Source organism: Musca vetustissima, unplaced genomic scaffold, assembly GCF_032173495.1.
Source record: "Musca vetustissima isolate MV318-11 ecotype Yass unplaced genomic scaffold, APGP_CSIRO_Mvet_v1 utg13467, whole genome shotgun sequence".
Lineage (NCBI taxonomy): Eukaryota > Metazoa > Arthropoda > Insecta > Diptera > Muscidae > Musca > Musca vetustissima.
In genome coordinates, this window is record NW_026882551.1 from 304580 (window position 1) to 376668 (window position 72089).

The following is a 72089-nucleotide window of genomic DNA, read 5'->3' on the forward strand; positions in this document are numbered from 1 at the left end:
TGGAAAGTGTTCTATATGGACGACAGAAAATGTTAATACACAAAGAGGGGTATTTGTAGCCGAATAGAAGAAGGGACTGGAACTCGGAGTTTTTAAAGACTAACTGAAATTGAGGCGGTCCGACATGAAGAGGGTAAATAGATTTGCACTGTAGTACACCCTTAAATTATGTAAAATGTGGTTATTTACATCGATTTGATTTATTTTCAGTGTCCAAATGCTGTAAAGAAAATCCGAAGCATATTTGATACAATACCGCCCTCGAGTCATACTTGTCTTAAGTAAACGTTTGTACCATGTTTTCTTTTTTTGTGAAATGTATCCGCAGTAGATTCGTGTATATCCGTCCTCTTCATCATATTCCCTCTCGGTGTGTGTGGGTGTGGGAGAAGCAGAAACATCTGCAGGAACAGCGGTAAAGCATATCAGTGACAATGTTCCTTAAATGTTAATCTATATGTATATCGGCATTTACCAAGACCACGCACAAACACACGCCAACATTTAAGCTAATAAAGAGGATAACATTACGTACGCCCAGGTAACAGATGAACGTGTTGCGGAACGACAAGTTGACTGGTTGGCTGACGATGACTCCCATAATGGAGCACAGTGTTCGCTTGTTGTTGCTGTTGTAGATGAATGCCACCAGATGAATATTAAACATCGAGTGGAAGCTAAAGATTCAGCTATTCCTGGTTATTGGCAACTAAAAATTGAAATATTTCCGGAGGCTGTTGAATGTTTCGTCTTCGTCTTGCTGTGACATTAGCTTTCACAACACCGAACATGTTCGAAGACACGAAACAGGAGAACACTATTTAAAATTGCCCAAAGCAGAGACCTGTTTAATTTCATATAATGACACTGAGAGTGTTGTTTGGAATAATAATTTTTGAGCATATTTGATTAAATGATTGGAATAGATAGAATATATATTTGATAATATATGCTGTCATAGAATATTTTCATTTTTAAAGTTCAAATGTAAACTAGAGAGATAGTGGGTTTAATGCCAGGTGGGTTTTGTAGGATTATAATATTTAAAGTGGGAGATTTAACTGAAGATACTGAACACGGAGAATGAAAATAAATTGCAACATGATTTTTAAATGGAGACTTTCATTACATTGAAGAAACAAATAAAAAGGAAACTTTCAATAATTTTGAAAACTGTTTAATTACCAGAATAAAGAACTAACAAAATGGTAACCTTATTGCACCTCCCCCACAATAAGGAAATTTAGGAAAAGTTCGAGGCGTATCAATGGCATGATTATACAAGGAAGCCTCGAGCAGAAACATGATTCCATTTTTTTTCATAATTTTACTATTGACAACATTGAGGTTTCAAAATTTAAATGAGAATTGCCAAAATTAATATAGTTATTACTTTAAAGTTCCAGTTGTAATTCCAAATGCTATTGCTCTCAAGATCAATGATCAATGATTTATTCGATTATTGTCAATCCTAGTTCATGTATGAGTGTGAAGCCTATTAGTCCATCTCTTTGGGTACCTCCACAATAAAGAGTTTAGTTATAGTGGTGTCATCTTTATACTAGTCTGGGGACTTTTTAAGTGTCCTATTATACTATCCATAAAAAGTTACCCACCTTAAACTTTCGATTTGTAAAACATTACAAATTCCACTCTTCATACATTATTTTTATGTTTCAATTCAATTTATTTCAAAACAAACTTACCGTTCTTTTTTACCTCCTGTCCTTGTACGAAATATAAATCATAATATATGGCAGTGCAATTGCCACTGCCATGCTATTTGCACTTATCACAAGTGTACACCTAGCAGTTAAATCGTAACAAATTGATTTGTGCCCTCTACCCGGCGATTCACACTCGCTGGCTGTGCCAGCCTCTCCCAGAACACCTCGAACTTGGATTCCATTTCATGGTATTTCATAATGCAAATATGTATAACAACAAAAAAATTGTTTTGTAAATTGAGTGAACAACACTAATCCGTAGCAATCGTCATAGCTGGTGGTGGCAGTGGCACACGGGGAGGACAAGCAATACATTGAAATTGTAATGCAACCAGTTTGCAAGTGGTCAGCAGAACATTAACATATCAACAACACGGACAAGTACAAGTAAATGTACATATCATACTGGCCGTTTGTCTGTCTGCCAGTCTAGGTTGGTCCCTTTGGCTGTCCACCTCATTTTATCTCCAACACAGCGAATGTGTCCTTTTTGTCCACATGAAATCGCCAAAAAAACGAAAGTACCCAAAGTCCCCATAGCGGACGTTACATGTACGATTGTATGAGTGTGTGTGTGTGTGTATGAGACTCGAAAATTGAATTTTGTACGTGAACAATGCACTGGAAGAGAATCATTTATGTAAATAGAAATGAAAATGTTGCCAAAAATGTTCTGGTACTTTAACCAGAAAATTCATATTATATTTACAACCACAACAACAAAATATACATATTATACCGATAAACGCCGCCTATTTTGCATGTGTGTAAATATATATGTGTATGTGGGCTATTCCATTCGTTTTATGATTAGATTTTGATATGCCAGAGATTTATACATATTTAGCTCCAAAACTTTGGTTGGAAAAGGCTATATAAGGAATATTTAAATTATGCACATGGATCGTTATTTTTAAAGGGTGTTTAAAAGTGGAAGTGAACAAAAAGAAAATCCGGTACATTTTACAGTTTTTCTTTGACAAAGGCGATTTTCGCAAGCCAAGCGACTAGAGGTAGGCCGGTCGTCGAAAATGTCGATAAAATCGGAGAAATTATCGAAGTTGACCGGCATGTTAGCAGTCGTAACATCGCCCAGGAGCTAAAAATCGACCACAACACTTTTTTAACCATTTACAATTGACCAGAAACGGTCAGAGTTGGCCAACATTGGAGGTGTCGTGTTCCACCAGGACAACGCTAGGCCACACACATCTACAGTGTCTCGCCAAAAACTTCGGTAGCTTGGTTGGGAAGTTTTAATGCATCCGCCATACAATCCGGACTTGGCACCAAGCGATTATCATATTTTTCTTGCATTGCAAAATTTATTTAATGATAAAAAAATGGGTATCTAGGGAGGATTGTGAAAATCAACTACTAGAGTTTTTTGCAAATAGAGAGCAGGACTTATATGAGAGAGGAGGAAATCGCTTTGCAACGGATTTGGTCTAAAGAAGCATGGGATCTTAAAGCAATATTTCGATGAAGCACATTTTCACGGTATTACAGTGTATAATTAACTGTCATTTCATACTACAGAAATGGTCAATAAATTTGGGCGTCACTATAATCTATGCATCACCCTTGTAGTGGAGTATTCTAAGTGTTCTAGAATTTAAATATATATGAGATTTTGCTTACCTTGAAAATGAATCCAATTTTTTGGGGTAGGCTGAAACGATAGAGAAATTATTTATTGTTATAAAGTAATTGTTGAGTAATAATTGAAGAGTTAATAATTGAAAGAAACAGAAACTATCTAACAAAACTTTTGTTCAAACGGAGCAACGCCACTGCCTAACAATAGTTTTTATTATTATTATTTTTTTTTTTTTTTATAAAGAAACCTTATTCATTGTTCTTCTCATGCATATCGACATTTAATAAATGGTACATTGCATCTCAGAAATTCAATAAATTAATTACAATGATCACCAAAGTGTGAGAATTGGTGAGGGTACATGATGAGTATTTTAACAACCCACTAGGACAAGTTCTCTATAGTCCAAGGTTTTGAGTTATGGCACGTTGCATTATGTCCTTATGGTGAAATGGTTCCCAACAGTTGTCGATCTCTATATTAAATGGTATACTCGCCTCTAAACTAAATTCACAGCTAAGTTGCGTAAGAATACTACAACGACACAGTTATGTTGTTTAAATATTCACGCATCATCCCATATGTAAATGATGTCCTTCTAATTTTTTTCCTGGTCATGATAAAATGGCCACAACCAAAATTCTGTTGTTGGTTTTTATAATTTTTGTAAATAACTGTTTTAAATTGTTTGCTTGTTGGACATGGTCGTACAACAACTGCAACAACGCCCATTCATGAACATCCTTTTTGGTCCTTTTTTTTTGGCTGACTGACTAGCTATAACGTTTGGCTCAGCTAAGTGAAAAGGACGCGACGCAAATTTAACAATTTCCGTTTGTCAGTAGGGGTGGTGAAGAAGAGGGGGATATAGCAGTCTGCATATGATAACTAAATACAAAACTACCTATATAAATATATCATCCTTCGTAAAAAATGTGCACGATATAAAATGTCTGATGTCAGAGATTTTAAGAAGAATAGACGAATATTAGATAAAAATATTTGACTTTGCGGAAGACGGATTTTAAGTTTTCATTTGCCTACCTCCTTTCATAGAGCAAACGAACTTCTGCAGCTTCTCGATCAAAGTGTGTAAACTATAGTAATTTGAATTTTTTACACAACATGAAATCCGATATAGCGAACAATTCTGCATCATTAACTCTAAACTCACGATTTTTGACTTTTGCCGTCCATGCAGCAAATTAGCGATGTGTCCTATAAAGAGACAATAATTTTTTAGCTTCTGTATTTAATTTAATATTTTCTTTAATTTCTCTTTTAATCAGATATTTTCTACTTTACTAATATTTTACTAAAATTATAAATAGTCCTTACAGTTTTATAATGTTCCAGTATATGTAACTTTCAAACGACTGTTCTCCACCAGCAAGTATAGGGAGAAAGTCTTTCTTTTGTTATATCAATTGAAGCAAGCAGTGGTCAGTCGGTGTGATCCACATTTTCTTCCCTTGCAAACTTGTATTACAAATAACATACCATAAATTGTCCAAACCTAACCATAAACTGTCTACCTTTCCGAACTGACCCGACCCACAATAATATGGCCGCGCCACACACTCACATACACATTTATGTACGAGCAAAAAAAACAGTTATTGGATTCTGCGAACGAAACATGTCATCCGGTCTGAATGAATGAATTAATCTCCCGAACGTGTACCGGTGTTATGTCTTCCTTGGAAATAGAAATTATTTAAAACAAGCCGAAAACAAAATGACAACCGGTAAAATAACGACCATAACTCTAAACCATGAAAAAGGTAAACAGGACGCAATAGTGGGTAACTTAGTTTGGCGCTGCGTTCGGGTCGGTTGATACTGTCGCCATAGCCAACAGCAGCACCATTCCAAATGAAAATTAAATTGCGAATCTTTGTATAGAGGCAGGCCTTTGTGCAGACCAAATATTTTATGGTATATATTTGGATGTGTTTGTTCGTTTTGATATGAGCATATAATTTCAAGCACCGGAAAAGGAAATAGAGTGGTTTTACTGAAAATATGCGCCGTTTTTTGGCAGCGTAAAAAATAAGGCTAATTTTTGATAGTATTTACATATGAGATACAGCGAATGCAATATAGGGTTACTGACACCACAGATACCCACGGACCGAATGTATATTTTTTCTAAATCTTTAAAAACTATACGTTCACATCAGATCATAACTCATCTTTTTTGAAACGTGGTTGTATTTGAAAATATGTTAATTCTGCGAACTAGTGTAATGAATTTTGTCGCGTTTCAGTAATTATGTTCAAATTATAAAGTTTTGGATTTTTGGAATATGACGCAGTAAAATTAAAAATTAACCCAACTGTTAAAAAAATAAGTAAACATTATTTGTCTGTTCCAGTACTTTTATAATAGTAAACCTAGTAAAGGGATACATTTAAAAATCGCTCTCAGAGTACAAAATAATTTGAAAAGTTCGGGAACCCAAAACCTACAAAATATGCCAAATTAAATGACAATACTTTAAAATCAACATAACAGCCAATAAGAAGTTGGCATTCCTGTTTAATATTTTTACTCGGACAAATTTTTCGAGTAAAAAGTTTACAAAGAGAAACGCCATTTTGTTTTTGGGTTCTCTTAAATTTGGTTCAATGTCATCAATGATGGACAAAATTTCACTTAAAAATTGTTAAGGTATTAACATGGATTATTCAGCGGAATTTAATTAATATGGTTGGTGTGCAAGTCTGCCCAACTATGTTTAATGTTTTACCATTTTTGTGGGTTCAGGAACGGTTTTCGAGTAAAATGTTGCAAAACTTGTAAAAATAGTAGATTCATTTAGGTTCTAGAACAAAACTTATGATTACATGTATTTTTATCATTCTATATTATCACGGGTTTTTATAGCTTTTATCAATTTGTATTGACATTTAGACATATTTTTACTTCATAAGCGATAATCTCCGATAAACACAAATTTTGCATTCATTTTTTTACTACGCCTAAAAGTATGCTATATAATATCAACGTTCAGATCATGTTCCTAATTAGGAGAATAGATCAAATGCAGACATTTACACAGGACACGGTAAACAAAATCTCAATTTTGGTGTACTTTTTAATAATTTTGTAATAATCCCGATATTATTAATTACTAAAAAATAACACAACAGGCCTTACATACAAGACACAACAACTGCCAATTTAAGGTTTTCACACAAACATTAGGTTGGGAAATAGAAATCCATTATTTTAATATATGAACTATAGGACTTAATTTAGCATGCTTCGAAATGTCCGATTTGGCCCAAATATGCAACGTTTTGTTGTATGGTTTGTTGTCATTTTAAAGGCAACTTCATAATGCCTTCTTTTTGCAAACAACTCTAGTAGTCGATTTTCACAATCCTCCCTAGATACCAATTTTTTATGATTGAAGAAATTTTGCAAAGAAAGAAAAAGTTGATAATCGATTGGTGTCAAGTCCGGACTGTATGCAGATGCATTAAAATTTCCCAACCAAGCTCCCGAAGTTTTTTCGATTTTATCTATATTTTCCACGGCCTAGCACATTTAGCATCAAAAATTACTGAACGGAATCTACGAAACAAAATTGCACATAATTGGCTGTTACAGTATCAGAATCAGAAACACCATTCACAAGTTTAGCCGCTTGGCTTGTATTTTCGCCTTTGTCAAAGAAAAACTTAAAATGTACCGAATTTGCTTTCTGTTCACTTCCATTATTAATACTCTGTAACTCAGAACTGAATGCACAAAACAAAAAACAGCAAAATAATTTTATTACGAAATATCACCCTTCCAACGAACATAAATCTGAAATTGTTTGTTCGATACTTTAATTATATATTAACTTTGTGAAATAACGCAAATTGTCTTCAGTTTTTAAATTTTGAGTTGATATTTTTAGTTTGTTCCAATCCAAATATCGGAAAACCAGAATAATTAAAACAAATAAGTTAATATTTACAAATTCCATCCATCATCTGTTACTATAATTTCTCTGTGTGTATATTTGACGTGACTCAGTTAAACAACCCTGCATCGACCAGCAATACGGTCTCTCTTGTTTGTCTCTGCTCTCTGGGTATTCTCTTAAGTGGCCCACACACGTCAAACATGTGCGTTCGATCGGTGTGAATCGAAGCAATGTTTGACGTGTGTGGTACGGTGTTCACACCGATTTGCCGGTGCGCACACCGATCGAAAGAAATTAAAAATTTTTAATTTTTCGTTGTGCGACGCGCACATGTTTGACGTCTGTGGCCTGGTGTGTGGAAATTTTCTCATTTGTTGCGAAATTTCGTGGAGTGCGGGTCAGCGGACAATGTCAAACATATGAAATAAAACGTTTTGGAAATTTTTTTGATGTTTTTTTATACATATTCTACTGTGTGGAAAATAAAAATGTTTTTCTGGAATAAAATACAAATATTTAATACATATATATTTAATAAAAATATTTGGTCTTTTTTCCGTCATCACTATCGCTGTCCATCTTAACGCTTCAAAAATTAATAATAAATGAAGTTTTGTGGATCCGTTTGACGTGTGTGGGCTAGGAGCTTCACACCGATCGAACGCACATGTTTGACGTGTGTGGGCCACTTTACCCACTCAAATACGATGCGTTCATCTCTCTTCATTCAACGTACATTTGACAGCCGTCTGGCAAATGTCATTTTATGTTGTTATTGTCCAACAAGCAAAACAAAGAAAGGAAAGAATGAAGTGAATAAATTTAAGAAATTACCGAAACAATAAAAAATTACCGAATTATCGCATAAAAATCCCCCCATAAGGAAAAAATATCGAAAATTATTGTTATAATATTTGGTGTTTGGTGGCTATTTGGCAAAGTGTGTTTGTTGTTCAGTTTGTGCTGACAAAACAAGAAGTGGGCAAGATTGTTTATTTGTTGTTCGCATTGTTGTCGTTGTTCGTTTAACATTTGGCTGCAATTTTTGTTGACTAGGCCAAAAAGTATTGAAAACAACAAAATTGACGCGGTAGTTATGAACGCCAAAGACATTTTAATGAAAGCTGTCCAATGCGACAAGGATGGTCGCATATTGGAAGCTCAAGATCTCTACCAAGATGGTATACAAATTCTTATGGAATTGGTCGGTGGTAGGTTAAATAATTTCCATTTTGTGGCTGAAATGTTATTAGACCCCGTCTGTGTCTCTTCTTATATCCTCGTTAGATGAGAAAGACACCGCCAAAAAGAAAGTCTACCTGGAACGCATTAAAGAATACATCGACCGGGCCGAACAAATAAAATTGCGTGTTCAAAAACATATGGAAAGCGGTGAAATTGTTGCCAACATTCCCATCGATGACAACTCAACAGGTCACAGTTACAAAAGCCTATTTGGGAAATACCTAAATGGTGCGGTAAAGGAAATCCTAATTGACGAGCCATATTTTACGGAGAGATATCAAGTGAGTGTGAAACAAAATTTATTTTAAAAATCTTACATAATGAATTTCCTTGTTGTTTTATTTTAAGTTTCAATTATTTTGAATACTTCATTTATGCAATCGGGATATTTTGGATGAAAAATTTTTATATAGACAAAAGTTATTGAAAAATCGTCCAGTTTTAAAAATTACTATACCCAGATATTTTGTGAGGTTATAATACCCTTTCGTGTAGCCCCAAGAGTTTGTAACACAACTAAATATTGATTCTAGAATCAAGATCTAATTTTGGATTGTGGACATAATAGACACTTATAAATTACAATTCGATCCCAAAACTTTATTTTCGTTATTAAAATTTATGATCTAGAAACCTTAACTATAGTGACATGAAGTACATAATCTAATCATACGTTTAAATATTTTCTTTGTTTTGTCATTCTTTCTCAGATAGCTTTAAATTGTCCCATATCAAATCCAAATTAAAATATTAAAAAGTTAAATTATACCATCGTTTTCTCTGTCTCTTTATAAAGAAGTCCAAGTATTCCATATTTTAAATGAGAAATTCTTAATATATGAAATTCTGAATCATCTTCTGATAACAAAAAATATTGATCATGTTTTTTTTCTTGTTGTGCGAGAAAAAAGGTGCAGTAAAATCTCAATAATCCGGACCTCGGCAATACGGATTATCCTGACTGCGTTTCACAACTCATTTCATATTCTATAAACCGCATAAATCCGGACTGTGCATATATTTAATTCATATTTATCAAAATTTAGTGAAAAAATATCACGATTAATATATTTAATTACTTGTTTTTTTTAATAAAAAGTAAATTACCACTACAAATTTATTGGGATGTTAGCCTTAGTCCACCTGACGAAGTTGATTGGGTCACGAGGGGGATATCTGTGATTTAATTTCTTTACATTGAAGGTTATATCAGAAAATATTCGGAAATATTTCAGATATACTGCATGGCTATTTAAAAATGTCTCGAGACCGGCTTGTTTAATCTAGGCGAGTAAGCACTGTTTTTAAAGAATGGAGTAGGTCAAGTGTAAATCGGTTCATATAGAATATTAAATCCCACTGTTTTTAATATGGTTTGTTTGTGGTCATATATTCCGATCGAATTGTTGATATATTGAGTAGTTCAGTCGAATCCAATTGAACTTTATTAAAAATGTTAATATCTATCCAAATTGAAAAGGGGTTTATTATCGATATAAATGTGAAGACCGTTTTAATTGAATTTTCTTGTTAAACTAGATAGATTTGACCAATGGCACCTTATTTGGTACCGATAAGGACATAACGTACGGATATAATATTAATGATATCATCCATTTCTTTTTATTATATTTTTAGTTTCAAAACTTTATTGTTTTATTGGAGTTAGCGGTAAAACAATGCAAAAATTTGAAATATGTAAGAGTGGTAACAAAACCCGACCCAAAAAATCCCGCTGGACAAAATTCAATGATGAAAAATATCAAAGATGACTTAACTCAGAGGGGCATAACATTGTCCATAAAATTCGAAGCAACATTACATGATCGTAAAATTATGTAAGTTAAACATTTTTTTGTTCACAATTCCATTGTTATTAATTTTCACAATTTTAATTCAACATTTCAGTTTAAGTAATGGTTATATTATAAAAATTGGTCGTGGTTTACATTTCTTTAAGCCCACTAATCCACAGTATACATTGGGTTTGTGTGATTACGATTATCGTAATTGTCTGCAAACTGATGTGGATATTTGTCGTACAAAAACATTTTCGTAATATTTTATTTGGATAATTTAGTTTTTTTATAGCTTACTTAATATACTTTTTATTGAAAATTTAAATGTTCCATCCGATATAATCGTTTAAGTATTACTTTGATAAATAAAAATTCGTATATTTTTGTAAAAATTACAACTTTTATTTTTTAATTGTATGAAACGTAAGTATTTTAATAGGAAAATAAATATATTGTTTGTATTTATTACAAGATATGTATGATTTTTTAAATATATATTTTTACAAAGGATTTTATATTATCTATATTTGTTAGAATATATTAATCCTCAAAAATTTATTTTTTCGTACAATTTGGCCCGTCCTTTTAGAAGAACACGAAAAATAAAAATACCTCTTCTAAAAACCAACATTTTTATTATTTTATTTTTGTATCTTGTTCTAAACTCTCCTAGCTTCAAGCTAAAACTACATTTTACCCGAGAATAGTCATTTATTAATAAAATATTTAAGTTTTAATATTAAATTTGCTATTTTGATTAAAAAAAACTCTGCTGTTATCTGGGTTAAGTAAAATATTGAGAATAAAAATGCATAACCCAACCAAAGTCACAATAAAAACAGCAATCTATTGATTTATTTAAAAAATAAATATCTCTTTGTTTCTTGATGACATATAATTTTATGTTTTGTCTTTATTACTGTTCCAGAAAAATAAAATCCATTTCGTAATTGGTTTATCGATTATTGGTCAATTGTTATTTCCGTTGGTGATAATTGGAAATTTCCACTATAAAGGTGGGCGACGACATTATGTTTAATAAAAGAAAAAAAAAAACGCAGTTATCCTTCTCTTACCAATTTTGTAAAGTGATTACGGATTTTTGTTGTTGTTATTTTTGTGTTTACAACAATCTACCAAATAACAAACAAATTTTTCGTAGTGCCCACATACACATCCATTACAATTTGTATTTATTTTTTTATTGATAGTTGTTGGTGGATGGTGGTGCTTCGTCCTGGTGTGGTACATTTAATTTTAACAACAATTGTGCTGACATTTTCATATTTTATTATTTGTATTTACATTTTTTGATATTCGCTACCATAGCAGGGTGATTATGTTATGTTTGTCATTCTGTATGTAACAGTTTGAAATATTATTCGGAGAATCATCTCAGTCAAAATAGCTATTAGCAAAATCGTTAATTATTTTTGAGATTTTATCCACATTTTCGTAGTTCTAATTTTAAATTAGTTTATTGATTTATGATTTTATTTTGGACTCAAATATTATTTAGATATCACTATCTATCAGAAATGTACGAAATTCTCCAATGACAAACAATATAACACATCTTGTTGGAGGCATTCCTTTTAAGTTTTACTCTTTGCAGAGGTTGCCTTATTGAAATATTGATTTTAGGCACCAAGTAATTAACCCGTCTCAGAGTTTGAGGGTATACCGCTGTAGGCCACATCGACTAATGCTTCGTAATAAGTTTTCATTTTACAATGGGTACATATGACAGGTCGGATATACAGTGATGTTCAAAAAATAGATTTACCATATTTTAAGATCAATGCGATTAATTCAACACACAATAGAAATACTTACAATATATATAATGAGATAATATGCACAAGATATATGGGTGAACAAAGAACAGGTACTTTATTACATATATTTCTAACTAGAAGAGATTTCCGAATGGCGAAGTTTTTAGTTGAACGGATGAATCTACCTTTTGAATAGCACTGTATGTCATAGCATCTCACTTTTTGTGTGTCTGTATGAGAATATCGAAAATATTTGGAAATACTAAAAAGTTGCCGTCCTCCATATAAAAACGCGTACAATTATTTTTTATTCTTTTGTGTGTTTTCAAAATTGGTATCTACGACTGTCGTTGGTGGCACTATCGGCGACATTAATTGATGACTGCTCAAGTCATCAACATCCATCAGCCATTTTCAGTTTCCAGAGTGGTAACATTTATTTATTTGTATATGTATATATTTTTTTATTTAGACTGACTATTTTGTAGCCATCGTTTTAAAGGATACTTCAATATTTTGAATCGCTTTTTATCCACAAGTGGAGGTTTTTGGGGGATATGTTAAGGTATATACACTTAAAAACTAAAGTCATATTTATACTGGTGCACGGTTTAGTTAAAATCTTCTACAAAATGTATTTTTATGGGAATAATAAATTACTTATTCATATTACATATTTTTTTATTTTAATAACAATTTAAAATTTGTTCAAAGTGTATTTAAAACTCACTTCGTACTATAATTTTAACCCGCTTCTTTGTTTGTCATTTTGAGAGCACTTTTTATGCGTTTATAACAGTCCATTGTGGTTCGGTCATCACTGTCTCATCAAATCATCATAGAGTGGTGGTCGGCTCTTTTGTTATGATCCCATAAGTAAATGGCATAAAACTGAATTTATGCAGCTGTCATTATCAATGGCAAATTGTCCTGGCAAGCAAAGAGGAGCAAGCCCCAAACAATGGCGCAAAACGTTTTGTTTTATTTTTTGAAGCCATCTATCTTTCGGCCAACATTTATCCTGATTGTTCGCTCGTCGACATTTATTTGGTCATTTGATGAGGTCATAATTTATAATCGTCTGAATTTTATTCCATGTTAGAAGAGGAGACTGATTGTCTTTGGACAATTAACAATAATTTTTATTTAAGAGGATATCTCGTGGAAATGTTCGGGAGTATGTGCCGCCTCAAGTTTTAGAATTTTTATGATGGCTACTAAAAACTTAAACGGTTGATAATCTTTTTTAACGTCAATTTGCGTTAGGTTTATTGGTTAATGGAGACAAATTGTTGCATTTAATAGTAATCATTTATTAAATGATATTGAATAGTAAAATTGGTGGACAATTATCCGAGGACTGCTGTACATATGTCTGGTCTAAAAATTTAAATCGTCAAAAATGGTTTCATTGCCTTTTAATGTATTCTCAAGCTTGGTTTATTCGAAAACGTGGTTGTTGTTTTTCTTCACATGTTAAGGGCTGTATGACAGATGATTCATCAATTCCGAGTATTTGACGACCCGAAATGTGCTGTGCCGATGTGTATCATGGTGGACAATGAATGATTATCCGCCTCTTGTCCGTTTCTGACATTTATCAGAAGATATTAGGCAAACAAGAAAGTTTTTCGATAAAGATGCGACAATTTGCTTCGAAATTGTTCTTTTATGCGCTACTTTCATTTGATTCAGCTGATTTTCGAACCCCGCAGGCTGTTGTATGTATTGTTTGGTTCCGCATTCATACGCAAAGTTCCATCATTTGTCACCTTTGTGATCTCGAAAACGTGTCGTATGGAGCATTATAATTCAAATTATTTAAAAGGGGTTATAATATTCCAGAGATGTCACTTTTTGGAAGATACGAAAATATTCGAGCTTTAAATGATCAGCTAATGTTTCAATAACGAAAACATTTTGAAACTGTCTCGAAAATACTTCCACCCCAAGTAAATGTCATACGTGGATTTCCAGCATTTATAAAATTGCCTTTATCCTTCGAATGAAACAAAAAAGAAAAAGGAACATTTTTTCCTAAAACAAGACCAGAGAAAAATCCTTGATACCACAAAATAAATGTGTTATTTAAAGTTGCAAAACTTATATCTCCACCTGCAGTTGCATAAATTGTACCTGCATATTTTTGCAGTCGTTCCATTTCACTACCTTCTTCTTCTCCTCCTCCCCAACCTCTTGCGTTCTGAGTAACCTCTGCAACATTCCAACATATTTAGAAAAAAAAGGACATCCAAATGTCCTTAAAAACACAACTTATGGCCATTTAAAGTTTGTCCTCTCACGCACACACATCGACACAAACACACACCCACGCCCACTCACACTATTCTTCGCTAGCCTCTCCATTGTGGCATGCATTATTCGCATCGAATTCAAACCAGGTTCCTGGCTATCAGCATGGAGTGCACCTTCAACACAATATATTCGAGTGTCTAGTGGTGATACTTGTGCGGTTCAAGTGGCGGACACCATAAAAAACCTTAGATTGTGGCATAGATGTTTTTATAGTAGTTGTTGCTGTTGCTAGTGTTAGTTATTCTTGTTGCTGCAACATTTCATGATGGAACTTTGGAATGCAATGCGTTTCAATGGGTATTTGATATAGCAAACACACACATTCACACACACACACACCTTTATTCTGAACACTACACATGCTGGCCTTGTAAAGGGCCAGAGGAGGCATGGCAATGCATTTGAAAAGTGTATCATGTGACATTTCAAAAGTGGACAATTTTCATGGTGGCATAGATGGAACACCTCCAAATAACGGATGCTGTCGTGGTTGTTGTTGTTCCTTCTATATTTGAGGGCCACTTCACAATTTTTCGGTTGAGGTGATGCTCATTATTGCTGTTGGCGGCTGGCTATAGTGCCAGCCAATGTTTTTGGTGGTTCGTCCTTGCTCTTCTTCATCTTCACCATCTCCTCCGTCGTCTTCAGTCAATTCAGCTTGACTTGAAAACGTAAAACGTGCGCATACATAACGAACGTTGCCACCTTTAAGTTGGGTGCCACTGCCACGCAAAGAAACGCCAGCTCAACGGAATAACTGAAGCATAACAAATCCACCAAACACTCAATCGCACCACCCTACGGCGGAGCCAGGCAGCAATCGAACGAGTAGAGAAGAAGAACAAGCAACGATGAAAGGAAGGTATTGGTAAAGAAATTGCAAACTAGTGCCAAGTGTTCTACAAATGCCATAAATCTCTGACAGAAGTCGAATATGTTGTACAGCCTCCCTGGTTCTGTTCAATTGCAGAAGCGACAGTTGTAGCTGTGGCCTCAGTCTCAGCATCATCTGAAACCGAAATGAAAATGGCACAGCAGTCAACCGATTTGCTGCATTCAGTTTAGTCAGTAGTCAGTAAACCAGTCGGTAAGTATTGTCTGTTTATGTTGTACAGTGGTTTCCATAGGTAGGTAAATAGATTTTTTTCGGTCATGATAGACCGTAATTCCGAGATATATTTCTGAAGATTAATAAATAAACTCTCGTTGAGTTTGCAGGATCCACAATAATTTATTTACTTTAGAATTGTTAATTATCACGGATCTTCTGACTAAAGGGCTATCAAGGAGCATATGTAGACATGGCCTTATGGCAAGTCTTACCTCTATAGACGAAAAAATGGTCATACTTCTATAGACAAACAAAATGCATTTTTGCCCATCAGAAATTCCTTTCTATATAAAGGCTTTGTTTACAGAATAACTTATGGGACCAAGCGTCTAGGTTCATACTCTGGAGCTGTGTCCTTGACAATATTTTTTCCTTTAACGTGGGTGCCACACTAATTCACAGAAAAAAAGGGTGGATCGAATTTCCATCTGCAAAGCATTGGCCAAACGGAATCAGATAGACCCATTTCTTAAACGGATGGAGACTGGATATGAGAAATAAATCACATACGATGACCCCGTGCGAAAACGATCGTGGTCAAAGAGCGTAGAAGCACCTCAAACGGTGGCCAATCCAGGACTAACGGCTAACAACTGGGCCGCAATTGAATAGAATTGGTCAACAGGAGATGTGTCGTGTTCCACCGGGACAACGCTAGGCAACACACACATTTACAGTCACTCGACAGCAACTTCGGGAGCTTGGTTGGGAAGTTCTAATGCATCCGCTATATTTTTCTTGCATTGCAAAATTTCTTTAATGATAAAAAATGGGTATCTAGCAAATAGAAAGCAGGACTTCTATGAGAGAGGCATTATGAAGTTACTTTTAAAATGGCAACAAATCGTACAATAAAATAGTGCAAATCGAACATTCCGAAGCATATTAAATAAAGTCCTATAGTTCATATAAAAATAATGAATTTCTTTTTCCCTAATCTAATATTTCTTTCAACGTGAATAATTTTCAAGTATTTTTCAGATTTGAGCGTATAATTTTTGACTAAGTTTTAATGGAATTACATAGGTCACTTTTAGAACTCATTTAAAGTTTGAGAAGTACCCTGCTGTCGCTTGATGCTGACACATAAAATCGAATATATCTTCAAGAGTTGTTGAGATTTTCACTTGAATTTTAAAATGACATTTTTGAATTAGTGTAGGTTCGAATTAAATAGAAAACTAAAATTCAATTTTTTTCAAATGAGAATGAAAGGTCCCTTAAGTGTGGGCTTTTTATGGAATATTATAGTCCTAATGCTGAATTTTTTTAATAATTTTAATATCACAGTTTTAATTGCTGATTCTCAAGAAGTTTTGAAGAGTATTCTTCACGAAATAATTATAACGCAACTTGAAATTTTTTAAATTTGTGGCATTCCCTGGAAAATATACCTTTTCAAAAAAGCTGTAATGTTTTAAAAGTTTCAACAACTTTTTCATTTAACCACAGTGAAATGGTGCAATTTCAAATATCGGTATATGTGTGCGTGTATTTAAGGAATGATTTTTATTGAAATGCAATAGCATTGGTAAAATCACTGCAGTATATTTTGGTTTCTCCCACGCTGTGACTGAAACTATAAAGATCCCTCAATGGTGGGAAACAAACACACAAGAAAAAAAACGATTGCAACAAACCAGTCCAACTCAGCGGGATGCTATAGAACAGCAGCCTTCATGTGACTGCTATTGGTGGCGATAAGCATTACACTTACACACACACATACACACAAATATACGTTTTTACAACGGTGTTAAGCTTTATATGGATTAAAAACATTTATTTTCCATTTTTTCTGTTTTTTTACATTTGGAACGTAACTCGAGCCAAAAATTCGCATAAAAATTGTCGCCAACACAAATTTATTTTCAATTTTCGTTAATTCAAGTAATCGAGTGTTATTCAACGATTCTCCGCCAGAAAAAAATATGGGCAGCGATGGGCACACAAACAAGCAAGCATTCATTGGCGTGCTACCTTTATTTTGGCAAAGGATTGTGCGAACATTGCACAAAGTGTGGCCCCTCCAACTGATGTGTTGTGATATTTTTTTTTTTTTCTCCCACACACACACAGGAGAATGTGATTTCCCACCTAGTATAAGAGAGAGAGGAGGCAGTAAAACAAAAAAAATCTGGAAGAATTGCAACAATTTAATCCTGTGAACGGCAGTGCTAGCTGGCTGACTGGGTCTCAAAGTATTGGCAATGGCAAAATTACTGGTGGCTAACGCCAATTGCTGTGGAGCTGAAGCGTTTCAATTATTCCCTTTGTCGTTAAGACTGGTGTTGTCATCGTCGCCCTGCGATATAAAATAAAAATTAATGACTTCAGTCGTAACAGGCGGTTGTGGTGGGTGGTGTGGTGTACGGTGGATAAGTAAAAGAACAACAACAAAAACGACGTAATACAAAAAAAAAACAAAGACCAAAGAAAGCTAGCAAATACCAGGATAGCTTGGCTGAGGAAAGGAAGTTGTGGCTGTTAAAAAGTGGTAACCCACCCGCAGGTTTGCGACCACCCGCAATGTGTGATATTTACGGCCGCAATGATCATTGTCACTTATCGTGAATACACATACCTTCGCACACACACATACACACGCTCTCACCAAACCTATGATACCGTACGAACAAAACGCATTCACATACCGTTACGACGTAGGCTTACAATTAAACAAATATTGAGAATACGACGAAGGATGCAATCATTGGGGGGCGTTATTGGTCGTTGTGGATAACTTAATTTTCTTTTGCTGCAACAGATAAAAGATTTAATTGGCATTGTGGCATAGGCAATTTAATGTAAAACCATAGACGTGCGTCTAGGAGGAGATATGGGGACCGTACATGTTTAAATCAGATTGAACTAAAGACGAGTATTTTAATATATTTAAAAAGAAACTAGCTCTGACGAACATCATACAGTAGTCCAAAAAGTCCAGATTAATTTAAAAGTTATTCGTAATTCAGTGGGTTTGTCTACTTTTCCGCTTATGTTTGCTAACGTCGGCAATAATTTCTCACACTCTTGAGTCATACGACGAAGCCCATTACGTTCAATATCATCAATCGTCGGATACGCTGAGATTTTTAGCTTGGATATTTTAAACCAGGCACGGGCAGAGCGTAAAAAATTCTGTTCTCACGCACTTGTCTTTGTGTGTGTGTCAATGGTTTTTCAATTGGTTCAGTTGAATGTGTGTGAGAGAATAGTGATATTTACTCTCGCGAGAGAGCACGCGTGCGGTGCTTCGCCCGACTGTGTTTTAAACTGATATATAAAAATCAGGTGCAGTATTGATCATGTCTCTCATATTTCTAAGAGAGCAGCCATTCACATTATCTGAAATAGTCATAACCAACCTTCCCATGGTTCAGAAAAGTGCTTAGGATATGATGTGGTCTGGTATGATTATGGAATGTTTGACATTTTTTATCCCCAGGCTATTATCCCTTCGGTGACTCTGGAAGCTAGATTCCTTACTTGTTCGATTAAAATGATTTCTAATTATTATCTCTACAGAAAACATTTATTTATATAAATGTGATATAACCGACCCAAGCTAAGTTTACCTAAAACTTCATCAACATTTGTTGATATCAGTTATCTGGATATCTTTTTATACTTTAATGTGTCCCTTCGTTAATTAAATCTGTGAAATATCCCACACTTCCTCAAAAAAGCAGTCTACGTTCCTGTAATTAAGCAATTTTCTTAACTGCCAATAACCTTTTACTCCTCTTGATGGCGCTGGCAAAAAAAAAAAAAAAAACACAAATTAAAAATGAACGAAAAAACTGGCAAATAAATATATTACCCGAAAATGTACACACATACCTACATATTTACTCACCACAGCACACCGAAATTGCACTGCATTGACTGTCATGCCGGCGGAAGTCAGTTAATTTGCAGTGGTGCCTCCCTCACAAAAACAAAAAAATTAAAACAAAAAATTCCAAAAACAAAATTGCAGAGAGGAAAATAAGAATTACCACAACTAAAAAATAAAAGCAAAACAAAGAAATTGAAAATAAATGACAGGAGCCCAAATTATTTGCCAGTCAGCACGACTACAACATCAACAGAAAAAAAATAAATAAACAGAAAATCTTGCAACTGCAACAAGCAGAGAAGCTTATTTTGTAACCGCGTTGAAAACGACCTAGATAAGTAAATTAAAGTGAATAAAAACAAAAAACAAAAATTGAGAGCATTGCACATTGTTGTAGTTGCAATGAATTTATTGTTGAAACATCAAATAAAACAAAAACAATAGTAACGACAACAATTAAACCGGCGTCAGCAACGTAGGTAAGCTTTAAATTAAAATTCCCACGTTTTTTAATTCTGTTTTTCAATAAATTTTATGTGAAAACATTACATTCACATTTTGGTATGTAGTTGTGGTCAGGATACATGTGTAGCTATTTCAGAATCATCTTATTTCATCAAATTTATTCACGAAGATATCGCAAGTGATGAAAATACGGTTTGGGTCTTGAACCTATACTGACAATTTAATGCTTTTACGCACTGGGAGCCTGCAATTTTGAATTGGACAACCTGAAATTGGCTGTCCCCAAACTAGAAAGAACAAGTGAAAAAACGTTAAGTTCGGCCGGGCCGAACATTGTATACCCTCCACCATAGGTATACTGACAAATACTAGCAATGAGAATATAGGGGACATAGCAAAAAGTGGACCTATACCGATAATTCTATAAACCGATTTATGTAAACCCCTATGTACACCAAAAACAATATCGTCAGGTTCGAGTTTTTTATAACGATATCTTTAAAAGGCGGAATGATTGCAACAAATGGCTAAAACGTCTTAGAATTCCACACTTTGTAGGGTAAAAACTGACTATTCCGAATAACGATTATCCCCCCTACTATGGCAGAATTCGCCATATGGGGACAACCCCATAAAAATGGGGGTTTTATGGGGACTACCCTGAAAGGGGGTGAATATTAATAATTGTTGGTAGGGAGGTTTGTATGACTACAAAATACCAAATTACAGTGAATTCTGTTGAAAAACGCACTCGAGGACCTTAAAATACCAAAAATTGGGGCACCCTTATGTGGGGGCTACCAGAAAAATGGGACCGATATTTATAATTTTTAGTGGAGATATGTGGTATTCAATAAGAACCCAATGTACCAAATTTTAGAATCAGAATTCAGTTGGAAAACGCGCTCAAGAACCCCAAAATACCGAAAATTGGGGCGTACCCTTATATGGGACCCTTATATGGCCTAATCCGATATAGCCCATCTTCGAACTTGACCTGCCTGTAGATGAAAGATGAAAAAAGGGAAGCGATTCGAAGACGAATAAATGAAGTATTGTCATAGGTTTCACTGGTTTGTAAAGCAGTGCTTTGTCTTGGACACTTTTCTTTTTTAGCGATTTCTTTTAAAGGACCTTCCTTTTTCAAATACCATAAACCAATTTTCTATCCTCACCCTCCCACCACATCTGTTTGACTGCTTAACGTTCATGTTACTCATGGACAGATTTTCCAAAATCATTCCAAATACCCATGTATATATATTCCATGTATTAACATAGAAAGATTACCTTATATTAAGTCGAAATCTTTTGTCTAACTTGCCATGTGCATGGGCATGTATATTCCGCATATAGTTACCAGTGTAGGATAATATATGGTCGATCCTGCTAACCATAACTCTCTCTTACAGCTTTCTTGTTATAATTTTATTTATTTTGTAATGATTTTTTCTGCAAATACGGCCTTTGCTGGCCGGCTGGCTGCCTGACTGACACACATCGATGTTCGATTATGGCGGTAAACACCTCCTGTCGGTCGGTGTTTAATTTAAAAATTGGTTGCCGCATTATTTATGGCACAATAAATATATTGCCTATAGCGTTTTTGCTGTTGCTTTTGTTTTTGGTTCGTGTTGATAATGATGAGAAGAAGCACTTAACTACATGCACAAATATAAACCCACACATACACACCACACACACACATTGTTCACTTAGTAGAATATTGCATACTTTCAGGGAGGCATAAATGTGATTTTTTCACCATCCAAAACAAAAACACGAAAACGAAATACAAAATCATATTGAATATGAAAAATTCTGTTGTGTTAAATTTATGTGGTAATTTAAATAAAAAAGCGAATTATATAGAAGCCATGTTTTTTGCCTCCTGTTGTAGTCCACACCATGTGTACCTGGCAAAACTTGTTTTTATTTTTCTCTTTTTTATTATAACTGTTGCTGTTGTTTTCCTTGTCGGCTGGCCGTTCGTTGCCTTTAGCACATCCTTTGTGGTAAAACTTTGTACAGACGTTGTATTCCACCCCATTCGCAATTCATGTGCGGTAGTGTAAACTTTTTATATTTTGTTTTGCATATTTTAGCTGGCATTGTTTTTAGAGCGAACGCTTATGGTTTGTTGCTTGGTTGGCTGCCTGGCAGGCTGGCTGACTGACTTTGTTCTTTGCCCCATAACTGCAGTTGCATTTTTGTTTTGCAACAGCTTTGCTCCTTGTGTCTGACCTCAAGCCCGCCATCCCCCAGATCCCAATTGCAATTTCTTTATGGACTCATTAAAATAACGAAATAAACTTAATTTCCGTGTACCGAAAATTGCTATAATTCAGGTGTAAAACTATTTTACGCTTATAAATCAAATACTTGCCACACTGCCGAGCGAATGAATGAATGTTGCACATTAAATCTTGCAGTACACAAAAACTGAGAAGGGAACCTACGATTTTGTTTGTGAAAACTAATTAAGTATCGCCAACATAGTCTGGTAGATTTCAAGTGGGGGAAAAGTGGTATTACAGGGTATGAAATTTAATATAAAGGGTAAGACTTTAAAGTGAGTGTCATTTTGTATACCGATCGTAATAACCTGACATTAGGCTAACAATTTCTTTGCAGAAAATTTGTATTGTGTGTCCAAACTCTGACATATCTCTGGTATAAATATCCCGCCCCCTTTTTTGGTATATTGAAGGTCTTAGATATAGAAAAATATGAGGTTTAATATATATTTATATTATTCATCTTCGCTCCGCATAATGTGAGTTTTACGACTTTTCGATATCACTTTAGACATTTTATTTGTTCTATTAATACTCAAAACATCATCACCAAATATTCTCTTTAGTTATGTTCCGAATTTTATTCACATCAAAATTTTCCACATTCGATTAACAAAAAACCAAAGATAATGTCAATTTGTTTAATATTTCCAATCGACGGACACCCAACGAAGCCCAGTGCGTGTGAACGCGTGTCACCAAATGACAAGCCAAATTATTTCACAATGACATAAAAACATATATTTTGTGTCACGTTTTATTAATTTTTTTGTTTGGTCATCTTCAAGGTATGAGAAATTCCCCGAAATATGAAAGCAAACCAAAAAACTTTCCATTGATCTACAGACACCTTCACATTTTATTACGTACTATTATCACTTTTTGATTAGATATAATTATTTCTAATGAAAACAAATTGAAAAACGCGACTAATTGACTTATAACTTATAGCCTCCGAGCAAAGGTCCTACAGCATTCATGTGGCGGATTAACAACAAAAACCGGCATCCACATAGTCCTTGTAATATACGGTATTTATACATTCCCAGCCCTGGCGTTCCAATAGTCGGGCTGAAAAATGACTTGTGCAGTCGGCAGATACCACCTCATATCCCCATTGTTTACCCCCTTCCACTAATTCCGTTATTAGGCGTCCTCCAATATTTTTACCACGCATTTTCCCATCTACCGCCAGTACTTGAATATGTAAAGCTTTGTCAACTCCGTAACGTTGAAATACGTTGGCATCACGCTCCACCATGGCTAAAAATTTCAGGGTAATACCCCATTTGGTGGAACCCTCAACGGCAGCTTCCTCCAATAAGTGATCTGCCTCACCGGGGTCCTTGGGGCCGGTCAAAACGACACCAACAATGGAATTGGTTTCTGTGTGAATCGCCATCAGACTTGTTCCATGGACGATATTCGATATATTGAATATTTCATCGGCTCGATCCTGTTGTTTGGGTTCTCTGCCGACTGTCAATGGCTCTTCGAGGTAGTAATGAATACGCAGGAAATCTAAAACTCGCGGTTCATCTTCTGGTTGTGCAACACATATCCGAATATCATCAATGTGTACCATGTTTCCTTATTGATAGCTAAGAGGATGTTTACTGAGGATTATAAGAACTAGAGTTCGTACACGAATTAGGTGTCGGAGGAAAAGAGAATGTATTGCAGCTTAGCGATCAGGTGCAATACTGAACAACGATTTTCAAATATACTGTCAAGAGACCAGCCATTGGCAGTGCAATTGCGCAAGGCATTTTTGTTTCGTTATCGCTGGGAATTTTTTTCGATAGGTTCTTGGAATTTTCTTTTTTGCAAAGGAAATAATATATCAGCTGTTTCTGTTTATCATATCTATAAAAGATGGACAAAATAGTGAGCAAACATTTTGTTGTAGAATTTTGATATGCATTTGTTGTTGGGCTTTAATTAGGGTAGGGTAGCTAAAAACAAATATTGATTTGTAAAAAATAAAAATTAGAAGGAAATGCAGATCTAATAACCCCTTGAGTAAATGTCCAATATCAAGAAAAGCAAATGCAATACCGAAGAAATATTACTTTTAATTATTCTCCAACTTTTTTATTTTTAAAAGATTCAAAAATAACTTGGAGGGCGATTTGAATAATTTGAACTGTATAGGAATTTTATATTTTTTATGAAATACATAATATATTTAATTTGATTTGCCACGACATGGTTGAGGGTTTGCTAGTGCCTTCACTTGGACATCTGTATGACCTCATACCAATATAATTCCCATCGATTTAAGATGTGATTAACTTTTAACTAAATTTGAAACTCCTAAATATATTGCCATAATTTTCAGCATAGTTTCTACTTGTGGAACCATAACTGATGCCAGCATTCACAGCACCATTTATTTATCAAACGTTCCATTTGTTTCCAAATGTCAACTTTGTTGTGGTATCAGCGCTGAATTGTAATGGTACAATTCCTATGATATTCCACTAAAAAATCCACGAAGATATACATATATGGACATGTCAATTAAATTGCGCATATTCGAATTTACATCATAATATATTATTTACAGTTTTTATTTTTTAAACAAATACTTTGTGTATTAATAAAAACACTAAAATAGCAAAATTATTTGTTTTTTACTTATAGTCGTTTAGCAAAGGTCCGACAACAATTATGAGGAGGCTCGGGAACAAAATACGGCTTCTTATTGTCGTCATCAACATAATCGGCGTAATAGACAGTATTTATACACTCCCAACCCAGGCGTTCACACAGTCTGGCGGAATAATAACTCGTACAGTCAGCTGTTATCACTTCATATCCCAACTGTTTGCCAAGCACTGTCAATTCGAACATTAAACGTCCTCCAATATTTTTCCCCCGCATTTTAGCATCTACTCCCAACACATGAACGTGTAATGCCTTCTGAACGTCATAACGATGAAAGACATTGGCATCACGTTCAACTTCAGCCAAAAGTTTTAAAATAATACCATATTTCGTTGGTCCCTCAGTGGCAACTTCTTCAAATAGGTTTTCAGCCTCATCGGGTCCCTTGGGACACGATGACGCGACACCAACAATGGATTCCGTCTCCGTATGTATTGCCATGAGACATGTTCCATGATTTATGATGGACAGAATAAATTCCTCTTCGTCTGGCTCTTGGTGCCTGGGTTCTCTGCCAATAGTTAAAGGTTCTTCACGAAAATAATGTGTTCGCAGGAAATCCAATACACGTTGACGATATTCTGGTTGAATAACACTTATCCGAATGTTATCAGTGTTGGCCATATTTTCCGATCGATTAGCTATTGACGAGATGTTTGTTAAACTTGTACGTCGTTGTTATAGCCGCTTCCACATAACATTGAAAAATAGACGACCGATATACTAATTAATGTTTTATCGATGAACTGGCAAAAGACCACAATATATTTGTGAAAAGATTTTACATTATATTGCTCTTTAATCAAGAGAAACTAATTTTTGTGAATAACATTTGAGAACATGTAACAGTTAATTACTTTGTGTGGTTATTTATTTTGAGTTCGCATGAGCCCAAGAGTAGGTAACACCACGCGATATTGCTGGGAGATCCACATATTGTAAAATTACAGGCTGTAGGTATGGACAAATCACAAATAACATTCATGAAGTTCCGATTGTGTCCAAGGACAACACCAAAAACTTTATTTTTGTCTGTTTTCTGTTATCTTTACATACCACAAATTTGATACAAATATTACGAAATTGTTGGCGGGAAGTGGATTAATATAGGGAATCATATTACTTGACTCAAATACCACGAGTCAATTATTTATTTTTTGTAAAGAAATTAAATACAACAGAATAATTACATTATTACTTATAGGCGCTGAGCAAAAGTCCGGCAACAGTCATGAGGCGGCTGAACAACAAAAACGGGCTTCTTATTCACATCATCAACATAATCGGCGTAATAGGCAGCATTTATACATTCCCAACCCAGACGTTCACATAGTCTGGCGGAATAATAACTCGTACAATCCGCTGTTAATATTTCATACCCCAGCTTTTTGCCAAGCCGCATCAGTTCCGACATTAAACGACCTCCAATATTTTTGCCCCGCATTTCACCATCTACTCCCAGTACATGGGCGTGTAACGCCTTCTGAACGCCATAACGTTGAAAAACATTGGCATCACGTTCAACACCAGCTAAAAATTTCAAAATAATTCCCCATTTTGATTGTCCCTCTGCGGCAGCTTCTTCAAAAAGGTGTTCAGCCTCATCGGGCCCCTTGGGGCCAGCCAATACGGCACCAACAATGGACTCGGTTTCCGTATTAATTGCCATGAGGCATGTTCCATGATTTATGTTGGACAAATTGAATTCCTCATCGGCTGGATCTTGTTGTTTGGGTTCCCTGCCAACTGTTAGGGGTTCCTCGCAGTAGTAGTGGATTCGCAGGAAATCCAAAACACGTTGTCGATCTTCAGGTTGTATAACACTTATCCGAATATTATCAATGTTTGCCATGTTTCCAGATTGATTGCTGTTGCCCAGCTGATTGTTCAACTGATGACGTATTTGTTTTGACTGCTTCCAGTTGTTTTGTTGTCGTCGACACAACAGCTGATCAGAGCATTTGCCGATAATGCGGGGAGAGAGAACGTATTGCGGCGTTACGATCGTGTGAGACACTGATGAATGCTTTATCAATGAACTGACAAGAGACCACAACATATTGCCGCTTATTCAAGAAGAGAGATTTTCTTTTTATTATATTGATAAAAGATGAAAGAGAAATTTATTTTTTTAAGAGAAAAAGAAATGTCAGCTATTATTGTTGTTATTAATTTTGTATTACTACTGTTCTCATTTTAAATATTAGGTTGAAATCAAAAACTGTTTAGGTTTATATTTTTATAAATTTTAAAATATTAAAAAATTTGTAATATATAGACAAATTTAATGTACTTCTTTGTAAAGGTCATGGTGTAGTCTTTTCTTTTGAGATTTTAGAATAATTAACAAATTCTATTCTGATCTCATACGTTATCACGATAAAATAGTATTTGTGTATAGTCAAAATCAATAATCTACTGGATTTGACACCAGAACAAGTATTACAAAATATTCTTAAATAGTAAATTTCTATGTGTACACAAACACAAAGGCCCATTGGCTTTCTATGACAATGACAGACGACTGAATGACAGCAGCAGCATTGCAGTCTATAAACGGATTATATAAATAAACCATTATTTGGCACCAAATCGCCACACACACACACTGGCACTCCTTGAAAATCCAACACAGAAAAATCCTTTCTCTCTTTTGTGTTTTTATATATGTGTATGTATGTGCACTGTGACGTATATGTTATATTGATTGAAGAACGTGCTGCATTCACAGATGGATTCATTCATGGCGTGCGTGGAATATTTTAATATAGCCAAGCAAACCGGCAAACGAACGACAGAAGAAACCAATGATAGAGCGATTGAGGGTGACAATTCCTTGACAAGACTGCAAAATGATCTCAAATAAAAGGGAGGGTGAATGGCAAAAAAAACCTCGAAACCTACTAAATTGCTGAGAATTTTTACAGAATTAACTGAGATTCGACGTGCAAGGGCAATGGACATTTTTTTCTTATGGTGTAAGGCTATATTGGAGGATTTGAAAGCGGAAGCAACAACTATTATAGAATGGTATTGAACGTTTAGGTTGGCCACAAAATAACGAAATGGAAATTATAATAAATCAGGTAATAATATTGGGGAAAAATAGTAACATTTGGAAATAACAGAAATTCCCATGTGTAAAGTTTATAGAGTCCTATATGAAAATGAAATCGATTTCAGATGCGATTAATTAAATCGATGTGACAAAAAATATTTTTTAAGTGATAGCCCATTGTAAGCGACATTAAAACATTTACTCTTGTATATAAAACAAAAACTCTTCTTATCAAAAACACACATCGTATATAACCATTACAATGGAATAGAAATAATTAATAATAGATAAGAAACTGGGAGAATAAAATCGGTCTTAGTTTCGAAAAATAAAACCATTCAGTTGTATTGTTAACATCGTTTGAGCAACATCAGAATTTCATAGCGCTTCGAAGAAATAAAACATAGACACACACACACAATGAGCCATGACGATGATATTGAACTTAGAATTGTACAAGAGGAAGATCGCGAAGCAATTTTAGAAGTTTTACGGAAATTCTTTTTCAAAGATGAACCATTAACCGGTTTCACCGAACCTATGGGAGTGGCCTCAGTTACCGAGGAGGAATATGTTCTAAATCAAATTAAATATGGCACCAGTGTTATGGCGATACACAAACCTACCAACAAGGTGGTTGGAGCTTGTATGGCCGGTCCACAGGGTGTGGACGAGGCTGACCATCTTTTCGAAGAATCTGCCAAGGAGGGTGACACGAAATGGGGCAAAATTTTGAAAATGTTGGCGTGCATTGAACGTGACGCCAAGGTGAGCCAACGATATGGCGTGGAAAAAATCCTCTACATAATTGGAACGTGTGTGGATAGTTCGATGCGTGGTAAAAATCTAGGTTCCCGTTTGTATAATGCTGTTCGAGATTTGGGCAAACAGAAGGGCTATCAATTGTTGAGAGCAGATTGTACCAGTTTCTATTCGGCTCAAATCAAAGAACGCCTTGGTTGGGATTGTATTAATACGATTGTGTACAAGGAATTTGTGGATGACAATAACAAACCGTATTTTAGCCCCCCAGCACCACATGATGCCTGTAGATCATATGCTTTGAGATTGTAAGGATGCGGAGTGTGAATAATTGTGAATATTTTTTTGATTTAAAAAATAAACTAAAATAAATAAATAAAATAAATTTGTAGACAATGACTTTGGTGTACCTTTTAAATAATTTATAGAAATGTGTATAAAATAAAAACACTACTGTGTTTTTTAGAAAGAATTGTAAATTTTTTAATGCCATGTTTGGAATTAGAAATATGGAAAACAAAACCTGGCACGATATGTTAATTTTATTAAAAACACAAAATTTGTCTGGAATAGAATTTTAAATTCTTATCACACTAACATCCAGTTTCTTAAACGAATTTTACAATAAAACTGATATATGAGAAGGGTCCACCTAAATAACATTTATCTTAATTACAATTTTGTAAACATGTTTGGTCATTAATTTAGAAATGTTTGTGTTTTATAAAACTAACAAGATTAATTTGCAGTTTTTAAGAGTTGTCTTTCTTTGCATATTCATACAATTATTTGCATATTCATACAACAGACACTACCACAAGTCGAATGTGATGAAATTTTGAAAGAACTGGCCTGGGACACAATTTGAACTGCTCCTATTCTTTGTAGACGGATTTTTACTGTAAAACCGATTATTATCATTTTTGTTTATATTGTCCTTTTAAATTATACGTGTGAATAATCGGAAAATGCTATTATAACAATTAACGTGATAAAATTGTAGTTTTTAACCCATTTTGGGCCAATGTTGCCCACAACATATCAAAAGAAAAATTGTAATTTTTAGTTAAGTTATGCGCGTTTCAAAATATATTTGAGGGCAAAAATGTGTACAGTACAAATGTGTGTCTTATTCTACGAATTCTACGAATTTTATCTTAAAAATTATTATCGATTATTGTTAAAAAGAACATAAAGAGCGATTACAGTGATTTTGGAGCGGATATTCCATTAGCTTTTCTCGATATTGGACTTTTATTTTACAGAAAGGATGTACAGTATCTCCCCAATGCAAGGATGTAGTGACGTCAAATATTGTACATATCCTTTTTAAGATATTCGTAAAAACCTGTGCACAGAAAATGATAAATGTTCACAGGAAACAATTCGGGGCTCAAAGGGTCAAGCATTTTATTCGCATACACGTACATATAAATAAACGATATTTTGGGGGTCTAAAAGACCAAGATTTCGCTAACTCTGAAGATATGGAAAATTCACAAGAATATACAAAAATTATTGTGACAAGACTTAATTAAAATGATTAATTATGACACGTTTCAGCAATGTTTCAACAGTTGGAAAATTCTGTTAGGGGAGAGTACTATTTTAGAAAATAAAATTGTTAGAATTTATTAGTCGGTGTTGTCGACAGGTGTGTAATCATAGTCTGATATTTTGGACAGTTTTTTTTGCGGTGTTTTGTGGTGTTCGGGTCCATATTTTGAGGTCGAGCACTTTTACTATCCACACTGGCTGAATAAATTAAAGGCAAGCTCTACATCAAATTGGGAACCATTTGATATTTTATAAGATTTTAGTAATTTAAAAATTGAGACAATTTGTGGGAAAGATGCCAGAATGGACGGTGCCTTTGTTGACCATTATTTGCACTAATTCTGTGTTTATCATACCTATTAATGTGTGGTAAATTCTGACCTGATAGGATGCATCATTCCCTTTATTGAAAATATGTATTTCTATAAAATTGTTATCAACTGTGGTGGGAGAGGAACCTAATTAGGCTGTTAAAATTTTGAATCCAAACGGATACCCCGTTCACATGACTTATTTTTTTAGTGAATATTCAAAAACATATAAATTATTTGATTTTGATTTGATTTTTTGATTTTTGAGTTATTTTACTATGAACACCTCTTTCCATTTGATGAAATTATTACAATCTGTGCTATTTAAAGAATCAATACTGTACTGTATCAGTAAGCATTTTCTGCGCGAACTCAATCCACAGATAAAAAAATCGACTAGATTACAACTGCATCTGAAGAGAGTCCATTTAGCCATACATATCAAACATTGAAAAAAATGCAATGCAATGCCTGAGAATACAGCAAACAAAGTTTATTGGTCTCATAAAACAATGTATGTCAGCAATGGAGAGCTTTTTGATAAGAACGCAAAAAATGAAACGACCATTTCACATTCTTTCATCATTTGTTGTAATCGCCTTGTTTTAAAGGGCGCAGCACCCAGCCTATTCGGATAAATTAATTCGAAATATTAAATATCATCAAATGGACCGGGATAAACATTCAAATATACAACTAAGGCGCATAACACAAACGGACTGCCAACAAGTCTATGGATTTTTGAAATTATATTTTTTCCAAGATGAGCCACTGTCGACATGTTTCGGACCGGACGAGGAGCGAGGATTTGGCGAAACAATTTTAAGCTCATTAATCGATTCGGAACTCTGTTTAATGGCAATTGACGAAGAAACCAATGAATTGATTGGAGTCATACTAAATGATTCAGAGAATCCAGAGAAGAAAAAAACCCTACCGAATTATGAGGTCAAAACAAATGATCCGACGGGTGAAAAAATCCATAAATTTCTAACAAAAATACGAAATGAAGCTGATTTATTTCAACGTTACCAAATTGAAAAATTACTTCATCTAATCATTGTGTCAGTGAAAAAGGAATGGAGAGGCAAAGGAATTGCATCCCTTCTAAGTAAAGCTGTCGTGGATATGGGTAAAGAGAAGGGTTTCGAGTTGATTTCTGTTGAGTGCACGAGTTTGTTTACGGCAAAAATGTTCCAAGGCATGGGTTGGGATCTGGTCCACACGATCTACTATAAGGATTTTTTGGATGAGAATATGGAGCAAGTATTTACACCATTAGCGCCACATGACGGCTGTCGAGTATATGCAAAACGTTTGTAAAGTTTGAAGACGAATCAATAAAATAGTTTTGAAATGTTTTTTGAATATCAACAGAACAGTGTAAACATATTAATAAAACAAACACAACTTAGTATATCAGTTCATAAAGATTAGTGAGTGCTTAATAAGAAATCATACCTGTGACATTATCGCCAAATTTGAATGAATGCAGTTTTTGTGATTCCTGAAAAAATTTGAAATTATTTATTAGTATATGAAAATTGGTGTACAGTTTCTAAAATTTTGATGATTCGTCCTTTGTTTCTCATACCCAAATTTTAAAATTTTTACGATCCCACCCTAATCGAACGTCCCTGCCTTAGTCTAGACTGAATCTAACTAGTTTTCCTTGTGTATTAAGTACACTTGAACTATACATTCTCCAGAGGTATATTTTCCGGAGTACCTTTCACACGTAATCATTGTAGCTGCGCTCTATAAAACTGCAATTCATTTTGGAAAAATAAAAACTTGAAAAAAGATTAAAATAATTTATTTTCATGCGTTTGTCTGGTAGAACCGATAAGACCGAAAATAAAAGTGATAATTGAGCACGATCCATATCTGAGAATTTTCTTATCAAAATATTGGACCAACATAAGTTTGTGGAGAATATTTTTCCATACAAAGACTAGGTAGTCATAACAACATTTGGACTAAACAACTGTGTAAATAATCAAACAAATGTTGGAACAAAGGCCAGGCCTGCACCGACTTATTTTTACACTCTAAATTATTTATAGCAACGGTTCACAACATTTTGAATTATACATTAGCACAAATTTTTATTTTATTACGGCAACACCACATCGCCACACTAACATCACCATCACCGAGGAGGCTTGCTCTAAAATTGAATTATTTATTCCAAAATTAATTCTATTCTTAAAGAGCCGCGTAGAGCCTAAACGTTCCGAATTCGTAGTGACATTGACAAATAATTGTGAGTAGTTCCACATGGTTTTGAGTATTTATTTGTTATTGTCGCGGAAGCGATAACAGTTCTAAATCTTGCTGTTCTAATAGCCACTGAAAAAAAAACATTTACTCAGTTTAGTTCGTTGCGGCATTTAATCAATACACGACGACACTGTGCCACATTGTAGTTCAACTGAATTGACGTTCTTATCAATTTCCAATAGGAAAGCCGACAAAATGACAACACAATATCCTCACATTGAAAACGGTATTGAAATTCGTGTGGCCACCAACGAAGATCGCGAAGGAGTTTGGAATTTGTTGTGCAAATATTTCTTTCGTGATGAACCTCTGACCTCTGGCAGTGAACCCAAAGAGGAAACCAATTTCGGTAAAGATTTCTTGCTTTCTCACCTGGAGCATGGGACCTGCTTTGTGGCAATCATTAAAGATACCAATGAAATGGTGGGTGTTACCATGGCCGGACCCAAGGGTCCTGATGAGCCTGAACATTTAGCAAAGGCCGCCGAGGAAGAGGGTAATACAAAATGGGGTAGAATTTTAAAATTTTTGGAAAAAGTTGAAAGAGATGCCGATGTCTATAAGCGCTACAATGTGACGAAGGTCTTGCATGTTATTGCCACCTGTGTTGAGGATAAAATGCGTGGCAAGAATATTGGTGCCCGCCTCTACAATGCTGTCAATGACATTGGCAAACAATTGGGTTTCGAGTTGTTGACTGCCGATTGCACTAGCTTCTATTCGGCCGCCATCAAGGTTCGCCTGGGTTGGGATTGTGTTAATGTGGCCTATTATAAGGAGTATTTGGATGCTGAGGGTAAACAAGTATTCCGTCCTCCCCCACCCCACGAATGCTGCAGAACTTTTGCTATTCGTTTGTAAGAATTTGTAGAAGAAAGATGTACTTTTTGCAAATGGGAATGAATTTGTTGTTGTAAAGTAGTATTTTAGTGACTTTGTTTAGTGATATAAAAACAATTGTTCCTTGTAAATTTTGTAATTGAGATTTTGTAAATATGAACTCATGTACATATTAATTTTATTTGGTGTATATAATTGCAAATTTAAATTAAAATAAAAAAATATGCAAATATTAGTCTCTATGGACCAAAATGTGTGGAAGAATAATTTTTCAAGGAAATAATAACAATAAGCGTGGATTTTTATGATATTTTTCAATGACAATAACCATGAATTTTAAGTATATTTTTCAGGGACAATAGGACAGAAAATTGTGGTTGTGGTAAGTCTTGTTTAAGTATTGATTGTTTGAAAAAAATGTCTATAAGCAAAAAAAAAAAATGTGTTAGAAAATATATTTAAAGCCATATAAAATAAGATAATTACAATTATTGATTTGATTTCTATTTATAACCTAAATATTGACCTTAACATATTTCGACACCATAACGTACGTTTCTGGCTGAGGACACACTTTTGGTGACAACGCAGAATGATACTTTCTAACTAGTTTTCTTTATTTTTTAATATTAAGTACACCTGGACTATATTTCGTATACCTACAAGGGAAGTTCGGTGCACTACATGTAAATGTAAATTGATTAAAAAAATATTGTCATGAAAAAATAGATTAAAATGTAATAATTTATATTTGTTTCCGAGAAAACATACGAAAACCTAATGTGATTAAATTAATTGTATGATATTGTTAGCAGTTTCTATTAAAATAATCAGTAGGCTCACTAACTTTGGGAGTTTCCAAAAAAGAGATTAATGAATCCAGTCAAATAACCTCTTTTTTGATAAATCAAAATTGTGTACACAATTTGAAAATGCATGAAAAAGATCATTTCAATTTTGTATAGCAACCATACGACCATTTAATCATCAAAAAATATTAACACAACTTTTCCAAAATTATCAAAGAAAAACAAATTTGATAAAAATAAACAAAAAAAACTTTCGATCGGGTTTTTTGTTGATTTTTATTTCGAGGAAGTGATAACACTTCTAAATCGTTGATATTCGAAAAGTCATAAAAACTATATCTTCCACACGTTTTTTCTGTATACTTTTTCGCGGCCTTAAAGCAATACACAATATTTCATTTTCATAAAGTGTAATTAAAAACTAAAAAATAAAATGACCACACAATATCCTCATATTGAAAATGGCATCGAAATTCGTTTGGCCAAGGAAGAAGATAGCGCAAAAATTTGGGATTTATTGTGCAAATATTTCTTCCGCGATGAACCTCTGAACATTGGCAGTGAACCCAAAGAGGAAACCAATTTCGGCAAAGACTTCTTGATGTCGAACATTGGCCATGGTACCTGTTTTGTGGCTGTCATTAAGGACACAGATGAATTGGTGGGTGTAACAATGGCCGGACCCAAAGGTCCTGAGGAACCTGAACATTTGGATAAAGCTGCCGCCGAGGAGGGTAACACTAAATGGGGTAGAATTCTGAAATTTTTGGCTAAAGTCGAAAGATTATAATTGTTTTTTACTATCGTTACTATCGTTTTTCAAAATCTAGATTTTAAATAATATTACTCAATTTACATTTTTATGTACGTTATAATTGTTCAAAATTGAGACCATTCCATACCCGAATTATTGTACGGTTAGTCCATCTAAGGACTTGCAGTTGTGATCAATCCGTTCGCAATATCATTAGATTAAATCTTCTAAATATGTCTCAACAATTTATGTTTGGAAAATGTTAAATCGGTAATTCTCTTCAAGAAATCGAACATTTTATTTAGGGTGTCGATGATGAATATTTTTGGAGTGGAGTGATAAGTGACTTACTGGGACATTATGAAAAATCAAATAAAAAGACAACTCATGTGGTCTTATAATCTTAAATGTGTTTCTCAAAAGTAATCAATGTTTTAATTTTCAATTTCAAATGATTTTAAATTGAATGCGATCGCATATTAATTGTAGAATGTGCTATTTGTATAATTTAATAATGTGCTATTTAATATGAAAAATGTACAAATCATTTCTAAAATATTTCCCATGACGTTTCTTGAAATATTAATTTACTCCAAACTTATCAAATACCCGTCATCTAATAATAGTTTTCCTATCATATATACATTGGAAGTTTTCTTTGTAACAAAATTGTTAATCATAAATCTATGTTGTGAATATATCCAAAAATCTGATTCCGGTTTATTTTCCACTTTGAAGTGGATTGTTATTGAAAAATAATATAATATTGACGATCAATAGTTTTGATTACAAAGCAAAAGGGCAGACGGAAAACAAAGACACAATAAATATAAATTGATAAGGAAACTAACTCATTTCACTATTGACACAATTAATAGGTGAACAGAAAATATTGAAGCATAAAAAAATATATTATAAAAAATACATTCGCTCTATGGCCAGAGGTAGGTAAATGTAAGAGATACTTGGATTGGTTACTGTTTACTGATAACTGATAATAACATTACACCACTGACCACGGCGAATGAATTGTTATTAAACACATTTGTTTATAGTTTATTTGTTTACGTTTCATTGTTTAAATACTTAATATCTGATAAAGTAACGTTTGAGTGAAATTGATACAAATAAAAAGACAGTTCTTATAATATTGAAGTTTTTTTAAGTCGTTTGTGGCACATTTGAGTACTTAGTTTTTTTTTTATTTTCAAAAATATCAAAAAATTATTGTTGCCATTTCAATACTCTAATACAGTCACTAATCATTTGGCGTTTAGCCACTTACTACTTTGTATATATGAATGCTTTATGAAACACCTTGTTCTCAAGGACTGACATAAAAGATTTCCTACATTATGTCACCATTTGCCTTCAAAACTAAAATATTGGATAAACAATCAAGGTGTCACATTTTTTAACACTCGGGAAATAAAACATCTTCCCTTCATAATTTAATATTATGGTGGGACTTGTTGTTGTCCTTAAAATCAGTAATTCCTTAAAGTCTTCATAATGTCCTTAAACAGATTCCTAAAATTCACTCAAAATATCCTTAAACTCTTATCTGCTGCAAGAATGTCAATCAGCAAGAAACCAAACCAAAAACCTTAAAGTTATTTACAAAATATCTTAACATTTAAGGACAAATGAAGGTATTGGTTACACCAGACGTTGTGTGGTATATGAGCATTCTTCTATGCAAATATATGTGCGTGTATGGCTGTGTGTAAATACACTTCAATTTGAAAGGATATAATTTACAATATGATAATCAGTTTTAATAGAATTTCCATGAATTGTTTCAAAAATGTCTGGTTATGATGCAAAGTAAAGTTATTTATTTTATATCCTTGTAGCTATGAGTGTGTGTGTGTGTTGGTTTTGTTTATTCTCAAAATAACACTTACACACCGACTTCGTCTGTGTGTGTGTGTTTGTGTGCTTTGTGACTTGTTCTTGTGTATGCAAATATGATATGATGTTGATGAACAAATGAGACTTATTTACTTAATTTGTTAAATGTAAAAATCCTTTTCTCAATTTAACTTAAGGTCAAAAACAGATTTGTTTATGTCTGATTTTCATTTTGACTCTGGCTGACTGGCTGGCTGACAGTAAGCAGACAAGGAACTTCCTCAATTACCCCCGTGTCTCTTACCTATCCACCACTCTGGTGGCACATTAAATGGATTTTCAACATTTCAATTTTTGATGCAAAACTCAGATGTGTTTAGGTTTCATTTCTTTAGAAATGGAAATGTATTGCACACAGACAAGCGCACACACATACATACATACAGTCACACAGAGATAGATGATGTTACACAAATTCATTCATACAAAGTTCAACAAATCCCACCAAACAGAGGAAATGTTAACAGATTTCTTTGAAATGTTCATTTGCGAGATTTTAAGGTTGGATTTGAGGTTGAATTTAATCATTTAACAAAATTTCAATTTGTTCATATCTGTTGTAGTTGTTGTTGTCGTTCACATTTTCCTTGTGAAAAATGTAGAATACAATTTTGCTTGTTTATTCGTAAATATCGTATATTATTGTGTATGTAGTTGAAATGTTTAGTATTTCGCTAGGAAATTTTTAGTCGCACGTCCATCTATTTTGGCAAACAGCAACAGTTATCCTCCATCGTTCTATGCTTAATGTGGATTTTAACGAGACATGTGGGAACAAACGTTAAAGCAGAGATGGGCAATGGGACATCAGGCCTTTTTAGAATATTGTATATCTACATAAGACTAAATTATAGAATTCCGTTCAATGCGTAAAAGACATAGGAAAGGCCTTCTCTCTATACCACAGTTCAATCCATAGAATATAATATAATGTAGACTATATATAGAAAACCAATTGAAGGCATTTCATCATTAAAAGGCGTATAGGTAGTTCAAGGGTCTTCTGTGCCTATTGAAGAGTGCATAGAAAAGTCACATATTGATACGATACTTTTAGATTGACGTACAAATAAAATATTAGGTTGGGGGAAAAGAAATCCATTATTTTTATACGAACTGTAGGACTTTATTTACCATGCTTCGGAATGTCCGCTTTGGGCCAAATATGCATCGTTTTGTTGTATGATTTGTTCCATTTTAAAGGTAACTTCACAATGTCTCATAGAAGTCCTGCTCTCTATTTCCAAAAAAAAAAAAAAAAAACACAATCCTAACTAGATACTAATTTTTTATCATTAAAGAAATTTTGCAATGCATGAAAAAGATGATAATCGCTTGGTGCCAAGTCCGGACTTTATGCCGGATGCATTAAAACTTCCCAACCAAGCTCCCGAAGATTCTGGGGAGTTACTGTAGATGTGTTGATGTAGAGATCAGAATTTAGCCATATGGAAGTAACTCATAATAAATAATCCCCTTCCAGTACCACCAAATGCATGACAGAACCTTCCTGGCCGTTAGTCCTGGTCCTAATGGATCTATCTCCTTCCATTTGACCAAGGCTTCGTAGATGGAAATTCGATCTATCCTATTTTTTCTGTTAATTGGTGTGGCACCCAAACATTCTTCTTTTTGATTCCAGATTTGTGTAAATGGTTTAAAACAGTTTTATGGTCGATTTTTACTTCTGGGCAATGTTACGACTGTCGTATTTCTATATAATCTATATTCTTTCCATAAATACAGGTTTTCTAGAGGTTTTATGACAATGATCCAACAATTATATGTTTAGGTCGATCAAAAAGCTGATGTGTGAGATTTCGCATTATGCGCAATTATTCTTCTTTTTTTATTTTTATTAATTTATTCGAACAAGCTTAGCATTCGCAACATGAAAAGCTTTGCCAAAGATACAGTAACAACTTTCGACTTGGAAGTCGACTGCTTGTTTTGTTTCATTTTTATATTTTATAAAAGTCTTTGGAATAATCGCGAAGTTGTGAAAAATAATTTTTATATCCTCAGCCTTAAGGCTAACTATTATCATAACCAAGCCTAGATCAAGTTCGAAGATGGGACCCATTCTCTACTCCTTCTGTTACCTCCCGCATGAATGATCTAAATTTTGAATATTTATCAATCCAATATCAGGCGAATGGAATGTCCAATTTGAATATCCGATTTGTATAACCATTTATTTTAGCAGGCCTAGATCAAGTCCGAAGGTGGGATCCGTCTGGCCTATTCTCAGGTACCTCCGACAAAAAGGGTCCATATTATATAAACTTCTACATTTTATTTGAAGCGAATTGTATAACCCATTCCGTCAAAATTCGAAACCTCTTTGTTATAAGACAGTTATATAACATCGATAAAATACTTGTTGTAAGCATTTAGTTCTAGAAGTCACTGGAGAGCTTATAACCCATAAATATTGCTTTCTTCAGACCGTCTATGGAGAAACATTTAAAAAAACTTTGGTCTTTTGTTTTTAGAAACCTTAAGAGAGGTTCTTCTATTAATATAGATTTTTCTCTACACGACCCAAAGAAATATTCTTTTAAGGCCTTCTCATCATTCTTTGCAAGCCCAAATATAATTTCCCTCGGTGACAAATTTGCCCATCGCAGATGTTTTAATATTAGACTTGACATTAAACCTGGTAATGGTAGTTGTTAGCATTACCCAGTTAAACTGTTTCGCATACAGCTATCGTTGCTCCCACACACATAGATGCAACAATGTACACAGCATCAGAAGTCGACAACAACAACAACGCCAGTCCACATTGGAGGAGAGACGAAATTTAATTTCCTTTATTGTAATGCCATCATGTCCATCATGGAATGTTGTTTTGCATTTTGATAATCTGTCGCATTGGGATGTAATTTCAGATAATGCACCAAGAGCAACATGTACGATGCCCTATGTTTGGCTAGCTGGCTGGCATTGCCCCATTGCTATAGCCGAGGCCATATGTATATGCATGTATGTATGTGCCCATGTTCGTTTAGATAAAGCTGAAATGTTTACCCTCCCCATATGATGACTGGTTGGTCGTGCATTGCAACTACCAATTGCCCATCTCGTCACTCTCTCCGTGGAAAGAGAAATGTCTCGATGTATGTATGCATGTAGGAGTGTGTAAGAATTTGCATTTATATTTTGGCGAAATAACAGTATCAACGACATTAATTGGGATATTTTAAATCGAAATATTTTGGAAACTAGAGCTTCATGAGTGGGAAGTTTAAATTTTAAAACTTGTGTGCTTCACACACCAAAAAAGACTACCTTCTTCAGACAATGTTATCTACTTTAGGTAGTACATACTGCCCCCCTACTCCACGAAGAATAGATTTATCTTGTGTAAAAAACACCCTTCTTTTGTGCCATATGGAGCTTACTTCCTTCGTCTGATCTATGAACGCTCCCCTCTTCAGATCGTGTATAAATCCTACCCTCGTTTTGTCTATTCAGACTATCTTCAGAGCCCCAAACCAAATTCGATCGATTCGATTTTGCAATAATTCCCTTGTTCGCTTACTGTGGCCCAGCAAACAAACAGGCACTGGGTTTGAGTTGAACTCTGAGAAATAAAACTTGTATGTTGTCGTAAATTTAACAAACACAATGCAAAGCAGCTACAAGGACATCGTCGGGCAACCAAAAACAACTGCAGCAGCAGCATCAGCAGCAATGCCATCAACATCAGTATCAGCAACAGAATCTGCATCAACATCACACAACCATCAAGATGATGTTGAGTTTCAATGTTAAGCCACGCAAGGACAACGAAACAAAACATGTATGCAGTGCAGTGCAGTGTGTGAGTGTGGGTGACTGTATTCGTATATATGCAAGTAAGTTTACATATTTTTGTGCGAATCTACAAACAAGGATTGTTGCATCTCGTTTCTGATGATGTTAATGTTAAAAGCAAACAAAATAAATTGCTTGCAATTACAATCAAACTCATCCCTTGTGTGCATATATGTGAGTGTGTGTGAGTCTATATGGGTATGTTGTCGTTTTTGTTGTTGTTGTTGTTGTGTGTTCTTTTCCATTTCCATTGTTTGGTTATATTCCTTTCTGTCACAAAGTCTCTCGCTGTGTGATCTCAATATAAATTACATTAAAGAAAACAATTTATGTTATGGAGTTGGTTGGTTGGCTGGTTAAAAAAAGGGTTTTTGCTTTTGTCCGTAGTCGTTGTTGTTTTTTGTAGTTGTTATGGATGAAATATTAAAACACTACACAGTTATTTCCCAGTATTAATTGCAAATGGAATTTAAGTCTTTAATGGCAAACAATAATTGATTTCGGTATAAAAACATTTTCTGTTTGGGTATAAAAATATCATTTTTATAGAAAAGTCAAAATAATAGTTTGGGGAAAAGGAAATCCATTATTTTTTATATGAACTATAGAAATTTATTTAACATGCTCGGAATGCTCGATTTGTTTCAAATATGCACCGTTTGGTTGTATGATTTGTTACCATTTTAAAGGTAACTTCATAATGCCTCTCTCATAGAAGTCCTGCTCTCCATTTGCAAAAACAAAACTCTAGTAGTCGATTTTCATAATCATCCCTAGGGAAGCGATTAGCTTCCCAACCAAGCTCCGAAGTTTCTGGCGAGTCGCTGTAGATGTGTGTGGCCTAGCGTTATCCTGGTGGAACACGACACCTCTCCTGTTGGCCGTTTTCTGGTCAAATATAAATGGTTTAAAACAGTTTTATGTTAGATTTTTAGCTACTGGGCGATGTTACGACTGCTAACATGTCAGTCAACTTCGATCATCTTTAACATCAAAAATTCCTGAACGGAATCTACGAAACCAAATTTCACCATTAACCATTTTTTTTTGCATTTTCGCATGTGTCATTTTTAACACCCTGTAACTCACAACTGAATGCACCAAACAAAAAACAGCACAATATTTTTTTACTGTGAAATGTCACCCTCATCATAAATCTGTTTATTCTAATATTAGGACATTTTGGATTTTGTAGCCAAAATGGCAATGCTGTGGCATTTTATTTTAATAAATGAGTCAAAAAAAAAAAAAAAACATATCGTAAATTTTGGAATTATTTCAATTTAATTAAAGGTTCGGTCCATCCAAATGTTAACAATCTTGTTTGGGTCTTTAATGCTCTTATTATTAGAAATATTGTAATATAAAATTTAAACTTTAACCATTAGCAAGATTTTTGGAAGACCCATTAAGCCGGGTCTTTTAATATAAGAAGTTATTTTTATAGGAGCCCAGTTGTGAGATTATGTATTATTATTGATCTTAAATTATCCCTTTAATTGCCTTCATTTATTAATAAGCTAAGTTCACATTAAATATTTGTTTTTTTTTATTTTAAAATATCAATTTGAAATTTCTTTACGATTAAAAATTGCCACATCTGTCCTTAAGTAGATTAATACCAAATCATAATATTGATAGACATTCTACAAGTTACGAAAATCCTTACAAATATTTCCACAAATCCTATTTCATTTGAATATGATAATAATTTTAAATATAATTAGAATAATTCTATGCATTTTACATCTTAAACACAAACCCGTGTGACCAGCCATTGGCCAGTCTTGGACAAAAGTTTGCCACAATTGCATGGCAATTTGTAAATACCTGATTATTTCTATTATTATCATTATTCAGATTACATTCTCATTATTATCATTATAAGTAGTTGTTGTACTTGTTTTATTGTTGCTGATATTATTATTAGGGATTTCGTTGGAATGCTTGTTTGTCCGGCGGTTGCAAACATTACACGCACTTATTTAATGTTGACACATTGCATTTAATGTCTTTTAATGTCAAAGTGTTGTTATCCTTGGATTATAACAAACACAAACATCTTTAGAATGCATGAAGGAGTTTTCTGCATTCTAGACGTTCTCGTCTTCTTCGCTCGCTATGCGAGAGTATACACACTCACTCACACTTACCCACACACACATAGAACCCAAAAAGTAGTTGCTGCCAGTTAACCGAACATGTGAGGTTTCTACGCAATTTCCTCTTGCAATGATATTGACCATGCACTCGAATGTCATTTTCGGTATCCGTTGGCCTTTGTAAGCGAAGGTTAAACTTGTGACTTCAATATCTTGCATCGTTTTGGCCGCCGCCCCCCTATGATATAACACATAATACCTACACATATGGACATACGATACTACCGTCGTCCTTGTTGCTTGCACTCTGCAAACATGTGTATTACATAGATTGCTAGTGATATTTAGAGTGAGTGTGTACGAGATGTATTAAGATGGGTGAATATCGTGTAAGATTTTTTTTTTCAATTTTCTTTGCTTGAAAGAACTTTTTTCGAAAATAAAAAAAATGTAAGATCATGGATTTTTCTGTGATAATAATTTAATTTTTATATAAAAAAAATTCAATGTTTTTTAATGTTTCTATTTGCTGTGTGTCTTAAGATCTGTGTATGTGTTTAATTTACACATAATGTCCTTCTTTGATTTGCATATAATATGTCGTTGTAGTTGTTGTTGTGATTATTATTACTATTATTGCATCCTATGTGTGGTTGACTGTAGTAGTAATTTCATTTTGTAATGAACTTAGCTTTGCCTAATTTAACACAAAACTCAAGTCCATGGTTAATTGTGTGTGAGTGCGTGTGCGGGTGTGTGTGTTTAAAGGACATTCCTTGACCGAACCTCAGTATCATAAGATTAAAATCTCGTCATATGGTCAATAATATTACATCGAAAGATTTAACAAAATCATTGTGGTTGCAAGTACTGTGTGCTACATACAGATGGTGTGGTTGTTGTTGATACCATTGTCATAATTGTTGAATGAAATCAAATGAATAGCTGGCTGGCTGCCTGCCACCCATCACAAGCAACAGCAATTCAACAGTTCGAAGAATAGAAATGGAAAGAAATTATGAAGAATCATAGTATGAGGACGCCAATATATAAACATATTTTTTGTAAGTATGCATTCATGGGATGCAAATCAGGCCAATAAGGCGAATTGCGGATCAATCCACGTTCAGGAACAAAATTGTGGTGTAAGACTCAGAATTTACCGTCCGACGTTGCTCGTGCGGAATATTCGCAACATAATAATTTTTTTCGAAGTGCTTCTTCCGCGAACAACTTATTATGCTAGTGATATAAATACCCTAGGATACCTCTATCTCCCGTCATGTCACGATCCTGCATTCACGTACGGCTTCAATGTTTCTTCTAATCGAGGACTGTAAAATATTGTACAAAAATTTTAGCCTACAGAAGATTGAATAATAAAAATAATTTTGAAATCAATCCTTGATTATATGACTCATGTGGTAATTTAAACAAGTAAAAAAGTGTCAGTCGGTGTTGCCGATGGTCGAAATTACACAAAGGGTTTATTTTTCGCTTTATATAAGGTATATGTTTTTTATCACAGAGATTTCTGATTTAATGTTAATCAAATTGGAAATTCAATTCGCTTCAGTTTAATTGAATTTACAAGTTTATAAAATATTGATCCTTTCGGGAAAAGGTACCAGAAAGAGGGGGCCGATGGGTCCCAGCTTCTGACTTGATCAGAAATTAGGTTTTACAAGGTTTTGTTCAAATCGGAGATTCCATTCGCCTGATATTGGCTTACAAGTGTTTAAAATTTTGACCACTTGTGGGGGTGATACCAGAAGGAGTGGAACAATGGGTCCACGTATTTGATTTAGATTTTGTAGAGTTATACAAAGATTGGTTCAAATCGGATAGTCAGTTCGCGTGAATTTATTTTTATAATAAATTAATTTTATAATATTTTTTCCCAATTTTGACCATTTTGTGGGGGAGGTACCAGAAGGAGTGGACCGATATTCCCTATCTTCAAACTTGAATTAAGCTTCAAAGTAATATTGCGATGTGCAAAGTTTGGATGAAATCGATTACTCCCTTGAAGAGTAATTCTGCGCACCAGACGGACCAACATTTGTAAATCGACTCCATATTGTCTGATACATGGGGTCTAAAACCAATATTTTGATGAGGTACATTTTTGCCGTATCAAAATGTATATACCATCATTAGCATATAGCTGAAAGTGTAAAAAATAGACGAACTTGACAGGACTGGTTTTTAAAGACGTCTATCGCATCCTATAGATGTATGTGAAAGCAAATCAGAAGGATCGTAAAGCTCCCAACTGTTTATAATTATGTGTAGATTATAGCAAAATATATGCGTATAAAATTGCAAAGAATTCCCATGACCAAAAATGTTGCAAAGGAAGAATGTCTTCTTATACCAGATAAAAATTTATTGTTATATTTCATTTTTAGTTACGGTAATCATCGCAAATTCGATAAGAAGACCTCCTAAACAAGACAATATGCAAATATTGAAATTATTTTTTTTTTAATATATAATACTGCTTTCCAACAATAAATATTTCATCTATACAAATCTCTGCCAGCAGTCCAGCATCCACCCTTGACATATGTATACACGTCTATGCATGTCATTAGAATTAATTAAAACACTTTAACATTTCTTAACCCCCCAAAATCGGATTTAATCCTGATTTATGGTCACCGGAATGTGTTATCAAACATTTGAACAGATTTACAATCCTAATTAGTTCGAGGCGGATACCAAGAATGCGAAAGCTGAATGGATTTCCCCATTCGTGACATAGAAATTATCCTGACATGACATTCAAGTTGACACCAGCCCAGAAACAACATCAAGCAAAACTTTAACATTGTAGTTAGTATTAGTGGTGTTGTTGTTGCTGTAGCTGTTAGGTAACTAACAGCTTCCTTGACTTATTTCGTAAAATGTCAATTTCGATGGAATAATTTCCAAGACAATATCTCTAATTCCAATTCATACAAGTAATAAAATTAATTGGATTAAGAGAGTTCATGGCTGGAGACGCTGAGATACTTAACTGCGAATGTGAGGGGAGGGAGATGATGCCTTGACATAACTGTAATAACGAGTGGTGAATTAGGGTCCACTACATAATGTTCAGAGGAAAGTTTTCAGCACGCACACACACACGTATGTACAAATGACAAATCAAGTCAAATAAAAAGATTTCATTTTCCAACCACCAACACCAGCAAACATGCAAGCAACACAGGATTCACGCAAGGATAACACAATCCTGTCGTGGATAGTTCTCTTTGTTTCCATTGCCTAGCTGTGCAAAAGTCTTACGGTCGTCGCTTATAATTAATACAAATTGTGGTCAAACTAACACAAGTAGCCGGTATTAACCGCACTTAATTTTCATGTTAATTGAAAAGTCCTTCACATGACAGTTACGTAGTTATAGCCACTAATACATGTGTATATAGCAGGGAGGAAGGGGGGTTTGCTTTCGATTCTAGGTCACTAGCAAGAAATTCCGGTGGTTGTCATTGCTGGAAGACATAACCTTTCACACACAAACACGCACATGTATTTATTAATGTCCTTTGGTCAAACATGCACCCCAAAATACCATAATTTATAATGACAAGCTTCTTGAAAACCAACAAAAATAAAACAGAATATCTAAAACCGTCAATTATAGCTATGGATTTTTGTAAATACATCGATCGAATAAAATTAAACTCCCATGGTTGTTTTTAATTATAGTTGACAAAAAGGGTGGTACAGAAAATCAGGAATATTTTAGAGAAGTATGAAAATATTTTAAAAAGGCCATAAGGTTTTAATATTTGAACGCCAGAGTATATCATACCTAAAGTACGTCTCAAAAAGTGAAATCTTATTACAAGATTCCAGAAGATTGGATCGGATGCCGAACATTAAGTGGGTTATTTAAAAAATACCAGAAGGTACCCTGGAAACTTTTCCTTTTCTTCTTATAGAAGACCATTAGAAAACAAGCATTAAGGGAAAGTTTCAGAAAACCAGAGGATCGTAATCTTCTTTCATAAGAGGAATTTTATAAAGACGATAAGGTCGAACGTAAAATAAGACCAAAAGAATAAGACATTTTCATTTATGAATTTATGTGCTATATGATCGATCGGACGATATTTTTATAGAGGATGAGAATGTTCTTTAATAGGAGACCAGGCTGACTTCTTTATAATAGAAGAATACAATAGAGATTTCTTTTAGAGATCCTGAAGGTCCTTCAATGGATAACTTGGAGATTTTTTAGTAAAGTCCAGAAATAATTTTTTATGGAAACATAGAAGTGCATTTTGAAACGGGCATATGTCATTTAATATGAGGAACTTTATGAAGACCAGGAGATATTTTTATAGATTTATTTTTATATACGATCAGAAGGTAGCTGATGACATATAGAAGGTCTATTTACAGAAGACCACAGGGTATTCTACAATATAAACCTTAAAAAGATCTACTTATAGAAGTCCGGAATTTGAATTCTTATACAGGATCTACGGATTAATCACTAAATTTTATCACACAACCCTCATATGGACACATCATATGTCCGCACTCACACCCACCCACAGCTATGTGTGTCATTGTTTATGTGTAATTCAGTTTACACAGCGACGAGAATTTCGTTTCATCGAATCCTTGATAAAAGTCAACACCACGAGTATGACAATACACACACACACACATACATAAAATCACATCCCAAGGAAAGAATGTCTTAATCGAACTCGATTCCCAATATTAGTGGTGGAGAACTTACGAGCGACTTACAAACATACAGTCACACACGCATACACATCGAAACTGGTGTTAGTTAACATAACGTAATGGTGTTGATTTGATGTCCAGCATGTGCTGTTGTTGTTACTCCTGCTGCTGCTACTCCTACTCGTTCTCCTTGTTGTGGGTTATTGTCAGCGTTCCTGTCGTCAAAAACGTCTTCACCGACTTTATTGGTAGATTGTTTTTCTTTGCTCTGCTATTCGATGCCTTCAGGACAATGGCATGACTTTATGTTTGCCTTTATATTCTCTGTTGTGGTCTTAATGTTCTGTGACACCAGTGATTGTGTCCCCATGAGTGCAGGCGGGCGTGTTTGTGTGTGTGTGTGGCTCTAAATGTTACTGGTAATCCAATCAATTAATTTCAACTACTTTACGTATGTTGGTGGCTCGTTCGCTTCGTCCGTTCAATACCAGGATGATAACTACTGTCAATGCTTGTGGCAATGGTACCAGTTGGTTGGTTGGACACTATCATCGTCATCATCATGACCCATTCTGGGAATGTACATGTGTATGTGTGCTGTTGAGTATGTTTTGCCAAGATTGTAAGTTAGCTGTGGGGGGTGTTGTGTTATTTTACCAATTACACATGATGATTTTATTGACTATAACGTTGAAAGTTAAAACGGTAATTATTCTCCTCCTTTAATCTCCCTCTCTTGTCGTTCACTCCTCCTTCAATATATTTCAGTTAGATCATAATTAAAAGTAGTAACGAACTTATACGGTATAAAAGCGAGTGAATGAATTACTATTTTCGATTATGGCAATTATAACTGGTAATAATGGAAAAAACTTCAGTAGTCGATGACAATGAAGAGAAAATCTGAATGAAATAGAATTTAATTTTAACATCAATACTTAGACACAATATGCCAATTCATAGTAAATCAATATTTTTGAAATAATACTACATATTTAATTTTTATTTTTCGCCTTATTTTTTATCATGGGATATTTCTTAAAGTAAACTTCAGGTGATCTTACATTGTTGCTATAAATGGGGACTCTCGGCTTACTTCTTCTGAATGGTCAAAATATTGAAGATAACTTATTGCAAAATATCTCTTGGAGTTTCCGGCAGACGTATACAGGTTGAGGGTATACGGCTGTCAGAAACAACATATTTGTAGATTCTCAATTTGCTTTATTTTATATCATGGAACGATGGACGCAATTTCCGAGTTTCGAAGTTTAAACGTCTCATTTACATCGGGGTCTTTAATCACATTTGATGAGATTTTTGAAAGCGAATAGACCAATACAGCCCATATTTGTACTGAATCTGAGTTCGATTTAAACATTAAGGTGTTCCAGATAAGATCAAATCGGCAGATAGGATAAAAGGGAGTTGCCCAATAGCTGACATTTTTGGACTTACATATAGTTGGACTTAAATATTAGATTTATAAAATATTCTTAGAATCACATAATATTATAAGAATCTCAAATATTCCTCAACCTCTCCCGCTAACATGCCACCTTTTTAAACAATTCCTTAAAAAAACGATTTTGGCGTTCAATAAATGTTTATCAACTGGTAAATAATCACTGCCTTTTTCCTAGCAAGGGTATAAATCACCTCTGATATTTAGACATTTTTGAAAATTCACATATGTCATAAAATTCGAATTTTCATGAAAAAGAGCCATTATTTTATTACCAACTTTTCATATTAATTTCCAATATCCAATTAACTTTCATTGGACAAATATTGATTGTGACAATTGAACAATTTTTTCTTCTACTTTAAAGTATCATAAGCTCGATCTAATTAAATCTTCCGCATTCAAACATTTTGTCATTCGTAACTATTTCGTCATGGTTGTGGTTAAGTTTCAATAGAAGTGGATTTGGTTCTGTTTAATGAAATCAAATTAAAACACTTTAGAAACTCATTTTCTGTAAAAGTTTGCTTCGCATTTTTTTTCTCCTGCCTGTCTTACTTTTATTCTTTAGCGTAAACTTTGAAGAACCACAATGAAGGACGTAGAAACAAAAAACAAAAAGCTAATAAAGTCAGCGGGATACACTTCAGTAAACCAATCATCATTTGTGCAACACAGCCAATGGACAAGAACGTTATGAGTGGTGTTTGTGTGTGTGAGTGAGTGTGTGTGTGTTTGAGTGCCATTGATGTCCTCTGGTCAACATCATTATGGATGAATAAGTGGCATAATGCTTGAATTATTTGAAACTTACCCTCGAACCAAGGCTTCTCTCTGCCCCATGCCTAGGTCCATCACCAGCAAATGGTCATGACCACTAGCAAGCAAGACTGTTTTTATTTGGAGTCTCGTCTATATATACATATATTGTGTATATATGCAGAAATTCCCCTCTAAATAAGCGAACAAAATGAGCAACAGATAAACCAACAGCGAACTAAAACTAAAGCTTCCAATTAAATTATTTCAATGATTAAATGGATGTTGGTTGCTACTGCTGTCGTTGTGGGGTTTCTTTTTTTGGCTAAGCTGAAAATCTTCTATTAGAGTGATGCTTAACATTTTTATTCGGCATTGGAACCGCATCGCGCACTTTCCTCTGTGTTTTTTCTCTCCATTCAGGCTCATTTCTTTTTGTGTCTCTGTCTGATGTGCTCATTACCGCACTTAAGTATGGATAATAAAAAAATAAATAAAAAGGGAACGTTAAGTTTGTGGAACTTTTTTTGTGTGTGATTATTATTCTAGGGAAAGAAAATCTATGGAGGAGCCGAGCCGTCAACTTGTTTGAAGATGATGTCTAGGACAAGTCATGTTCATCTTCATCAGTGGCAATATCAAAATCACCAGCATCACCAACACCATCGCCCGTCATCATCATCAAGTGGTATCAGTGGCGCACAATAACACTTTGAACTTAAAACGGGTTTTATTTAAATTATCACTGGCGGGAACTAGGAATTCATTAGAGACTTTAGATAAAACAAAACAACAAAAAGAGGAAAATAAAAAATAAGCTGAATAAAAAGATTGCTGGAAAATGCAAAATACAAGTACATGCTTTGCTTTATGTTGGCGGTGGTTACTAGGAGGTACGGTGGGCAAATCATAAAGAAAATTGTGAAGAGAAGATAGGACTGATAAATTTATTTATTATATCGTATTTTTCAGACAAAATTTGAAAAACATTCGCCTTTTATAAATTTTATAAAAGACTTTTAGAAAAGGGCTTCCCAAAACTGAATTCATCGATGAAAGGAAAGGAACTTTTGACTATACCTAAAAGCTAATTCCAGGAGTGTTTAGAGGATAAGAAAATAGCAAACATTAGTGTATGATATCTGTGGAGTATTACTTTAAAGGGGAGCAAAATTTTGATCAGACATCGTACTATTTTTAAAGAATATATATTTCAAGACAAGATTTTTAATAATAATTTTGAGTGACTATTTTCAAAAACAAACTGATCTATTATCACAAATTTTTAGCATAATATTTTAATTACATATCTAAAATTTTAATGCAATTTTTAAGCAAGTTGTCCCACTGTCAAACTTCTTCTGGCATTATAAGCAACACTTTGTCTTTGCCACTCAACACAAAACAGACGGAAGGAAATAGAGTAAATCACACTTGTTTCCATTACACAAATTCATTGAAATAACTTCAAACACAACACCGAAGAGGGGAAGGGAGAGAAGGTCGTAAGTGTAGATTTTTTTTATTTTATTTTTTGCTATAAGGGGATGGTGATGGTTTCAGAGTTTCATTATTTCAATTTAAAAATTATACTTTTAACATTATTTTTTTAACTAAATGAATCGTTTGCTCAACAAATGTTCTTTTTTGTTGTTGTTGTTGTTGCGTATTTGTGCGTCTGGCCATGGAACGAGGGTGATAACTAGAACAGTAGCAACATTGAATGTCAAGGATATTAGACTATTCTTTGAGGACTAATAGATGACATCAATGATATGTTTGTTTTTTACAATTCTTCGGCTCAAATGTTCCATAGGCAGGGAGAACAGCGACACAATTGACATAAAACAACTGTCAATAAATTACTCTTGAATACACTTTTAAATTATTTTCGTATTCGCTTTATTTTGTTTTTCATGAGCCAGCCTTTCTTTTTAGGCCAGACGCATAATAAAAATAAATTCAAGAAATTTAATTGGTACGTGAAACATTGTGAAACGGAGAAACGTCAGACAAGCAGACAAACAATTCGAACAATAAACAGTATAACTTGAAATCGAAGTATTCGTTGATGGTCCAAAGGGAGATTTTTGGAATGGTTGTTGTTGTTCATTCTACATTTGATGCCATTAAATTGAATTTGTTAAATGTTCCATAAATTATGGCATTGCCAATTACGTCACAGACATATATTTGGGCCACCATGCCACCATTATAAATTCAATTAAAAAGGATCAATAGGTCGAGTTTTAGTTAACATGAATGCTGGGGAACATTGTTGATAGAGAGTGTGTCCGAAAAAGAGCTATTTTTTAACCCTTTTTCCGTGACCATTGAACTATGTTCGTGCACTTGAATATGCTCAACTATCCTAGAGTTACATTGTAGTACCTTATACATATTTCTACTCTCCAAACATAACTCCCAGTAGCACTATCACTTAATATTCTGCGAATCTCTCTTAGCTTAATTATTCTCTTTCTTTCTCATTATTCAATATTCTCTTAATAAATATTCTCTTGCTTTTCAAAGTTCCCTCACCCACTCTTACTTTGATTCCATTGTTTTTACTTTAATATAAGAAGATGTATTTTAACAAAAGAGAGTTGTTGTATTCTAGATCTAGAAAAGTAAATATCGTTTAATACATTCCGCTGAAATTATAAATTTGTGAAATAGTTATTAATAAATGAAAAATTTAAAATAATCAAATTTAAATATTATTAACTATAGTGTTTTATTTTCCTTTTCATTGCAAAATTTAGATCATCAAGCTCGACTCGAAAGAGTATAAATAATCACTTAAAAAAAAATAAAAATAAAATATAAATGTTTTATTAACAAAATATAAAACATAACTGGCGCAGTCGGAACTTCGGATAAAAATATTAAGAAATTATCAAAGCATTTCTTAAAGATTTGTCCACTACTGCTAAAATCCAAAAAGAACATTTAAAAGTATTATTGATAAAAATATTGTGAAAATAAAAAGTCTTTTCAAATATTACAAACAATAATCTAGTGTTTAATAATAATATCTAATAGATAAAAAATAAACTAACAAGTGGAAAAAATAAAAAAAATGTGAACAGAAAATTTTCTAAAACAAATATTGAACAAATAATTAACAAAAAACGTTTTTAAAGTAAAGAATGAATGAAAAATAACTTATATTTGATCAAATATCTTGAAAGAACTTATATATGACTTTTCTAATAATCCTAAGAAATTGTAACAAATCAAAGAAACTAACACAGTATAACAAAAGAAGTATAGTCTAAACGGCTTATTGCAAAATTCCTCGATCATCATAAGAAGAAAAACAAAATATTCATGTACAAATTACAACTAATAATTTTATACGAAACTGTACCTTCAATGAACTCCAGTTTTGATACACTTTGATTACAACAAATAACACCACATCATCAACGAATTAACAAATAAAAAAACAACAATTTTGAAGACATAACAAAACTTTAAAATTAGACGTTGCAAAATTTCATGCGTACGTGACCGAAGACCACCCATCATCACATCAAAACAGTTCACCCACTCCACGAATTTAAACATCAATGCAGAATCACAAAAATTGCAATCATAATAACAACAACCATTAGCCAACAACAATACAAACAAAATCAACAACCAGAATATTAGACCAAACCACTATTCCCCCTCCCCAATTTGAAAATAAATTAAAGGAAGAACACAACATTCAACATGGCAGCGTACAATGTTTTTGAATTTCTTAAGAGCGTTCCTGATTTCGATGGCAAAGCTGAAGAACTCCCACTCTTTATAAGATCAATAGAAGAGATAAGGCAATATGTTGAACATACATACGAAACTTTATTTGATTTACAAATCCGGCATAAAATAGTAAACAAAGCTACAGTGCCACACATAAGTATTGGCACAACCATCAATTCCTAACTTGACCGCTTGTTTTCAGCCCCGTCTCCCAGTCTACACAAAAAAAATATTTTTCCTAAAGAACCCATGTTGTTACTTAACTAATGCTGAAATTTTTATTTCAAAAAAATTTTTTAAAACTTTTTTATATTTTGTTTAATAAAAAATAAAGCAATTTCATCGCACAAAAGTATTGGCACACTTACATGATCTATTATATTTTTTCCTAATTTGTGCCAGCTGGCAACTCTTTTTGCAAAAATATTGGTTCCTAAAATTGTCTACCCTTTTGCTTTGTTCGTAGCAATTTGTTCCTGAAATTATCTACCGTGTCATTTTACCGTTATTTAAAGTTTTTGTTAAAGGAGTAAAATTAAATGCAGAAAATACAAAAAATGGTTCCAAAGAAAAAAGAAACGAGTGTATCTGAGCGAAAAATTATAATGCACCTTCACAGCCAAGGAAAATCGTTTGCTGAGATCGGCCAAATGATGGACAGAAGCCGTTTCACAATTCGAAGCATCGTCAACAGGTTTAAAGGCGAATCAAATTTACAAAACGCAAAACGCCCTGGCCGTCCACGAGTTTTAAGTGACCGGGAGCGTCAAAAGATAGTGCGAGAAATTAAAAAGGACCCCAAAAAAACATCAACACAATTAACAGCTGAAGTTCAAGAGGAGACTGGAAAGAAAATTCATCCCATGACGGTCAGAAGAGTGCTCCATGAGGCTGATTATAGTGCCCGAGTTGCTAGACGTAAGCCGCTTATTTCTTTAAAGAACCAGAAGAAGCGCCTAGCCTACGCAAGAGAATATGGGAGCCGACCGAACAGCTTCTGGGACCAAGTGCTATTCTCGGATGAGAGTAAGTACAACATTTTCCGTTCTGATGGCCGCTCTACTGTATGGAGAAAGCCCAATACGGCATATGAAAAAAAAATCTTGCACCTACTGTCAAACACGGTGGAGGAGGAGTTATGGTATGGGGTTGCATGTCGTCTGCGGGGGTCGGTGAGCTGGTCTTCATAGATGGCATTATGGACAAAACAGTTTATTTAAATATTTTAAAGGAAAACGTAAAAAAAAGCGCGAACAAACTGAATCTACCGAGGTCATTTACATTTCAACAGGACAATGATCCGAAACATACTGCTCATGATGTGCGTATGTGGCTAACAATGAATATCGCACATGTCCTGCCACATCCACCGCAATCTCCAGACCTCAACCCCATTGAGCATTTGTGGGAGGAACTGGACAGACGTGTAAAAAGGCGGCCCATTTCCAATAAGTCAGAACTTAAGCAGGCACTTATAGAAGAATGGCAAAAAATAGGGGAGGAAACTACCAAGAAATTAGTGCATTCCATGCCAAACCGTTTGGACGCAGTAATCAAGCAAAAGGGCTTGCCAACAAAGTACTAAATAGACAAATATTTTATATATTTAAGATATAAATATAAGTGTGCCAATACTTTTGTGCGATGAAATTGCCTTATTTTTTTGTTAAATAAAATATAAAAAAGTTTTAAAAAAATTTTTTCAAATAAAAATTTCTGCATTAGTTAAGTAACAACATGGGTTCTTTCGGAAAAATATTTTTTTTGTGTAGACTGGGAGACGGTGCTGAAAAATAGCGGTCAAGTTAAAAATTGATGATTGTGCCAATACTTATGTGTGGCACTGTAACATTGCTCTTATTAATAATAATAGTCCCACAAATTGGGAAGAGGTCAAACAAGTATTAAAATCTAATTTCAGTATAACAGAGAGTATAGAGAGCATTGTAAATAAAATAAAAACATCAGAATTGAGAGGAAGTATTGAAGAGATGTATGAACATATAATAAACTTATTAACCAAATTAAATTTAAGAGCGACAGTCGAAGATAATGAGTGGTATAAATGTACAAATAATGAACAAATGGTACTGAAAATTTTTATAAATAAACTCCCTGGTGAAGCCAAATTAATTTTAAATGCCAGGAATCCAGTTAGTCTTTCAGAAGCCAAGGAAATATTAGTAGAAACTCAATACTTCTATAATCATTTTGAGATTAATAACAGAAACAATTTTTATCATAATAAACATGAGAAACGTTTTCCACAAACACAATATAATGATCACTTCAACAACTATTACAGATTTAATCCTGATTCAGAAAATAGAAATAAATATCCACAAAATAAAGATTCAACACATTATAGAAATTACTTTAGCAACAGTTCGGATTGTATAAATTTAAATAATACATCAGGCAATTCCTTGTATAATAAAGACAAGCAATTTGTTGAATATTTCAATGAAAATGGCAATTATAATGAGAGCAGTAAACAAAGACATTTTAATTCTAGCCCACGACAAGTTTACAATAACAACAATCAGGAGACGACCAATATAAATTATAAACCTGAGATTTGTTTAAATAATAGAAATAATAACTGTAGACAATTCAATGAAAATTATGACCAAAATAGAAACACACATGCAAGTAGTTTTGAGTTTATGAATGGACATAAATTACCGGAACATGACGCCACCTATGAATATAATAGTGCTCATAGACAGTTAAGTAGAAATTTCAACCAAATTATTTTTAATAATGATAATCAGGATTCTATGGATATAGGAACTGTTGAAGAGCCAAATTTTCACATGACAGCCAAAGATCTCTATCCCATTTAACAATAGGTACTAGTTTGATCGATTTAAATATTGTTGATGATTCTGAAAAAACACTGGAATGTAATATGCCAGATGCCAAATATAATATGCATTCAGATCTTTACACTAAACCTGAGCTATCTTTAGATATTTCAAAATATTCGCTTGAAGAAGATAATAAACTTTTAAACCAAGATTTTGTAATATCATTGAAAGACCACACTACAGAAAAGTCATCTCCGAATTCAACACCAGTAAAAGAGACAAAAATATATTTAAATAATAATTTCAAGAAACATAGTGGTAATTACTATAAACATGAAATGAAAAACGCTAAAATATTTAAAAACCAAAATGATATAAATATTAACAATAATAAATATATTAAGGCAAAGTTATCAGAGTATTCCTTATTTCAAATAATTAATTCCAATTTCCATTCAGTTAAAAACCTACCATATGAGAATTATTTGAAACTACAAGATAAAATTAAATATTATAAGAAAATTAGATTAAGGGGAAAAGAAAAGCAAAGATATAAAAATAAATTTAATGATGTAAATATTTGCTACATTAATTATTATGAGAGAGGCAAACCCAAATTTAAAACAACATATGAATACCTTTATGATAGAAAAAAATTTAAAGAGAAAAGTTAGAATAACATCATTTGTGTAAAATGTATTACTTAAATTGTTAATATTTTATAACTAATTTGATTTCTATTAATATTTGTATATTATTATTTGTAAAAATTTACATTCCAGGAGGAATGTAATAACAAGGGATGGGGGAGTTACATTGTAGTACCTTATACATATTTCTACTCTCCAAACATAACTCCCAGTAGCACTATCACTTAATATTCTGCGAATCTCTCTTAGCTTAATTATTCTCTTTCTTTCTCATTATTCAATATTCTCTTAATAAATATTCTCTTGCTTTTCAAAGTTCCCTCACCCACTCTTACTTTGATTCCATTGTTTTTACTTTAATATAAGAAGATGCATTTTAACAAAAGAGAGTTGTTGTATTCTAGATCTAGAAAAGTAAATATCGTTTAATACATTCCGCTGAAATTATAAATTTGTGAAATAGTTATTAATAAATGAAAAATTTAAAATAATAAAATTTAAATATTATTAACTATAGTGTTTTATTTAAAAATAAAATATAAATGTTTTATTAACAAAATATAAAACATAACTCTAGGGTATGAGCAAACCATGACTCGCTACATATTTTTCAGTATTTTAGGGGGTTTGAGCACATTTTTCGACCGAATTCGCTGTAATTTAGTACCTTGAGTTGTTATTGGATAGCAAGTCTCTGCACTAAAAATTATAAATATAGCTCCATTTTTTCGGGTAGACCCCAAATAAAGTTTCTCCCATTTGCGGCATTGTGGGGTTATTGAACGTGATTTTCAACAGAATACGCTATAATTTCATATTTTGTAGTCGTGTATGGTAAAAAATCACCCTCCCAAAAATTGTTAATATTCGTTTCTTTTTCGGGGTAGTCCCCTATAACCCCCATTTTTATATTGAAATTCTTATCTGATTTGTTCCGCTTTTTGGGTTTATCCCCATATAGTCTAATCATTCTACGTTCGGAGGATATCGAGATAAAACAAGATCGTTAGGTTCGAGAATGAACTATATCGGACCGCAATTCCCTAGCCCCAATAATTATGATATCTACCGTTTTTTGGTATTTATAATATTTAGCGTGAAGGAATGCAAAAATGTTAGGTTCGAAACTGTGCTATATCAGTCCTTAATTAGGCATAGCTTCTTATATAATGATAACTCCAAATGTTTGATAATTCCTACACGATGTAATCAATATTGGTCCGCTTAAGGTATATGCTCCCTATTGAACAAACAGCAATATTTGAATTTGAGGTAACTATCAGTATACTTATAGTGGAGGGTGTCTAAAGTTCGGCCCGTCCGAACAGAATGCCTTTTCACTTGTTTATTATTGGGTTGTTCAAGTATGTAATAATCAATAGTCGGAGTCTAGTAAAAAATTGGTTTGAGTCGGCTAGCCAAAAATAGCTCGACTTAATAGGAAATATAGAAAAAAAAGACTTCAAGAATATGTATTGTTACCAGCTCGAACTGGAATCAATCCATCCAGCAAACATGTTACAAACATATCAAAAGAACACTTCGATTAGCTCCTCTTTTAGAACGATCATAAATAAATAAAGTCCTAGATACTATGAATGCCTATTGTGATACAAAAACTGGTGATGCAAGAGAAGACATAGACTTAGAACTGATTGCAGCTGTGGATCTTCATGGGAAGACTTGTGACTGAATGTAGCAGTGGATCTCTGGATGGCATTTGTGCTATATTCCTTTAAAAAATGTCGCTCCTGTCTTCGCCAACGCGAGTCATCTGATCAGTCACTGTTACGCTTGAGGAAGGTAAGACGGTTAATTCGGAGTGTCGAAAAGAAACGAACAATAGAACATGAATTATCCTCACGAATCAATGCGAGATCTTAGACAACGGCTATTAGACCTTCTATTTTGATGTAATAAATGGATCATCTGCCATACAGACCTAACTTGTCTTCAATTTATTCCCCAACGTTAATAAAAATGTATTTAGAAGATACTTTGGACCTAAAATTCATGTTTTTAAGCTGATATCCCTGTATCAAGTGATGAACATTCACAAAATTAAACTACATCTAAAACTTGCAGGACTAACCATTACTGCCTTTTTCCATACTAAATTTCAAAACTACAATTTATAATGTGACATTAATCATTGTCACTGTCGACGTTTTGCAATCATTTAATATTGTGGCATTAATTAAACATAAATTTCAATTCAAATTCATTAATACAGCTCGCTGCAAAGCTACGGCCTAATACAAAAGCCTGTGGATTTATTAACAAGAAAATCAGTCCATTAAAACAATTTAAACCGGCTGTCTGGTAAAATTGAAATTTTAATTTCATCGTTGTCATTATCATTATCAGCATCAACATCAGAATCGGCATCAACATCATCGCCATCATAAATCCCTCTAATCCAACTAATTTTCGTGCTTTGGCCAATGTCGTGTTGGTGTTGGCCAGCGAGGGAGTGAGTGGATGAGGGAATGGAATAGACCACAGACTATGATGATGGCACAAGTTCATTACCATTTTTATTTTTCGTTTTGTCTTTTATTTTATTTTTTCTGAATACATTAAATGGTCAATAAAGATGAAACGCATTTCGCCCCACGATTTCAGAACTCGCATTCTGTCGAATTTCATAAACTATGATTGAAATATAAATGAGAACTTTATGTCGCGGCCAAGATTTAATAACGACATTGATGGTGACAAAATGACGATAATAATGATGTAAAATTATCGTCATATTTAATGAAGAGATGAAAGTCAATGTCAAAAACACGAAGCAACCAACCCACCAGGCAGTCAGTCAGACCAAGCAACGCAACATCAGTGAAATAGAAAAACCCAAACGAAAGGCTTTAATGTCTGCAATTTTCGCGCCGCAAACGACAAACACAAATCTCGACAATTGTTGGTGGTTGGTGGCAACGCGTTGAGAGTGAAAAGTGCCACTTTCCACTAATGCCACCTCGCGGAGGTTGGTCGTCATCGTCGTCGCCGCCATCATCATCAATGCCATTCACAAACTTACCACAAATCCTTTAAACATTTTGTGGACTAGGCAAATTTTCCTTTTTTGGTCCGGCAAATGAATGGAAAACATCTGCAAGTAGATTGGTGGGAGCTTCGTTGTTTTTTTGGCTCACACTCTCTCTCCCGTTCACAATGTTTTGCTTCGAATTATAATTTAATTAAAATTTACGCGGCCTCCATCGTGGCATCGACATTCATTTTCGTGTTCAAAGCGGAAGGAAGAATGACAGGAAGCAAAAAAAATAAAAACAAAACGATAGTACGTTGTACTTGTACCTTCAAAACCCTATTTTAGAAGTTAATTAAATAAGAGTTAAAATCCGGGCTTGGCGGCACAATGGAACAGGGTCAGTTTGGCTGCTGGTGCCTGTTTATGACTTTAATTAAAACACAATAACAACAAAGGCGAATTAATATAAAATATGTAAAAGAGATGTAAAGGACCACCACATCACCAACTAATCAGGGGCCAGACAATAACACAAACAAAAGCGCACACGCCACACAAAAATCGTGTCATACATACAACAACGTGTGTTTAAATGAAATAATTAAAAAAACACTACCCGGAAAAGTGAAATTGTAATGTGTAATCGAAAAAAAAACTTCTTTGCCATTTTTAAATATGGTCGGTCCCTGCTTCTCTCCTTCCATTCTTATGCAAATTAAAAGGGTCATTTTTTGGTATTAAATGCTTTGTCGTTTGACACACATTTAGCGGTTACAGCCAAAGACATTTTTTGAAATTATGCAACCGCCAATAAAACCGCATTTTATTAATTAAAAAAATAATTTTATTTTTAATAAGGAAGTAATTGAATTGCAATTTGCCATTTCTTATAATCAGAGATTAGAAGACGTTTTTGTAGAAAATTGGAAATTTGTGACTTGGTTTTGACATATTCACCCTATTCCGGGGGGGCTTATCCAATTTTGAATGTCCAGGCTTTACTTTTAACCCATGTAGTGATATACAAATTTTGGTCCAGCTAAACTTAAGGGGTTTCTTCCAGTTGAATATGATTTTGTCACAGTTTTTTGTGGTGGGAGCATAACCATTTCGGCGGGGTTTACTTCTTAATTTCTGAATTAGTTACTTTTAATGAGGCCGGCCGTCGAAAATGTCGATAAAATCGGAGAAATAATGGAAGTTGAATAACATGTTAGCAGTCGTAACATCGCCCAGGAGATAAAAATCGACCATAAAACTTTTAGACAAAGCTGGATTTAAAAAGAAGCTCGATGTTTGGGTGCCACACCAATTAACCGAAAATAATAGGATGGATCATATATCCATCTGCGAAGCCTTTGCCAAACGGAATGAGATAGAACCATTTCTTAAACGGATGGTGACTGGATATGAGAAATGGATCACATACGATAACCCTGTGCGAAAACAATTGTGGTCAAAGAGCGGTAAAGCACTTCAAACGGTGGCCAAACCAGGACTCACGGCCAGAAAAGTTCTGCTATGAATTTGGTGGGACTGGAAGGGGATTCCATATGGCCAAACGCTGAATTATGATCTCTGCTGCCAACAACTGGGCCGTTTGAAAATAGTAATTGACCAGAAACGGTCAGTATTGGCCAACAGAAGAGATGTCGTATTCGACCAGGACAACGCTAGACCACACACATGCAGTTTTAACCCAAATCGGACATTCCAAAGTGTGTTAAATAAAGTCCTATCGTTCATATAAAATAATGGATTTCTTTTTACCCAACCTAATATTTGCATATAAATATGAATACGTTCCAGTGGCCCTTTCTCCGCTTATTTTATTTTAATGGTGAATGTTAACTCTTGGATATGTCTATCCAATGTAGTACATCATCAGAATGCAGTGACACCTTCTTCATAGTCTAATTCATCATACGATGAACTTTTTGTTATTTGGGATTAAATACAAAAATATCGACTTAGAAAATGTCCTGCCTGTTTCAGTTATCATGGTATAAATTCGAATGGATATTTTTATTCGATGATTCTAATGTAGCCATTTAAAATTTCCCCACAACATTGCAATGGCTTTGTTTTAAAAAGATTTTCAATACACCTTACAAAAAACACAAAAAATCGAAATTTTATTGAACAAAAAACAAGAAAAGACAAAAAAATAACATACGATTAATATAAAACTTTTCTAATTTTGAAGTTGTAACGAGAAAACAAAACAAATTTGATGACTTCAAGTGAGTCGTAACGGAAGGCAGGAAGCATAAACATTAACTGACCGAAGGAGTAATAAAAACAGCAGCGAATGCATTCAACAATAGTTATTTTTGTCTCAAACTAAATTCTTTGGTAACTCTGGGGGACAAACAAGTACTGAAAAAAAGTTGCAACCAAAGGTGGAAAATCTCAAAAAAAGTGATGCAGCAAACAACTCCAAAAGGAATTTAGTTGGAGCTTTTTGTTCTTCCCGTTAAAAACAACATAAACAAGTTCTTTTGTTTGCTATACTTTAAAGGGATTTTCCCACCATAACATCTCATTTTCCTTCTTTGGGATAAAGAAGCACAAAAAAATAAAAACACCAAAGACTATTGCCAAAATAAGAAAACGGAACTAAGCTAAACTGCATTTTTACGGCTCACAAAACAGCCATGTGTTGCCTTTATTTCCTCTGTGTTTTTCCTGTTCAAGTGTTGACTGTTTTTCTTGTTGGGACGGATTTTCTGTTTTGGGGTGAATTGTTTGTTAGCTGTTCGTTATGGACAACATGTTTTCTCTTATTCCATGTGAGTGTGTGCTGTTGTTGTTGTTGTTGCTGTAATGCCTTTGGTCTGTTGACCAAACTTTTCTACTTTAAATATAAACTTTGACCATTTACAGAAATATTTTTTCCTTCGTTGCAATATGACGGCATTCCGTTAAAATTTCTTTTTTAACCTGTTTCGTTTCTTGTTTTAAACTTATGATTCATTTCAAAAGGAAACAATGAAGAGGAAAATAAAATAAAATTGAGCAAAACGTGTTAAGGTATCAAGCTTTGAGCAATAGTTGCATCTTCTATGTGTTTTGAGTACTTGATCGGATCACGTCCTCCTGAAGTAAACCTGTTGGTCCATTTGGAATTTTAAATAGGATCATTTTTATCCAATAAAGCGCACGTTTTTAGTTTAATCCGAACTGAAATCAATTTTATAATAATCGATATACTGATCCAGGAATTTTTATTAACTAACAGACGGGGAATATATAAATTGTAAATTACGATTACTACCCCAAAGAAACTGAAATGAAAGATCAGATCAGCTGCTGTGAACAACATTTTATAATTAACTGATTAATCGATATGAAAAAGAAAGAAAATATGCTCAGGGTATCCCCAAATCTTGCATATCATATTTCATATTCTGAAACATTATCATCACTAATATTAACTTTCCATCCCTGGCGAATGTGTCACAAAAACACAAACACACAATCACCCATTTTAATCAAATCATAAATAAACAAAGCTTACCTCATGGAATACATTAAAACAGGACATCTTCAAACAACCAACATGAGCAAGAGATGCACGATTTGATAGTTGAAAGAGCGAACGCAAGAGATCGAACGAAGAGCGACGACGTTGACCACGAAACGGGGCACAAAAGAAAACACAAAAAACGAACGAGCGAAATGAATTTTTCTTATTTTGTAAAGCAAAATTATTGCACTTTTTATTTAAATGACATATTTTGCAAATTATTGGCGATTTTTACTATTTACACTATTTTATAGTGAAAATAACAACATGGGGAAGCAATGTCGGCAACTGATGTCGACAGGGAATAACACAACACAACAAAGAAAAACACAACCATTGACTGATCTATACATTTTTGTATTTCAAACACACAAAACAATACAATTTTCAATTAAATGCACTTATTAACATAACCGAAAACGCGAAACCGACTTGCACATTTATTAATTGGCATATGTTTAATAAAACACCGATATTGCCGACAATTAGACACGAAAGACGCGCAACTGATCTAACAACCTGACACAACAAATAAATTTCACAACAAACTGAATGGCAGCTGGCAATAGGGTTGCCAAACTTCAATAAGCAAATAACTGTAGTGATAATTAGACTAACATGTAAACACGAATGGTACTATGGATTATCAGTTAATTAATTAAGACCGCAAATATTGGAAAAATTTGTAGAGTGAAGGAATTGAAAATCTTTGCAGTACAAATAATATTGTATTGTATATCATGGAATAATTATTAAACGGTATGGCGTAGCTACCAACTGATTAAATTTTTTCAATGTGGTGTGTTCTATCAATAGTACAATTATTCAATGTGGGCTATAGCAACTTATACAATGAACATGTTTCATATTATGGCTTGTTATGTAATGTTTTGAAAAATAAAAAAATATATTCTAAAATCCACTTGTTTAAAAATGTATTTTACAACTTCGATAAGAAGGAATTTATGATTTGTGGACGAATCAATATGTAAATCGTATTCCAAACTCGATTTTAAAGCAAAACCGCTACATTCCATTAATTTTTCGCCTTTTGATTCAAATGTTTAAAATATATGAAATGAACAGAACGACTTTTTGCATTTGTTTTTATTTATTATGACATTATATTCCACAACCTGGAAGTGGATTTTTTCTTCTTGTATAATTGTACCAGGGTTCTATTAAATCCATGGTACAATAATGAAAGGTAACAGCAAACCCCATCTGATTTGATGCCAACGTAATACTTGTGTCAACATGAATATGACAAATTATGTTTTTAAAAATGACCAAACAGGAAAATTTGGTACGCATACAATTCGAAATTATTCTTTATTAATTGTCCTTCTGTTTGAGAAAGCAAACCATACTTCTTGGAATTACTCCCAATTTCCATAATTTTTATATTTATTACACATATAAGGGGCAATGGCTCAATTAGAGGAAAGATTTGTAAAGGATACAAGTATAATTTTGATAGATTTTCATTTATGTTTTCAATTTTATGATAATTAATTGTATTTTACATCTATAATTGGCATAGCTTTATAGCTAGATAGGATAGGATTCCAAAATATTTCGTCTTTAAATAAACACATTTTTTATAATTCAGTAGTGTTGGTCGTTTATTTGGGATACTATTTGTATATATGTATAATGTTTTTGCAAAATATTCAGGCTGAATCCGTGTTTGTTATTTTTTTTTATAAAAACAACTATTTCTTAGTGGGGAAAGTATGACATCGTCCGCCAAGAACAATTAAAAAACAATTTTTTTTATAATTTGTATGGTTTGTTCAAATTTTTTGATTAAATGACGTTGACACTAGTATTATCGTTTGTTGTACAACAACATTTGCTGTTACCTTATTTTATTACACAATGTATCAAATCAAAATTCATATTTGGTATATGTTTTGAATATCATATCAAATAAATTCAAATTAAATTAGAATATATTCAAGTGTAATTGAAATGAAAATTATTTTTACCACGTTCTTCAGGAAGTTATTACGAGGATTCAGGCATGACAGGTTATCAAAGTCAAGCTTGATTTTGGGCTCAATTTTCCTAAATTCTTTTACATTAAACAAAGCCATCGTAGCATGTCATGCCTGAACACCTCTTATGTGTTATCCACTCTATTTTTGTTGTGAATAATGTCAAACGAACAAATTTTAATTTTCGAATAATTTGAAAAAACATTTTAATAACGAGCATGACCCAAGCTTCCTTTATAAATCGTCTTTTGAGGCACTAATGGAGATTTATCAATTGGAATATAAAATGTATAATATATAAATTCGACCCAGTTGATGCGCTTTTTTACACATTGTTGATAACGAAGTTCCTGTAGACTTTTATCGGTGTATCTATTATCAGGAACTTGTATTACCCGATTTATGAAGTTCAATTATTTGACTTAGATTAAACCCAGGAACTTCATTAAATCAAATCCAGGCACTTCATTAATATTACCGACATACTAAGATAAATATATGCATACCCCTTTTTGGCATTTTTTCTACGATTCTCTTTTAAATTTCTTCCCCCTTGTCACTTTTTATACCTCTCACTTCTAAGAACTCAACAAAGTTGCTTACAAAAGTTGCATGTATAAACCCAGACTTTGAGACATATTTATTAAATTTATTAATTAATTTTTATATAGTTAAATTTTTTATGAAGTCAAAATCTTCGTTTGCCTTAATTTTATATGCACTATTAACTTGCTAGTGTGTACCACACTATAAAATAGTTTCAATCACAACTCCATGTTCCTGTTTGTATTTATTTTTGAAGTTGGCAACGCTGTGCTGTATTTCTCCTCAGTTATTTTCGTTCTTCATTGTGAAACATTCTTGCAAATTTTGCTCCTTGTTTATTTCGCGATTTCTTTATTTTCGTTTAATTAATAATGTTTAAATATGTGAATTACTAATAAATAATAATGGAAAACATCAAATACAATAAAAAACAATTCCATTTCGATCAAAAATTATGAGTTTCTTTTGTTGTTGATATTTGCATTTTGACGATGGTGTGGTGAAAAGTTGTTGTGATTTATTGCATTGGTGCAGTGATAGCGAGAGCCAAGTGCGGTTTGTGTATCTCTGCTCTCTGTTGTTGGTTTGGTAAGACGTTGACGCCGATGTTCGCAGCTCTTTCGCTGTCGGCGTTAAATCGATCGTTGTTGTTGTTTTGATGAGATGGCGAAATGCTTAGGGATACAGTTATTGGAAATTGCGCAAGGTAAGTTGAATTTTTGATTCTCTTTTGCATGGAAATAATGTTATGATATTTAAAAGCCGTTAAGGATATTATAATATAAAATAATTTAAGACTCAAATAAAGTGTAAATTGCTTTTATATAATTCATATCGAATAACACATTAGACTATTTTATTATGCAGACAATGTTATAAATGTTTCATTGTCTTCATTTTTGATTTTTTGTTTGTTTTGGAGGTATGATAGAAACACAAAGCGGATGTCACAGTTAATTTCACATATTCCTCTGTTATCCGGCGTAGTTGCTGGCTATGCAAATGCGACACGAAACTCGTTAAAGTTTTGGAAACACAAACTTCTTGTCATACTTTTGTTTTTTGGTTATGTTGGTTATGTTGACTTCATCCGAACGCCACAAGACAAAAGGAATTTGCATCACTTTTGGTGCATTTTATAGTTTGCTAAAGTCTATCATAAAGTTTTTAGATCTTTGATTTTTTATTATTTTGCTTTTGACTACTAGGATAATTGCATTGTCGTTAGAATTTTGAAAGTAGATGGGAATTGTTTCGGAATTTTTAGATTTCGTAGAATTTATAATGATTATATATACCAAAGAGTGCGACTTCAGCACGACGGAGGTCATCGCCAAATCAACATTGCATTTTATGTTGATCAGGACAGCTCTTCGCTGAATGTTTGAGCACATAGGAAGTGTAAGCAAATATGCACCCAAATATTTTTAACCACTCCCAAAAATTTAACGATAGTTAAAATCGCATTTAGAATTTATTGTTATTTGCTGCATTTACAACCACTAAGCTGCTCCCATAATCAATAGGAATTGTCAACAAATGCATAAATGGTGTTCCATGGGAGTAGGAGTAACGTGCTTGGATGCCACTTGCATAGCATTTTGTGGTCCAACTAAAATTTCGCTGTTGGTTTTGCTTAGCATACTCTCTATTTCATGCTGATATTCCTGATGGTAATTTTAGCTGCCTTCGTTTCGTTTTCCTCCCAACGAAATGTTGTCCCATTTCTTTAACTGCTTTTATACTTAAGTATAATTTTAAGGAAAATCCTTTAAGAGTTAAAATGAATGCAACCACACACACACATAGATATTCGTATACACCCATACAACAGATGTAGCAAGTAGAGCTAAGCTCCACAGATGCCACCAAAATGTTTATTTCATTTGTGTCCTTCGCCTTTCTCAAGAAATAAATATTTCTCAAAGGATTTACGAAAAGTAATCGTTGAAGTTTGTTGTTGTATTTTATCGTTGTTGCTTTTCTTAAGAAATTCTATTGTTCTTGTGTGCAGTTTGTGGAGTATAGAATGTCATCAGCATTTAAGAGTCGTTCACATGGGGTCGAATAGCAGAGATAGAGGACCTGTAAATTGAACATCTCCAATATTCTATATATTGTGGTGTTATATTTTTTTCAGATTTTAAGAAGGTGACTATACCATTATACAAGACAAAATGAGTTCTTTGTGTAGATAAACCATAGAGTAGATTCTTAGAGTCGATTCTTGGGCTGATTATTAATAGTTGGAATCACATTGTCGATTTTATATTTCGTCAACCTAAACCCATCTAGCCATTTTGTCTGTCTAATGTAATTAGGAAACACCATAATTAGGAAAGACCATTTAATATTTAGAAGAGGATCTGACCAAGGAATAATGAAGATCAGCCAAAACTTGCCTTTTATGGCGTATACGAGATATGCTAACAAAATGGTTTAATATTTCCAATACTACTTAAGGTAATTTAAATATTCGGGAAAATTCAATTTTCAGTGATAGTTGCATTGGTTTTTTTATGGTCGACTATACTGCTCCGCTTACTGGGGTTTAATTTAGTTTTGAATAGGTCTTTCATAAATCATATTCAAATATAATAATCTGTTATTATTGCACTAAAGGATTTAACATGCCATTATTTTCATCCTGTTTCAACTGTTTTTTTTATTTTCATCTTAGGCTCATATTCAATCGGCAGGAAGTAACATTGTGGTTTATGTTAAACTTAAATTTTCTTCTTGTACGCTTAGGGACATAATGTGTAGAGCAAACCAACAACAATTACCAGAAGAAGTACGAAAAAAATATATAAATCCCAACACGAAGACAAAAGCCAAACCAACCAATAAGCAAAAATGTCCCTATGGAGTTGTCGTCGTATACATTTCACAATTACTTTGGATTTTTTTTTAAACAAAATATATTATTTGAGTTTCAAATGCGTGCGTATGTGTGGCTGCTGCATGTGGCAAGATAGCTGTGTAAATGCCTTAACCCCATAACAGGGCTTTTGCGGGATAATAATAACGCTGTTGTTCTTTTGATGTTGTTGATGCTGTTGATGGTAATGTATTTTGAAAATAATTTTATGAAAATCTTTAAATATTTATGTTATGGGAGTGTGTGTGAGAGAGGGTGTGGAAAGGAGTTAAGCATTTGAGGGAGTTTAGCATTAGAAGGATGGAATTATTACTCTAAAGGATTTAATTTTCATATTCTTGTGTTGAAAATCCTTGATATCTGATATTTAAATAAATAAATTAGGGATTTTTTTTTGAAACGCTTATAGATGATGGGTTCCTGGAAGGAGGGATTTCATGGCATGTGTAGGTAATAATGGCAGGAGTTGTTTCTTTGGATAACTCATCATTTTATTTTGAACACATTTACTACAAATGTATAGATTGAAATAAAAGCAGCAGCAAAAAAGAGGTTTTCCGAAGAAACTTTTTTGAAAAATTTGTTTTCCTTAATCTACATTTAGAACTTTTTGTCTCGGCTATCGAAGTTTCATTGAGGGGACATTTGTCATAATCCTTTCCCTAAGCGAAAATAAATTTCATTTTCCCTGCCCCTATACGTAATTTGATTGTTGCATTTTAGCTGTAACAAACACGTTTCACTCGGAAAATTTAATGTAAACGTGTTTTGTTTTGTACTTGCTTGCATTTCATCTAAATTTTGATTTTAGGGTATGTGCGACCCCAATACAATTTGGCTTTCCATGGTAATTTCTCAACAACAACAGAAACAAAAATCAGGGTTGGCTGATCTTTTTTCTTTTAATTTTTGCTGATTTTGCTAAAAATTGTTGGTGATGCTAAACTTTGTTCATGCCAGTGATTCTGACATAGTTGCAGTTACTGCCGCCTGACGATTTTGTTATTTTGGCGCCAAAGGCTAAACTGCATCAAGGCGAAAAAGCAACAGTTTTAACTCTGAGTTTTGGGGAAAACAGTAACATCAACAAAAATGAGCTTAAGTGGTTGTACACAATTCATCACACACACACTGAAACAAACTCACTTGCCCTACAGTATTGTAGGGTGTAGTCTGTGTGTTCACAGCCATCTTGCACTTTTGTCCAACAACAGATGTGTTGGAGATACAACATGTCGACGAAAAACATGTTGCCTCCCTAGCAGCAGCAGCAGCAGTATGTAAAGATTGCTAAAGTTGTTTGGAGAATTGAATTTGGTGTGCTAAGCAAGTTAATAGCAACACTATGAGTGCATACAAACACATTGGCGTACATATTAACCATTTTTTTGGAATGGACAGTGGTATGAAGGGTGTAGGAAGTTCGAATGCCAGATAAATACCCAAATACCGAAAATATTTTAAAAGATAAAGTTGTTTCATTTTCGGACTTGATTTGGATCAAACCAGTTTGTCCACTAGCAAGAGTTTGTTCATTTTGTTGGGAAGGTGCCAGAGCCTGATCGTAGAACTTATATGAATTATTACGATGTATAATATCGGATGGTCTCTTCGTGTGTTTTGGTACGAACCAACCAAGCATACGGCAAATTATTCAACAGAGTGTAGCATATATTAGGTTAGGGAAAAGGAAATCCATGCTTCGGAATGTCCGATTTGGGCCAAATATGCACCGTTTTGTTGTATGATTTGTTGCCATTTTAAAGGTAACTTCATTATGCCTCTCTCAAAGTTCTGCTCCTTTTTTTGCTAGTAGTCGATTTTTACAATCCTCCCTTTCTGGCCGTTTCTGGTCAATTGTTATCTTCAAACGGTCCAGTTGTTGACAGTAGAGGTCGGAATTTTTTCCCTTTCCAGTCCCACCAAATGCATAGCAGAAATTTTCTGGCCGTTAGTCCTGGTTTGGCCACCGTTTGAAGTGCTTCGCCACTCTTTGACCAATATCGTTTTCGCACAGGAGTATCGTATGTGATCCATTTCTCATCTCCAGCCACCATCCGCTTAAGAAATGGGTCTATTTCATTCCGTTTGGCCAAGGCATCGCAGATGGAAATTCGATCGATCCAATTTTTTCAGTTAATTGGGCTTCTTTTCGAATCCAGCTTTGTGAAAATGGTTTAAAACTGTTTTATTTTCGATTTTTAGTTCCTGGCCGATGTGACGATTGCTAACATGCCGGTCAACTTCGATCATTTCTCCGACTTTATCGACATTTTCATAATGGATTTCTTTTTCCCCAACCTAATATTTTTATATGCGAAATATTGTCATCAGTAAAAGAATATTCTAGATATTGTGTGTAATAAAGATAACTAATCAGGACTTTGCTTCTTCTTACATAACTAATATTCGACTTCAATTTAAAATGTTGATTACCATTTACCAAGGATAAGGTTTAATAACCAAATCGATCATATTTCCATATCCAGGCTGGGCCGTATACTGGTTTTGTTCGGGTGCTCGGGCCCCCTCTGGCCAGGTCCGTGTATCCAGGCATATGACCAGGGAATACTTTGCCTACAGAACAAAGATCTATATAATCTTTCAACCTGGCATGTAATAACTTTTAATGACTTTTACAATACAATGTAAATAGCGGTATGAGTTTCAACTAAATAACAGGGACCTGGACACCAACAATATTTCCTTCTAAACATTGGTATGCTTACGTGTATACTCAGATGCAGTAAATCTATGCCATGTTTATGCTGCTAACCAGGATCTGCCTGACTTTTCCTTCGAACCACAGTTCAACAACGTCAAACCATAATAATCACCTAAAACAAGGCATCAGCATCACCATCAGCAACAAAGCAACATTGGTGATGGCAACAGCATCAGTGTTGTAATAACAGTAACAACAAACAAAACAAAAACGCGTACAGCGTCATGACCACAATATGCAATAAGTACTGTAATGCATGAATGTAATTTTTATGCTCCCCTT

At 33.8% G+C, this 72089-nt stretch overlaps 7 protein-coding genes across 7 annotated transcripts; 4 read left to right on the forward strand and 3 right to left on the reverse strand.

The window, feature by feature from the left end:
• The first annotated feature begins 8326 nt into the window (after positions 1-8326).
• Positions 8327-10557, forward strand: LOC133329021 (MIT domain-containing protein 1). Its single transcript, XM_061537520.1, has 4 exons — positions 8327-8461; positions 8538-8776; positions 10134-10333; positions 10404-10557. The coding sequence occupies exons 1-4, from the start codon at positions 8347-8349 to the stop codon at positions 10552-10554; spliced, it is 705 nt and encodes a 234-aa protein (XP_061393504.1). The 5' UTR covers positions 8327-8346; the 3' UTR covers positions 10555-10557.
• Positions 10558-23090: 12533 nt separating this feature from the next.
• LOC133329015 (arylalkylamine N-acetyltransferase-like 2) lies at positions 23091-23687 on the reverse strand. Its single transcript, XM_061537513.1, has one exon. The coding sequence runs from the start codon at positions 23685-23687 to the stop codon at positions 23091-23093; it is 597 nt and encodes a 198-aa protein (XP_061393497.1).
• A 1055-nt stretch (positions 23688-24742) lies between these two features.
• Positions 24743-25396, reverse strand: LOC133329016 (arylalkylamine N-acetyltransferase-like 2). Its single transcript, XM_061537515.1, has one exon. It carries the CDS (start codon positions 25394-25396, stop codon positions 24743-24745), a length of 654 nt encoding a protein of 217 aa, XP_061393499.1.
• A 574-nt stretch (positions 25397-25970) lies between these two features.
• LOC133329017 (arylalkylamine N-acetyltransferase-like 2) lies at positions 25971-26831 on the reverse strand. Its single transcript, XM_061537516.1, has one exon. The coding sequence runs from the start codon at positions 26829-26831 to the stop codon at positions 25971-25973; it is 861 nt and encodes a 286-aa protein (XP_061393500.1).
• A 1419-nt stretch (positions 26832-28250) lies between these two features.
• On the forward strand, positions 28251-28904 carry LOC133329018 (arylalkylamine N-acetyltransferase-like 2). Its single transcript, XM_061537517.1, has one exon. It carries the CDS (start codon positions 28251-28253, stop codon positions 28902-28904), a length of 654 nt encoding a protein of 217 aa, XP_061393501.1.
• A 2023-nt stretch (positions 28905-30927) lies between these two features.
• LOC133329019 (arylalkylamine N-acetyltransferase 1-like) lies at positions 30928-31783 on the forward strand. The gene is made up of 2 exons (XM_061537518.1): positions 30928-30974; positions 31072-31783. The coding sequence occupies exons 1-2, from the start codon at positions 30928-30930 to the stop codon at positions 31781-31783; spliced, it is 759 nt and encodes a 252-aa protein (XP_061393502.1).
• A 1155-nt stretch (positions 31784-32938) lies between these two features.
• On the forward strand, positions 32939-33609 carry LOC133329020 (uncharacterized). Its single transcript, XM_061537519.1, has one exon. The coding sequence runs from the start codon at positions 32939-32941 to the stop codon at positions 33602-33604; it is 666 nt and encodes a 221-aa protein (XP_061393503.1). The 3' UTR covers positions 33605-33609.
• Positions 33610-72089: the final 38480 nt, after the last annotated feature.

What these genes read in the sequence shown, in the direction of transcription:
- LOC133329018 (XM_061537517.1), top strand. Translation starts at nt 28,251, where the DNA reads ATGAGCCATGACGATGATATTGAACTTAGAATTGTACAAGAGGAAGAT.
- LOC133329020 (XM_061537519.1), top strand. Translation starts at nt 32,939, where the DNA reads ATGACAACACAATATCCTCACATTGAAAACGGTATTGAAATTCGTGTG.
- LOC133329021 (XM_061537520.1), top strand. Translation starts at nt 8,347, where the DNA reads ATGAACGCCAAAGACATTTTAATGAAAGCTGTCCAATGCGACAAGGAT. An exon ending in TCTTATGGAATTGGTCGGTG is followed by an intron (nt 8,462 to 8,537) that starts GTAGGTTAAATA and finishes TATCCTCGTTAG; the next exon opens with ATGAGAAAGACACCGCCAAA. An exon ending in TTACATGATCGTAAAATTAT is followed by an intron (nt 10,334 to 10,403) that starts GTAAGTTAAACA and finishes TCAACATTTCAG; the next exon opens with TTTAAGTAATGGTTATATTA.
- LOC133329015 (XM_061537513.1), bottom strand. Translation starts at nt 23,687, where the DNA reads ATGGTACACATTGATGATATTCGGATATGTGTTGCACAACCAGAAGAT.
- LOC133329019 (XM_061537518.1), top strand. Translation starts at nt 30,928, where the DNA reads ATGCCTGAGAATACAGCAAACAAAGTTTATTGGTCTCATAAAACAAT. An exon ending in TATTGGTCTCATAAAACAAT is followed by an intron (nt 30,975 to 31,071) that starts GTATGTCAGCAA and finishes CTTGTTTTAAAG; the next exon opens with GGCGCAGCACCCAGCCTATT.
- LOC133329016 (XM_061537515.1), bottom strand. Translation starts at nt 25,396, where the DNA reads ATGGCCAACACTGATAACATTCGGATAAGTGTTATTCAACCAGAATAT.
- LOC133329017 (XM_061537516.1), bottom strand. Translation starts at nt 26,831, where the DNA reads ATGTTGTGGTCTCTTGTCAGTTCATTGATAAAGCATTCATCAGTGTCT.